Below are 71220 nucleotides of genomic sequence, written 5' to 3'. Positions count from 1 at the left end.
GTGACATTTATAGTATGCTTATTGTCAAATGATGGAATCAAAATAATAATACTTGACTCGTGACAGTTGAAGTTTATTATTTGTTTATTTTTCAGAAATCAATCGGATGAAGTGAGCTTGTTGATCAAAGCACTACTTAAAGAATTTCTATTGTGTTGAACATCATTTTATATTTACTTTCATAATTATTTGGATTTGTATGAACTTGAGTTTATTTGAACTTTATTTAAAATTTATGACACTTATATATTTTATTTAAATTTATGATTAAATATTTATTTTTTAAATAATTTTGTAAATACTAGCGGGTACCCGTAGATATCTGCGGTTATGAAAAAAAATAGACAGGTACCCGTATAGCAGATACCCGACGAATATGGGTACGAGTACAGAACGAATATTTATTCAGCAAATAAGGTATGAGGGAACTACTATTCGTATTCTACCCGTCCCTTTGACATCGTTGATTATGAAATAAAATGAATATTATTAATAAATTGGTCAATACTTTTTATAAGATTTATCACGGGTTGGTAATACAGGAGGGGATGTACGGATTAATTTTTTAGCACACAAGGAAATGTATGGAAATGGCCGAATATTTTAGTCCACTAATCTATATAGCTTTATCTCAAATAATTTGTAGTTCAGGTAGATTAATGGTGGGACAGGACAAATTATTCTGCATAATCTGCAAAATTTTCTTTTACCATATTTTGCCAAATTCTATTAACTCCTTTTGTTGGTTAGTTATAATATTTTAGAATACTAATGTCTTGTAGTTGCACAAAGAGAGTTCTCAAAGTCAAAAACCAACAAATCATCTCCAATTTGAATTTTAGAGATTTTATCTTAAGATATGTATTTACTTTTATTTTATTTTTATTTTATTTTTATTTCATATATATATATATATATATATATATATATATATATATATATGAAATCAAATGTGTTTTTTCCGTTGTTTATAATTTGTATGCTCTTTATATTATTTAGTTGTTTTAGTGTGAACAAAGTACATAAATGAGTGAAAATAATGAATATGATTTAGGTGACTCAAAATTGTCATTGTAGATATAAACATAAGTTATGATTTTTTTTTCTTTATTACATACAAAAAGTATACCAATTAATCTATACTTGCAATTTTCAGCGAAAATTTTCAAAAATAGCTTATCATGACTTAAATCTTGATATATTTATAATACTGACTAAAATGTTATGCTTAGATATCAAGAATGGTGACTAACTTTGATATGAATTAGCATTTGTACAAATTTCAATCACTAAGAAAATAGTAGGAAAAAAAAGGAAAACCTAAAATTTTTGAAATGTGGAGTTTAGGTTTCATGATTGTTTGTATTTTTTGTATTGTGGAAATTGTGTTTAATGGATTTTATGGACAAGAATAAAAAAAAATTGTTATGTATATAATTGTATTTATAATGATACATGCAAATTATATTATATTGAAAACATTATCATTTTAAAATATGGTTAAAATTTATCAATTTTTATATTCAAATTTATTAATTACAAATGTAAAAGGAAAGTATGATAATTTAATTTAGGCTTAAATATACATTTGGTCCTTATTTTTGTTGATTTTATTCAATTTGGTCCCTATTTTCGTTTTATGTTCAATTAGGTCCTCATTTTCGTCAAATTATGGTCAATTTGGTCCTTTTCACTAACGGTGTTTAAATAGTTAACGTTTTTTAACAGTACATGCCACGTGTCAGCTCCTGGTTTTTTTGATTTTTTTTTTATTTTTTGATTTTAATTTTTGATTTTTTTTTTAAATTTTTTTAATTTTTTTTTAATGTTTTTTAATTTGAAAAAAATGGTCCACGTGTCAAGTCACAGTTGTGCCACGTGTCAATGTTAGTGCCACATGTCAGCTTGTGGTAGTATTTATTTTTTTGTTCAATTTAGTCCCTATATTCGTTATTTTTATTCAATTTAGTCCCAATTTTTGTTCAAATAAATCAATTTTGTCCCTTTCAAATTGACACTAAATTTAATATCTTTTATACAAATTATATTAATATCTTTTATAAAATTGACCTTTGAATTTATTATTTTTTAAATTCAATTATAAATTATTAAATTTAATTATAAATTGAATAAATTCTTATATTTAATTGCTAAATAGAATATAATTATTTAAAATATTATAAGAATATAATTTTTTTTTCTAATATCTATATTCTAAAATATTTTTAAAATTGATATATAAAAATATTTTAGAAAAATAAACTAATATTTGTAAAATTAACATTTACATATAAAATATTTTAGATTTTAATATCTAAAATGCAATAAAAATATTAAATATTTTAAATTTAAATGTGAATTTTATAAATGTTAATATATATTTTTAAAATTTTAATAATATTTAAATAATTATATTTTGTTTAACAATTGAATCTAAGAATTATATTCAATTAATAATTAAATATTATAATTTATAATTAAATTTAAAAAATAACTAATAATAATGTCAATTTTAAAAATTGAATGGTTTTATTTTGGCAAAATTTGGGACTAAATTAAACAAAAATAACGAATATAGGGACTAAATTGAATAAAAATAACAAATATAGGGACTAAATTGAACAAAAAAAATAATACTACCACAAACTGACACGTGGCACTAACATTGACACGTGGCACAACTGTGACTTGACACGTGGACTATTTTTTCAAATTAAAAAAAATTTTACAAAAAAATTAAAAATTTAAAAAAATTTTAAAAAAAATCAAAAAAACCAGGAGCTGACACGTGGCATGTACTGTTCAAAAACGTTAACTATTTAAACACCGTTAGTGAAAAGGACCAAATTAACCACAATTTGACGAAAATGAGGACCTAATTGAACATAAAACGAAAATAGGGACCAAATTGAATAAAATCAACAAAAATAGGGATCAAATGTATATTTAAGCCTTTAATTTACTTATAAGTGCGACAAATTTTTTCATAAAAATTGTATTTGAAAATGAATATCTAATTTCAATTTTGAATAAACTAAATGTATCTTTCAATTAAATCTTTGCTGTTAACTTTTTTGTCAACTTAATATTTAATTTCAATTCAATTTGTTGTATTTGGGTTGGACTTGAATTTAATTCATTTACAATTATTTAAATTGCCATAAGATTTTTCAAAACCAAATTTATGGCTGTCTTAATTAAATACTAAACTTGAATGATGAAATTATATAAAATATTAAATGTTTTTTAACGTCATTTTAAGCGAAGATCATAAACAATAAAAAATTCCCCACGGGTTTCTAATGAGACAAAAACTAGTTAGGAATATATCGTGTCTTCTTGGGAGAACTTTAAAAATTCCGATTATTATTCGGTTTATTATTCATCAAATATTTTTAAAATAGTGATAAACAACCCATAACTAAAATTTTATCAAAATTTTATTTTTCCTTTTCCTTTTTTTTAAAATATTCATCCGCAAAACTTTAAGATTAATCGTTAGATTAGGTAAAAATCTCCCAGAGGGAGAGATAATGTCAAATTTATATCATTTTAAAATTTTGTTTTGTCGACTGATTGTATAAAATTAATTTTAAAATTTTATGGCAATTTTCAAGATCGGGTGGTTTCTATTCTTCAAAAGAAATCGACGGCTTTGAGATTTTCAGAAAACAATTTATTTCCTCTACATCTTTCTCATGCATCTTCAAATTTAAGTGAGAAATTTATTATAATTTAAAAATATCTGCAAATGATTTTAATACATTAATGTTTAATTTTTATTTACATAAAATTAATGTCAAATTATTAAATATAATTAAACTGGTAGGTAGTTTAGTTTATGTGTTATATAATTAAAATCACGACAAATGCTCTTCTAAACGCAAACATAACTCTATGATGCTTCCGATTTATATATTTATCCACAATTGAGCTAGTGCAAGAGATGTTTACAACATGGTTAGATTTTGCGCCTAATGTTAGACAATAATAAAATAATTTAAAAAAATAGATCAATAATATATAAATAGTAATCTTTTTAATCTAGAAAATAATATTTTAAGAGTGATAATATTCAATAATGAAATTCTATTATTTTAATAATAAAGCGCTAAATTATAAATAGAAATTTTATAAAGTGATATCTTTACTTAAATATATTACATTTCTTTATAAATCTCCTTCTTGAAGCTATTCTCCTCTTTCTAAACTATCTAACCTTTTGATCATATTTTTGGAGATTAAAGACCGCTTGTGTGATTCTCGCACTAACATCTTCAAGTCCATCAAATCAATTTCTCCAGGTGAAAAAGTTAATTTCCAACTCTTCTTTTATGTAATTTTGTTAATATTTGCATGCATCTCTTTTTAAGGTTGCACGTGCTCCTATGGTCTTCTTTTTGGTTTTCTGTTGATCTATGGTCATGCTGATATGATATGATCATTCTTGTGCTATTTCTATTATGTAGATAGAGTACCTTATGGTTTGGGAAAGGTTTTGGTGTTGTTATAGTTAGTTGAGCTTTTCTCCAAATAAGGGAAGCTAGCTTTTCTTGTCTGTGTGAGTGAGTGTGATAAAGATTAATATTGGCACGTGTGTAATTGATTGAATTTGGTAATTATCATTTTTGTATGTATGATTTGAGTATGTGAAATTTTTAATGAATTTTGTTTGATTGGATGATTGATTGTGAGGCAATTGGGGAAATGTAGGATGTGAGTCATTGAGCAAATTGATACCAACTCCTATGATATAAAGATTGTTTAGACCAATGCCTAACGGAGGATTACCAATCTGAGCTATAAAACAGGTCCTGATTTCTCAAAAACCTTGAATTGAATTTTTTGATATATGATACAACGCTAAGCCTCACCACGACACCTGTGAGCACCAATTTTTATGAGTTGATTCGCGTTGAGCGTCAAATGTCATGTTTTGCCTATTTTTCATTGTTTGACTACTTTTGAGTATTTTGTGGTTGATGTGAAGCATGTTTATGGTTCTTATTGTGATGAATTGATTATAACATGTTATGGTGAGCATGTATGATGAAGATTGAAGGATTTCAAGGAAAAATCTTAGTGAGGGTATTAAGTGTATGCCTTGATATAGGAGATGTCTAGAAGGAGGTATCCTGAAATCTAATAATCATTCACACTAAAATAGAGTTGAATGAGTTATGTGGTGGGAGTAGCGAGAGATCCTAACATTTGGATTTGTTTTTTGGTCCTTGGCACGAAGGGGATTAACCTTGTGCAGTTGGGTGATGACCCCTTGTGATAATGTATCCGATAATTGAGTTTAGTGTTAACTGTTATGTGTGTATAATCATTTATTGTATTCATATTGATGCTCAAGTGATGTGACTCATGTTTTCTTATGAATAACTTATTTTGTGTGTTAGCTTACCCTTTGATTTTCTATGTTGTTTGATTTTCCTTTATTCTTCTTTTGCAATAATCACTTAATTGTGTGAACTGAAGAAGACACATGTGAGGATGCTCCTTTGATGGACAATAGTGAGTCTGCTGAATAGAGTTATAGCTTGTTGATGTCATGAACAATTCTTTTGAAAAACTTAGAACATTCTACTGTAGTTGTGTGTGTGTGTGTGTGTGTGTGTATATATATATATATATATATATATATAAACCCGGCTTGATCCACCACAGGTTGGTGGGTTAAATGGGTTGACTCACGCAATAAAAAAAATACAATTTTTTTTCAACCCTAAAAAAACTAAATTATAATTTTGATTAAAATATAAATAAAGTTATGACATATTATAGGTTCATAGATTCACTAAAACTACGCTCAATAGAAATAAAAAGTACTAAAAAAAGTGGCATTAACTTGATAAATATGACTTTGGTGTGTTATTTTAATTTTTGAATTTTTATTTTATACATTTTTACACAATTGTATTTGTTCTAAATATCTATATAAAGTTGTATAATCTATTTTACACCAAAAATGGATAAGTTATAGTAGTTTAGAAAAAAAAAAGAATTAGAGAGGGAAGAACATTTAGGTTTTTTTATTTTTTTAATATAATTTAATATTTAAAATTTGTGGGTGGATTGGAGAGTCAACCCAACTCACCATGAATTCAGCCAGGGTAAGTCGAGTTCTTAGTAGATCAGTACAAACCTTTTATGTCAAAGGAATCAACAAAAGCAAGTTCAAATTATATATCCTGAGGTAAGATATCATTTAATTCTTAAATTAATTATTGTGAGTATAAGTTGTATGATATCAATTTTTCTTTCTTTTATTAAAATGCAATAGGCAATTTAGTTCGTGGGAATGTGGCTACAACGTGATGTATTGGATAAAAGCTATAACATTGGAATTCTAAATTTTAACCACATTAAGAAAAATTAAATTCGAACAAAAAAAATCAATACAGAAACAAAAATAAACTAGTAGTCCATAACTATCGATGAACTTTACCGACGAATATTTTTGTCGATAATTATTGACGAAATTATTATCTGTCGGTAAAATTTATCGACAAAGATATTACCGAAAGATTTTTGCTGTCGAAAATCTGTTGATAATTTTAATTTAATGACAAATTTTAAGCATTACTGACAGATTATGTTTGTTGGTAATATAATTTTTTCTTGTAGTATTCAAAGTAAATTATGTATCCACTTTGTGATATTTTGATGCATAAATTTATCATCAGAATATATATATATATATATATATATATATATATATATATATATATATATATATATATATATATATATATATATATATATATATCCTCATCATCACTAAAAATAGGATATATCATTATATTCAATAATATGACTCTTGGACCATGATACCAACCCAAATATCTCACATTACTCACTCAAAGGTCAAAATATCATGAACATATATAACATATAAAAATATGCAATACCAATATATCATCCAAGAGTATATATTTTATCTAATAAACCATTTCCCACGTTTTCACATTTATATTTATATATAGTTACATGCTCACCATCAATATCCTATCACACTATTTACAACAAATGAAGTTGTTTTCACTTAGATTATAAATTAGTCACTAAACATTACATACTAAAAGAATTAACTTTTAAATTAGTCTCTAATTAATTAGTGACCAATTTAAGGATCAATTATATTTTTTATTCATAATAATGACTATTTTAGTACTTAATAATTTTTTATTTTATAAATTAGTTATTATAGTGACTAATAACTTTTAATTACTTAAATTGATTATTATTTAATAGCTTTTTTATAGTGTAAACACTTATACTCTAATAAAAAATTTGATCACTTTATCTTATTCTTCACCTTGTACCTTTTCAAATTATATTCCATGTATTCTATCATTACAATAGTACCTTGTTTACAATTTAATCTTAAAAGAAACTTGAAAAGAAAATATAATTTGAAAGAATTGATATCTTTACTAAAATAAAAGTAATTCTTTATAATTTAAATATTATAGTATTTATCTATTTAAATACATCATTGCCAAGATTTCAATTCTTCCCATATATGATATTTATATATTTTTCCTACAAACCATATGCATAATAGAAATGGATGCATATGTATTTCAAGGCAAAGCATTGTATGTGATTTTTTTTTTTTTGTTTAAGGGGTTATCATTATATAGAGATCGATATAAAAAATTAATACTACTTTTAAACAAAAATCTTGAGACATTAGATTTACAAGTCTTTATTCTTATATGGTGTTTAACTTTTTCATTTCTAACCAATATAAAATTTTAACTCATACTTGAATTATTCTCAACAATTTGACATGTATATGAGGGAGTGAACAGTTGAGAATAATCCAAGTGTGAGTCAAAATCTCACATTAAGTAAAAATGACCAAATTAAACACCTCATAAGATAAAAGACCGGTGAACACATTACCTTTAAGTTAAGATTTTGGATTAGAAGTGGTGTTAAATATCTTATGTAAGTTAGACTAAAAGCCACATATATATGACATCTCCTTAATAACACCTTCAGATAAAAGATAAAGAATAAACTCATGAGTGTTATCAGAACCAGTTTGTCACGGTGACTGCTTACGTTATAACAACAATCACAACAACAAAGTATATAAGTATGTCACCGTATACTCGTCGAGAATAATTCAAATATGAGTAAAAAATTTCCATTGAGTAAAATTAACAAAGTTAAATACCATATAACAAGAATATTGAATTAAAAATAATATCAATTTTTTATGAGAATTTAGCTTAATGTGAAATATATGTAATACCTATTTGATAACAACCTTTATACAAAAACAAAAGAAAAAAAGAAGAAGAAAACCATGATAACCAGAAGTTATATGAATTAAGAAAATTCCCCTAAAATGTTATTAGAATCTGGAAGTAGTTTAATGTCTTGGTGCGTAGGTTGAGTGTAGGTATAGCCATAGGATAAGTGGTATAAGGATAGGATAAGTGGAATAAGGATGGATAGATAAGAGTGAGAGTGAAGGAGAAGATGTTGACTTCTTAGAGTGTTGAAAAATGTGCAAAGAGGAAATAGGAGAAAGAAATTAATGTTTGGTGCTCGGACACGACAAGCCAGAGTTAGAGACGTACGAGGTTGGAACATATGCGAAGGCCTTTCTGATTGTGACACAATCACTCGCTGGTCGCTTCATTTATGATAAGGAAAGCAAATCAAACCCCCATTATTTCAATACACACAACACAACACAACAATTACTTAACAACTTCTACCACACACACACAAAGATAAACTTATTTCCTTTACCATTATCATTATTATTATTATTATTATTATTATTATTATTATTATTATTATAATTTTTAAATCACCATCTTTTTAATTATCTTTATTGTTATTAGTTTCTGAATATATATTTTTTTCTTTCACCTTTTTGTTTAATTAATAAGATCTGAATTTTGCATTTATTGTTTTGATTGAGGTGACATATAAACTAAAAAAAATACCTATTATTTTGGACCTCTAACAAGATCAATTATTTCATATTCTCTTTTAAACCTCAATATTGTATACTTGTATATCAACTTTTAATCAAAATATAAGATAGGAGTCAATATAAATAAAAAACAACAACCATAATAATTAAATAATTTAAAATTATATGAAAAGAATGCCAAGTTGACAAGTCATGTGATGTAAATAAAATAAGAGACGTTTTGAGATTGAGAACTTAAATTTCTAATCTTTGTTTTAAAGAAAAAAAATGCTTAAATCAAAGAAAAAAAAGCTGCGCACAGAACGTAAATTGACTAATATGATTTGATGCTTTTCATATGTGTTTTTCTTAATATCAACATAAAATTAATTTTTATCCACATTTAATACCTTGAAAAGAAGAAAAATGAAACACGTAAAGCTATCAAAATTTTCGATTTTTTAATCAACTTCTATTCTACGGCTCTATAAATTGAGAATTCTGGATATATTAATTACAAGTTAGGACCATAACTTGTAAAAAGGATATTTTTTGTGTGGTGAAAATGACAAACTAATTCACAGCCAACAGAATGTGGTCATCATAAGATAAAAGCTGAAGCATTTCCATGATCAAGAATTGAGAATCTGAAAACCTGGACCGAGGTAATTAATGGTTGTTAATTAATGCCGACAAAAGAAAATGGTTATATGTATTGATACAACTTGGGTGTGATTAAGACCTTTCACCACACTCTTTAACTTAATCGAATAAACCATAAGGTGGTGTGCCAACAATTCCATCACAACTTTCATAATCATTCTTTAAAAATAAAATCTAAATTATTTAAAATGCAATTACCACAAAACACATAAGTGATCGTACAAAGCAATTATTATATTGTTATTGTACGAAAACTATATATATAAAAGATAGTTATATTGAAAATGTATCATATTTGAATACCGGTATAAATTTCTATATATTTTTTTATATATATTTCTTTAATTTTATATATATCAAAATTATGAATTGTGATTTATTTTAGTGAAATTTATTATTTGTTGGATCTATTGTTTTATATTATAAGATTATTATCAAATCGCTATTATATTTTCTATTAATTTCTAGTTTTATTATTGAGATGTAGATTAATTAGTGCGAGGAGTATGTATTAAGAGTCTTACATAAATTATAAATAAGGAGGGATTAAGGGACCTCGTTATCGATTCCATGGTGGATGTCATTGTTCTAATCCCAAGTCCGTAAAGTGACATCGTTAGGATCAATCATCATGTATCCGAAGTATTGTCTGTTTTGGAACGTGATTCTGTCACGGTTTTATTCTTAAAAGACGTCTCAGAAGGTGAAAACAAAAAGAGATAATTAAACTATCTTAGACATCAACTTTTAAACGATGTAGGACTATTAGGTGCGATAAGAACAACGATATATAAATGAATATAAACATCATCTTATAATCTAATTTTATGAAGTTAAATTAACCATACTTAAGTAAATTTGTGTGTATCAAAATAATTTGTCGATAACTCATGATAACTAGCTTTTGTATTCCATCGTAATCAAAAAGCTTTTGACTTTTCAACTCCAGCACATGCTTGTGAATGAAAGAAACTAATGAGACAACGATGATATTGTTAAACAAAAAATAGACATGTTGGAACGTTGATTTATATGTGGAGTATACGTGGCCCGTTGTCACATTTCACTAGATGATTCTCCTAGAATTGTGAGAGGTATCTCCAAGAAGAAGATGTTTGGTGTGTATTATCTCCAAAACTTTGAGTGAAAGACTAGTTTTATAACCCTAATTATAACTTTCTTTTATTAACAACAAATATAAATTATTTATTACTAAAAAAACTACCAACATAATTTTAATAAATAGAAAATAAGTTTGGCATTCACTTGTTATAGAATAAATATTAAGTTTAATTTAATTTTATAAAATTAGTTTATAAAATTAGTTTATAAAATAATTTTCATTTAACTAACTAAAATCATGTTTTTCCCCTTTATAAATAAGACAATCCTTTCGAAATCCAAAGGCGATAATGTGGAATTTGATGCTAACATATTTTTTCGTCTTCATCAGAAATCTTATTATAATTGACATAAAACAATGAAAGAAATTTTTTTGGTGCTAAATAACCATCGTTCACTTAAGTAATAGGACCAATGAAAGCGAATGATATTATTTGACGGCTAAAATTTTCTGTTTTTTTCGACATCTGAATCGCAATCTTGAAAACGGAACCAAATTGATTGTGTTTGATATATAAAGTTGGTTTTATTTAGTTTTTATGTGATAAATATAATTAATTTTGTGACAAATAATTTTTTATTAAAAATTTGATTATAAATCTAGAGCTTGTAAAAGCCTATATTTATATTTTATACCTCAAAAACTTGCCACCACATTTTTCAACTAAAATATTTCTTTCCTTTCCCTCTTGTTTAGGAAAGATCTCGAACGTGAATTGATACTGTGTTTAGGTGACAAATAAATTAAACAAGCTTATTATTTGATCCTCTAACAAAACCAATTACTTTATACTTTTAAAATATTATAATTGTAATCTAAGTATTGCATCATCAATTTTTTTTTAAATTCATGAAAATATAATACAGCGAGTTAATTTTCACAAACTATTCGTGTAATAAGAAATTACTTTTTGTATAAGTATTTAAGTAATCATTATGAAAATAAAGAGTTTTATAATAATAATAATAATATGTGGAAGACACACAAGCATACATGAAAGGCACACAAGCATACACATGGAAGACTCTTACTACATGACATCTCCTTAAACCTAACTTACAGTTAGATTACGACCAACAACCATAAGTTTATGTTTGATTATCTTAAAAGAAGTTCTTGAGAGTGGTTTGGTTAGAGATCCACAACTTTGAAAATGAATTAGTTGAATGTGTTTATCACGAACATATCAAATTCAAAGTGTTTTGACTTGAAGTGCATGGTGGGGTTTGCAACAAGAAAAACCGCTCCAACATTGTTTATATAACCTTAGGCGTAGTAGTGAGAATACGAAGTTTTAGAAGAAAAAACCGCAACAATATTTCTATGTTTTGCTTCTGTTGTAATTCGTGAAACCATTTTCTGCTTTTAAGACTTCCAAGAAACCATATTTCAACCAGGAAAAACACTGTAACCTGAGGTTAACTTCTGATCATCCATGTCATGTCGCCCAATCAGAATCCGCAAAGTTAGTGACATTGAGACAAGATGAAGGTTGAAGAAGTAGGCCATGATCTTTGGACTAAAATAACAAAGAAATTGTATCATGTTTATTAACCGGAGGAAACTTGTTTCTATATACACCAAAGAAGATAAAAAAAGAAAAGAAAATAATATGTGAAAGGTACACAAACACACGTATGCATGCACATGAAAGACTTACTATGTAATAATTTTGTGTCTCTCGCTTAAGCAATTGGTTAGTCAGTTCAAATTCAAAACAAAACTCATTAACTATGCATAATATGATAATATGATACGTGTATTGGATGTTACACGTATGTCGATTTGTTTATTTTAAAAATAATATGATATGATACATGATAAATACTTAATATATAAATATTGAAAAATGTGCGATAATTCTTAAAAAAATAATAAATATATGATTATTATTGTGTGAATCCAAATTAAAACTATATGTGCTAAAGTTGTTAACATAAAAAATATAAATTATTGTCATCATAAAAATACTACTACAAAAAAACTCTTAAATAATAAACAATGTTAATAACTAAAAATACGTTAGAGATCAATTTCTTAATTAGAAGCCAATTTAGAGACCAATTATTTTGGTAGCCAAAACCTTGATAACTAATGTTAATGATTAATTTAGAAACCAATTATTTTGATAATCAAGACCTTAGTAGCTAATGTTAGTGGCCAATTTAAAAACAAATTTATAATATAAACTATTTTAATTATCAATTTAGAGACAAATTATAATTTTTTGGAATTATTTTAGCTGTCAATAATTTTTATTTTAATAAATTGGTACATGAAGTATATAGTGACTAATTATTTTTTGTCACTAAAATTGATCATTATTTAAAGTTTTTTCTTATAGTATATTACAATTTTACAAAGTATAATAAAGTATCGGATACGAATATGTATTGAATACAAATATACGATCCAACTTGAAGTATTAATGTATGATAATAATTTCCTCGTAACTATATCAACCTCGTAACTCCTAACTCAATGATATACTTCAAACCTTAGCGACAATTCAAAGACCCATATCTCACTATCCATAGTACATACTAGGACCACTCAATACCATGATTAGCAGCAATACATGTTTTCATTTCAACCAGTACATAACAAGTTTTCATATTATCAACTTAAACCAAAAGTTTAAATATAATAAACTGAAATTAAGTAAATATATTAACTACCCTTACTTCTATTATAGTGCTCTATAAGTAAGTAAACCAAAGATTAATCAAACTTAGAGAAATTATAACTTAATTTCAAGAAATATAATTTGCAAACAAAACAAATCACTATATAATAAAAAAATTATCTAGCTAACTACAAATATCACTTACAATAATCTACACATGTTATTTTCTAAGCTCTGTTATCTTATATATAATAATTTCTATTTGAGGAAAAAAAACAAGTAACAGTCTCAGAAGAGAAAAATTAGAAAAAATGTGAAAGGAAAAGGGAAGATAAAAAAGATGACAAAATTTATAAAATAAAATGTTAAATAACTAAAATTTAATTTGTATACTAAATAAAATTTATCATTCATATAAACATAAAAATCGAGTTTTTTATTTCTCATTATTAGTTGAGTTTTGTAATTCAAGAGAAAATATACTTGCATCACAAACCAAGACGATTCAATCATATATATATATATATATATATATATATATATATATATATATATATATATATATATATATATATAAAAATTCACTTCAACTAACAATAAGTATATAATAAGTTTCCATGTTACAAATTTATACCAAAAATTTAAATAACCTGAAATTTAGTAAAAATATTAATACACTTACTTTGTGCTTCCCAACGAAACAGTCAAAGTAAGAGAAGTCTCATCTTATTCCAAGAAAACATAATTTACGAACAAAACATATCAAGTCCCGATTTTTTTTTTTTGTGATGTTATGGGTTAAACATTTAAAATATATTAATGTTGGTATTTTAAAGGTTTTTTTTTTGTATATATTTTGAAATATTAAAATAAGTTCATCAATGCATTTTAAATAACAGGAAAATTAACAAAGAATTCAAATTTCAAACTTAAATTAGTGAAAGTTGATTTAATTAACTTCAAATCTCACATGTGGACTCAACATCCTGCACATATAATTACAGAGAAAATTAAAAATAAGATAAAACAAGAGCTTATTTAGCTAAAAATTGTGGTAACTGATTCAAGTGTCTAGTTGTATGTTACTTTGTTACAGTTAATAATTGACTCTATAAATAAAATAATATCTGAAGTAATAAACATGAGTTTCATTCAGTATATACACTGTCCATTATCTTGTTTCATATAATACTAATAAGTTGTATCAGAGTTTCTATCTAGATGATGATTCTAAACTTTGTTAACTTGTACATGGTGATTCTCTATTTAACATAAAAAAGAAGAAGTAAAAGTCTCAAAATTTTAGAGAAAAGTTAGTAAAAAGATGGGAAAGGAAAATTTAAAGAGATGATAAGATTTATAAAATAAAACACTAAATAATTAAAATTGTAACTTATATTATGACTTATTATTATTCATAATAAACATAAATTCTCTTTTTTATTTTAATTTATGCCGTACTATTTGACAATCTTAAAATCCCTTTTTCAACTTATTCATGTTGGGCCTGGCTTTTTCGTAGGTCTAAGGCCAGCCCACCAGGAGATCCCTCAATATTCTGTCCAACCCCCTCACACTCTCACTTGTCTCCAGAAAAGGGCTCTGCTAGGGCATCGGTTCTTTTCCATATTGGCTAGCTAAACTGTTAAGTCCTTTCGGGTAAGTTGAACTCAAACTCTGTTCTTTTTCTTCTCCAATTCAGAAGCTCTAGCTCTGTCTTGGATTCTCCCTAGTGCCTCATTTAAGTTTTGTATGTGTGTTTCAGCTACGTAGCTTGCTCCAGTGCCTATTGCTCTTTCTTGTGTCACCACTCTATTTTGCTAGCGTCTAAAAAGGTAAGGGAAGCTAGGTTTTCGTTTGTTTTGAGCATGCTACTTCTTTCACTATTGTTTTATGCATAAAAATGATTTGAAAAATGCTTGTACTCGTGTGAGAATAAACTATAATGCTTGGTTGGATTGTTTCTGGTGTTGCATGCGTGGAACAGTAGGGGAGAACTGATATTCTCGTCCAAGCGAGCTCGCCTCGCCTAGGCGAGAATAGCAAAAGCTTGCCAAAGGTTCTGCCTCGAGTGCTCGCCCAGGTGGCCAGTTCACGTTTTGAGCGACACCTTGTCTCGCTCATGCGAGAAGGTCTCGCCTAAGCGAGAGCTTGTGAAATCTCCCAGTGGCCACTATTGCAGTCTCGCCTAAGCGAGGGCTCCTAACTTGAGCGAGGCTAATGTTGAGGAGTGTTCTAACACTATTTTCTTGTATGTTTGGATGATTTATGGCATGATTGGTTTAAATTACCCTTTTTAAACGAGGAGTATGTGAATATGCTTGACTGTTTGATTCCTATGAACTGAAATTGGCATGCTTGGTATGAAATTGATCATGGATTTGTTGGTTGGTAGTGTTTTGGCATGAGAATTGGATGTTTGAGATAAAAGTGGTGGCTATGGTATAAAAGACATGAATCTGGTGTGAGATAGGCGTAACTATGAGTCTCGTGGGGGAGATCTCATGGTGGTGTGTAGTGTATATATTAAGATAAGGATTCAAGTAAGGATCGCATCCCGAAGCTCTAGAGGGTCAGTTAGTCTCATGTAGAGCAAACTGACCCAAGTGGTGAGAGTAGCGGGTGACCCTAGTCTTTGGCAGGATAATGGCCTTAGATGCTTGAAAGCTAACCTTGTGGGTGGTAGGGTGAAACCCATTGGCAATGGTTCTGCAGAGCAGTAGAGGCCACCACAAGTGCAAGCGTCCAGTGAATCCGATCTTATTATATGTATCCAGATAATTGAGTCATAGTGTCCTGCTTGTTTGCTATAACATGAATTTATGCCTACTTTGTTACATGCTTGAGAACTGTTTTAAGTATCTGTTTGCTATAATATGATAAATTTGTTTTACACTAGTTTACCCTTTCATTTTTGTGTATGTTCTTGTCTTGCTTTCTCTTTTATGATGATCACCTTATTGGTGGGAGCATATGGGGAAAACACCGAAGGTAGACCTGATGGTGGCAACGATGTTGTGTAGTTTGAACCCGTTCTTTGTGGCTCTTCGAAGTAGTTTATGGCCTTAGTGCCTTTTTGTAATTCCTTGTTTCAGGAACACTCTTTTGCAGACTGTAAAACTCTTGTCTAGCACGATTTGTATGACATCTTTGGTGTGCCTTGTATCTTTTACATACTTTCTTGGATGACTGTAATAGTGAATCCTCATGCATACTATTCATCTGATTGTTCTTTTATTATTATAATTATGCGATGTTGTTATTTAGTAGATTTAATCTATTTAAATGGAATGTCACACAATCTTTGATATATTTTTTAAATATTTAATTATTAATTTTAAAAAATGTTTAATTTAATGTTCTTTTTATTTCAATATTATCTTTAATTGGCCTTTTTGAAAAATATTTTATTTTTATTTTCACCCTTCCCCCACAAAACTCAGTTTTCTGTGTAACTCCATTTTTTTTTTTTAAATTTGCTACCTTTCTCTTAAATCTAAACTACCTATATATATATATATATTTTATTTGAAATTTGTATACATATTTGTTATATTTTTTAATATATGTTTAAGATTGAGAATTTAAATCTATATTATAACAACATACATACTAACACTGTTACTTGCTTGAATATCATTTTCTGCGTTTAAATTACAATAAATTTTTCCCATGCACATTTAATAACATGAAAAGAAAAAACCAAAGAGGAAAACTTATCAAATATTTTCAAACATTTTTTAACAAAATAGACCAATATGGTTCTATAAATGCTCGATATTACGATTTAGGGTAATATTGAATGTGATTTTTTTTTTTTATGGTGAAAAAGGCAGAATCTAATTCATAGTCCAGATAAGGTTGTCCACTGCGCAAACAAGGCTGAAACTAATGTCAAAGGAACGGAATGAACTAGAAATTCAACATAGCTTTCATCACTGATCCATCTGTCTTTTTTCTTTTAATCTTTACCAGAATTCTAATTTCTATTGGCATAACAAAAAAAAGTTTGTGCAGTACTAAATAACGAAAAGCTTTTTTCTTTTTGTCTTATAATAGCAGCGAAAGCGAGTGAGTGAAATCGAAAGTGGTGCAGCTGGAGTGTGGACACGTTCTTATCCGTAAGAGAAATTGAGCATGCAAATAAATAATAAAGAAAAAAAAATACCATAAAAAACTGAACGTATAAAGTGTTTGACACCTTTTCCTTGTTAAAATTGCAATAAATATAGTAAAAGGAAATAGCGGTGGTTGAGTGTAGCCAAAAAAGGGCCATAAAGATATAAATGACACTGCTCGAGATTTTAGTTCGTAGAATGATTCTATGGTATTTGAGCGACCAACATGATCCTTGGACAGCTTTGTCGAAATTAGGTGTTGTGTCACTTCTGCAGTGAAAAGAAAAGAAAAAAAAAGCTTAAAGCACAGTAAGAAATAATAGTAAAGGGTGTTTGTGTGGAAACGGTGCGTGGTCCATTACATGATATTGTGTCTATCTGTGGTGCCCACATCATCTGCAGCAGATGTGGATACTCATACAATTGGTGCTTCAGGATTTGGGTGAAATGGGAGGCTTTAACTTTGGATATCTTCTGCACTGCATTCGTAAACATCGCCTCAACAAACAATTATAATAACGATTCCGTTGATATACCGTAGATAAGTCTTTAAAAACAGTGAATTTATCGCCCGCTGTAAAGACAAACAACCATAATAACGATTTTATCAATCTAAAATGAATGGGACCAAGTTAATTGTGTTTGTTGTTTCAGGATTTGTGTTTGTTTCAGTGTTATTCGGTACAGACACATGATGATTTCAGAACTTTCTTTTACCTTGTTCCTCTCCACTTGCACTTGCACCATCAAAATTCAATTGTTAAGCACTGCACATATTTATAAGAAGGAAAATGATAGTTTCACACTATCGTTTCACAATGTTTATAGAAGTAAAATGATCTTAACAAAATTATTAGTCCTACACCACTTTCCAAATAACTAGTTATCACGCTACCTAAATTATTTTTCAATTGATCAAGAAACATATTTTTGCAGAGGAAGGAGCAATATTTATCACCTGAAGCTTGAGGGAATGCAGTCTATAATGTGTTTTTTGAATGTGTTTTTAAATCCAAAAATACTTTCCAAAATATATATTCTTAAATATGTTCAAAAAGTGGAGATGCACAGATAATGTTTAGTTTTTTTATTATGATTTTGATGAGGTTTATTTATTTTATGGGAGTGCACTAAGAAAAAAAAAAAGAAAAGACGTGGAAAAGAAACAGAGAGAGGGAAATAAAAAGGAAGAAAGAAAAGAAGTGGGCCTTTGGCCCATGTGTACATCGATACGGATATTTCTTTTTATATCCCCATATTTTTTATCTGCACTCCCATAGGAGTACTTAAGATACCAAAATGTCCCATATCATATCATGCCGTGTTATCCTTCCAAAGTTTGTTATTCTAAATCCCAATACTTCTACTTACAGTGCATTGCGTCAACATTTGGGTTGCAAAAAAAATCATTGTCGTTTGTTAAAAAATTTACACCAAGACAGAATACTTCTGGATCATTGGATCAATAAGTTCTTTTTTTTTTTCTCTTAAAAAAAATACTTCAGTATTGAAATTAGTATTTTATTTCAAATTACATAATCTAATATCGAAATACATTTTTTTATTGAAAACTCGATATAAATATTGTATTTTGAATTGTACACCGAGATGTATTTTTTTATATTTACAATTTTTTATATTTTAAATGGTATATTTTATAATATGTTTTTAAATTGTATATGTCAAAATATAAAATTTATATTTCAGATATTATATTTTGACATTAACGATAGTGACTAAAGTTATCTATAATTAACGAAATAAAATGACAACTTTTATTGGACAATATTATCAATAATATTGTGTCAAGGTTGTTTGTAGATACTAGCAGTTACGATTACAAACATAAAAATGATAATGTGCATAAGTTTCTATATTTCTGGTTGCATTCTATGGTTGTGTGCAACATTTATATCTATTTAGTTGTTGAAGTTTTAAATGTACATTGGTCTCACAATATGATAAATCTAATAATTTGATTTGAGATTTTATCTTGTTAAATTCTTTGACATTTCAAACAAACATCACAAGGATAACAAATATATGTTGTCTATGTCTTAAGTTTGATATTTTTGTTGGAATGTGCTTAGGCTTCTTGAACTTTATAGTTGAGGAACATTCTTTTATCTTCTAATTAAGGCCTAAAAGAAGTATAATGATAGGCTCTTTTAGAATCATTATTTATCAATTTTGTTACGCCAATTAAACATGGGAAATTTGTTCAGATGCTAACTCTACATCATTTTCTTTGTTGTCCCTTTACCACTTGGAAGCAATGGGGTTCATATTTCCCGACATGGACATAGTATAGGCTTTGGGGTCTACATAACAACCCACGCATAACAAACATAAATAAAAAAAGAAAAAACATGCACATTCGAATTGGTCAATCCAGTATGCATCACTGGATTTGAGAGTTTATATTGGATTACCCAATCCGATATGTAAGTTTACGTATCAAATTAAGTAATCTACTATGTAAACTTATATACATTAAATAATCCGATATAGACTTCCAAATCTGAGAGTACATTTTGAATTGGACAATCAAAAAATAGTTATGTAAAGATGAAATTGGTATACAAGATTGAATAATTCAATATACACTTTTAAATCCGAGAGTGCATTTCGAATTGAACAATCAAAAAATAGTTATGTAAAGATGAAATTGGTGATGGACAAAAAAATGATGAAGATAGTATCTTGAAGATCAAGAGAGATATCGTGTGAACAAAGAAGAAAAAAATTTAGGATTTTTAATATATTTTTATTGAGAGTAAGATGAAGATAAAATATTTTATGGGGTGCAAGAAAAAGAAAGGTGGTACAGAAAGAAATGCTCTACCTAACATTATAACATCGTAACATTTATTTAACCTAAACTTACATCACCTCTCATGTTCTTGAATCTTATCGTTGCAGTAAAATATTATTCACCTAAGTTAATACACTTCACCTCTTCTTTGTTTTGCCTTTGACCAAGTTACTTCCACCGACAACCACCACTACAGTCACCGGTTGGGTTGTTATCTGTCCTCGCCTTAAAATTTTTAGACATATATCATTACTTTTACATTAAAATTATTTAGAATAATATTATATTTTTTTATCAAAATATTTTTTTTTATATTATAATTTTCGTTATAACTTTATAAAGATTATTTTAATGACCGATAGACACCGGATACAACACGTTCATCTAAAGTGGAGACGCCTCTTTCTCCAAATGTACACACATGTTGAACCGTTATAGAAAGTATATGCAAAGTAGCAGGGGTATCTGCGAATGACACATGGGCCTGTAAAATTGTGAGTTTTGTTCTGGTTGCATTCCAAGTTCAAGTGGATGAAACAATACATCGGTAATGAAATACCTTAAGGTAGGACCGTGCAAGCGATGTAAATAAAATAAGGAAAAAGTATCACTTTTCATGTTTATTCTTCTTGAATTTTATCTCAACATTATTATTTCGGAATAGATTGGGCTAGATTTTGTAACACTGTCATAGTTTCTTAGTAACAATGTATGAGTAAGATATTGGAAGTTAAAAACTAAAGGAAATAGTTATAGAAAAGTTAGTAGATTCTTATAAACCACATAAATTGATCGAGAAAAAAAGGGTTTATGGTGTTGTGGAATCAATGTAATGAATACCAAAGGAGTCACACATGTGGGGCAGAGGCATCATATCCACAGAGAGTAGAGGATGGCATTGGTGGCAGTGAGAGAAGATTGCAATGGATAACATCATCAAAACTAAGCTTCACAATTCCCCTTCTCATTCTCAATCCTCCATATCCTTCTACCTCTGTGTCAATGGAGGCTTTCTCCGTACAGTCCCTCACCCTAACCACCATCCCCTCCTCTTTGTCACACAGAGGGGCCACTGAGAAACCTTGTGCCCATGTCAACCTTTCCCATTTCACAAGGTACCCTTCTTCCACAAGATCAACAAAACACGGAATTCGTTGCAGAACTCAAGCTTCAGGTGATAAATGTTGCTCCTTCTCTCTCACAGAACATGTTTCTTAATTTGGAATATACATTGTTTTATATGAAAAAGTTACTTAAATTTGTTTCAATTCATCAACCTGAGGTAAAATATGTAAACATTAATCTGAAATAAAATAAAATAGGCTTCTTTTTTTTTTTTTTGTGAATCTAAACATGCACCTTGTTGTATACAAGGTTCAACAAAATCTAGTGCGGGTACTGCTGAGGGGATATCTGAGAAAACAGACTCCAAGGATGACAACTTGGTATTTGTTGCGGGCGCTACTGGTAAAGTTGGTTCAAGGACAGTGAGGTAGTTTATTATTGCTCTGCATTTTCCTTTCAAAATGTAACTTTTTCAAAATGGTAAGTGATGATAGTCTGTCACATTCAGGGAGCTGATAAAGCTTGGATTCAGAGTCAGAGCTGGAGTTCGGAGTGCTCAGAGGGCTGTTGCATTAACTAAGGTGGCGTAATAATTAATTATTTGAAAAATGTTATATGACTAATATCTTTTTTAAAATAGATATGCATTAAAGATACATGTATGTGCAGAGTGTTCAGGAATTGAAGCTTGATGGTTCAAGTGCAACTGGAGGGGGACAAGGTAAGGCAAGAAAGTTTTGAAATCAATATGTGTTGGTTCCAACAACAAAATGCTGGTGTATTGAATAACATTGTTTTTGGGTTTTAGCCCAGCTGTAGAGAAGCTTGAAATTGTAGAATGTGATTTGGAGAAACCGGATACGATTGGATTGGCTTTAGGCAATGCATCAACAGTGATATGTGCCATTGGTGCCAGTGAGAAGGAAATTTTTGACATCACTGGACCCTTTCGGATAGATTATCTGGCCACCAAAAATCTAGTTGATGCTGGTAATAGAGAACTTTCACTGTCTTATGTTTAAGTGCCATGTGCATTCTCTGTGTTTTGGTCTTGATTTGTCTCAACATTGTTTGCTGCTCCAATTCTTTTAAGCTTTAAACTTGATTGAAACACTAAAACAAACCCAGATACTGAAATCAGCCTGGCCTAATCAGACAGTGATTATTATTTGCTATTTTTTATGTATTTTTGTCTTAGCTGTAATTAATTCATATTGTACTAAAAGTTGAAAACAAAAATGTAAATGCTTGTTCTCTCTACCTTGCAGCAACTGTTGCCAAAGTAAATCACTTCATATTGGTTACTTCACTGGGAACGAACAAAATTGGCTTCCCTGCAGCAATCCTCAAGTGAGTATGAAAGCTTTCTCATGTACTTGCTGTGTCAAACAATTTCCATATTTGTAGTTTGTAATCAAGCAGTGGTTATTGTTCCATATTGAGATCATAGCGCAGTTCAACTGATTGCCTGATTCTGCTTATGAAGTTTGTTTTGGGGAGTCCTTGTTTGGAAAAGGAAAGCAGAAGAAGCACTGGTGGCCAGTGGACTTCCATACACAGTGAGTCATTAGGAATCTCTCGTACTAATTTCACCCAAATTCAGGGTTCTATTTGAAAATTCATTATGTCACTCTTCAGATAGTGAGACCTGGAGGAATGGAGCGGCCTACAGATGCTTTCAAGGAAACTCATAATATAACCCTGTCAACAGAAGATACTTTATTTGGGGGTCTGGTGTCAAACCTTCAGGTACTTATCATGTGAAATGTTTTCTTTATAAATCATGATAGATATATGGAACATGTTAACTCTGATGTTCAACTTAAAAGTATTCGAAGTGAATTTCATTTTCTTAAGCATTGCAGTTTAAGAAAAATGCTTTTGTGTGTGATGGAATGTGAGTACAAGCAGCTCTCAGTTTTTTTGCCTGAAAATTGATACAAAAAACAGTACACTGCTAAATGTTATTCTTTTTCTTCTTTCCTTCTGGCACTCTTTTAGTTTGTGATTATATATTTTCTTGGTTGGATCATTGCCAATCTAATTTCGTCATAGTTTATACTGGAAATTGAGGATCATGCTAATGAGTGTCCTGAATGAGAGTGCATTAGTAGAATCCAATATTACAATTGCTCACAAAACCTTTTGTACTTTTGATTCCTTAACCAGTGAATATGGATTATCATTCTCCTTCCCATATTCCCAATCCTGAATCTTGTAGGTAATGTATATGTATAACTTTAAATATGATTTCTACATTTGCTTCTGCTGTGCTGCCATAGGAGCATATCTGATTATGAATACGTATCTACTGAGGTCAATACAATCATTTTTAATTAATCCATGCTTGTTTGATTCTTGTCTGCACATACAGAACAATATGTATTATATTTGCTGCCCCATGTTGCTTGTATGTTCAGAAAGTAATGTAAATATGTTGGCAGCGTTGTTGCCTCTTATGAATATTATGATGTGATGTTGATTAAATTGGTAAGTAAGTTCTAGCCAAGTGCATAATTAACTTGCTCTGACTCATTGCAGATTGCTGAACTCTTGGCAGTCATAGCCAAGAATCCTGATCTATCACATTGTAAAATAGTGGAGGCAATAGCAGAGACAACTGCACCGCTAACTCCAATGGAGGAACTTCTTGCAAAGATACCTTCTCAACGTCCTTACATTTCTTCACCCAAGGTACTTCCTCCATTGAGGGTATTTTACATAAGCCATATTCTACCTTGCTATTGCTAACAAGGGATATTAGTTAATTGATTATTCGGATGGTTCAGAAACCAGACATTCCAGCGGCCAGTATTCCAGATCCCCCTGCAAATGTTGTGACTGTGGAACCTAGAGTTGCCACTGAGCAAGAAACTTCACAACCTGAACCAGTGGCAAAACAGACACTTTCTCCCTATACCGCGTAAGCCAAATTGCAAATAATTCCTAAACAACATTGAAATGTTATGCAGTGAAATATGTTACTCTTTATGATTAGGTAATAAGGATTAGTACACAATGAGCTTTTCATTGTAGTCTGTGCATGCATAAACTAATCTGATGCTTATTTTGTTAGTTATGATGATTTGAAGCCACCATCATCTCCTACTCCATCTCAGCCTGGTAGTGAGAAACAAGCAAAGACCAGTGAGACAGTGCCAAAACCAAGTGTTTCAGAGACTCCAAGTAGCGTGCCAGGAGTAGATGGCATCACTCAGGCAACATCTTCACCCAAAGTGGGGCAGCCTCTTTCTCCTTATGTAGCGTAAGTTGCCTTCTAATTTTGCGCTTATATGTTAATACACATTCTTGCACCTAACATTATATAGTTTGGTTTTCAAGTTATGTCAATTATGTCAATGCCCTCAGTGTGATTTTCTTGTTATGTTTGATCCCTGAGGCCATGTTATGCCTGCAGATATCCTGACTTGAAACCTCCCACTTCACCATCTCCTAATGCACCAGTTGTATCAGTTTCCAAATCTGCTGCAGACGATGTGCCACAGATAGACACAATATCAAGTAATGGAACACCACAACTTTCAACACCAGATGAACCAAAGGAAGAACATCTCGCTCAACCCAAGTCAAGACCACTGTCACCTTATACTATGTGAGCTTCTTCTGAGTTGCCTTCAAATATAATTGTTTCTTCTCCAATGACTCTTCATTCCTTATGTAAGCATGTAGTTGCCTATATAAGCAACTTCTATGAGATTTCGTTTACTCCAATGATATTTTCAAGTTTCTAACTATAAGGGTCAATCTAAGCAACCCTATTGGAGTTGCTCTTAGTTCACTCTTGTGGTTTCTGACTCATCCCATTGGGACCCTACATTTAGGTATTAATTTGATAAGTTAGATACCCCTTTCTTTTTCCCTCCCCTAAGTGGAGGTATCTCTGATTATGCTTAGGTGGTTGTCCTTAATTTTTAACATATTGCTAGTTTAATGCATATTTGTCTTATATTTCTTGAGGTAGTGTTAACATTCATTGAAATGAACATCCAGGTATGAGGACTTGAAGCCTCCTGCATCACCATCACCTTCCTTCAGAAGTTCCTAGGAATTGCCTTTCTGTTCAATCAGACAAGGTTAGAAATGCAAATTATTTATACTATACTATGGTTTAAGCTTTATTTTTGTGAGTTCAGATTTTCTGCTCAGTATGGTGTTCTTCCTCTGCTGAACTTTCAAAATATACCAATAGACACTCATTTTAATGTTTTAGAATATATTAAAAACTTTTTAATATACCAATATTAATATATTTTGAAGGCTTATAGAGGAACAACACCAAAACCTATCAGAGAATCCAAATTCTATTTTTATACTTGAAGTTACTATACACATAATTTTGATAGAACTGTTGAAAGAGGCAATGCGGCAACAACTGATGGATGATCAGGATGGTCACTCAAATATGAAGAGAATCATTATTTCTGCTAATTGAAATTTTCAGCAGTGTCATCTATTTCTTTGTGACCTTTTTGGCGATACTCAACAAACACTATTGCTCCTTTTTGTAATTTATTTTCCCTGCGTTGGAATCTAAACAAGGAAAAGCTATCACTTTTCATGTTCAATTTTTTACAATTTATTTTTATTATTTTCGTGTTCAATTTCTATTTACGGGTAATTAATCGCTTTCCGTGGTCTTGTAATTTGGATTTGGAAAGGATTGTCTTATTTATGAAGGGGATAAATAATATATCTTTAGTCATTTAGTACCTAGAAAAAATTATCGTGTTTTATGCCAATATAAATGAGATTTATGGTAAAGATTTCTACTTTATGTTAACATTCAATTTAATTTCAGCAATTTTTTATGCTAACATGGTTAATAATCGTATTGGTTCTATCTAAAAGTATCAACAAACAATAGACATTTTTGTTGCTTTTCACATTAGATTATATATATTGTCCTTAGTTATATTATTCTAGTCCAACACTTTTCGTTTATTTTTCTTCAAAAGTATTAGAGCATTTTGTTATATTGTTTATAATTTTTTCAATTTAACTATTTTATATTAAAGCAATTATGAATTTAATTCTCAATCTTAATCTAAAAAAGTGAAAGTAATTTGTATCTCTATTCACTAATATTTTCATCAAATGCTAGAATTCAATTAGGTTATTAGGTTAGTATGTTGGATCCAATAAAAACCTTCTCAGCTATCAATCATAAAATTGACTTCAAAAAATTTCAAACAACAAAATTATCCCAAGCATGTTTCTTGTGTACGGTTGTTAAAAGATGTTTTAATAAAAAAGGTTAGTGTATTTTTAATCATCTTTTAATTCTCTTTTTATCTTTAGACTTAATTACTCTACACTTGTAGTAATTGTTCAATTTTTTTTTGTAGACGTGGTTTCAATACTTATTAAAATGAGTCAATGTGATTTTTTTTTTCGTTAAATAAGCGTCTTTGCTAAGTCCTCTTTCTTCTTTCTCGTCACTGATATTTTTCTCCATTTTTGTTTATTTTACCTACTTCCATCTTCAACAACAAATCCTTCATCTACTATTTTATAATCACACATTTTTTTTGTTAATATAGTCATTCCTCTTCGATAACTGTTTTTTTGTTAATTATTTATTTTATAATTTCATATCACATCTTATTTATTTTTAATTTACTCCTTCAACAATATACTCCCAAATTCGAGCCCTTTTCCTTCAAGAATATCTTCTTTCCAATCACTATCACCCTATTGCATCCATTCTATCTCTAATATTTTGGACTTGAAACAAGCTAAGGTCTTTCTCCCCTATAAGTATTCATAATAGCAATAAAATATTTTCAACCTTCTTTATAAACTAAATCAACTTATGTAACAAGATTTTAAAAAAGTTAAAAAAGAAAATTTTACAAAAGTACGAAAATATTGGTTGTATTGAGCAATTCCACAGCTCACTAAGTTTCTACATAATCCAGAACCTAAAACAACTCCATGTATGCCCTAGGGACGCAATATTGTTCAGGTAAAACTAGGATGAAAGCAAGATCTGCAGCAATGTGCAATAAATAGAAAATGTCCAATCTTTTACATTTGCTATTGCTCAGTACATTGTCCAGAATGAAAATAGAAGGGTCTAATCCTATTTCAGTGACCATGTATCTACATTTAAGGCGAAGACAGGAAAAGAGCATTACCTACAGAGACCAGAGAATAGTTCCAGCAAGGCTGCATGTTGGGAACAATATAATTTTCCTCCACCTTTATAACAATCAACAGCCATTGCAGTATGTCTTTAATATTAAAATTTCATTCTTTTTGCTGGTCCTTGATCAATTATGGGATCAGCAGTAGGAGCTTGCGTTTCTGCTGCTTCCTGAGTTTCGGTTCCTTTCTCAGCTTCACCTGTAGGAGGCGGCACATACCCTTCTGGAAAAGGTGGTGGAGGCGGAGCTGGTGGTAACTGCACCAGGCAACAAGTTATTACTCATTTCTCACCAATAATAAAGGATGAGAGAAGAATGAGATAAATTGCCAATACTGTTAGCAGTTCAAATTTATCAATCAATACACAACTATTTGTTTAAATTAGTTCATTTAGGACTTGGCTATGTCAGGCAAAACCTCTTATGTGTGCATCACCACAGAAGAACCAGATCTCTCTTATATGACAATACAACACAACAAAAAGGGAAGAATAGTTTTAAGTTCTGCAAGTAAATTATCCAAGTTATTTATCAGTCAAGCATTCTATTTTTCTTATGAATAGATCCAATCTCAATGCAATCAATAGAAAGGAAATAAGAATTTCATGTTCTTCCTTTTGGGAAGAGTTAGGAAAGCCCTATTGATGACACTTCTCTCCAGGCCCCGTGAAATGCAAGAAAAAAGACTTTAATAATATGACCACGATGTTACCCATGAATGAAAGGGATGCTACTTTAGCTCTTGGTTTGTGAAACTAATGCCACGCACCCCTAATTATTCAAATTAAGTGCATTTGGCTTCTCAATATAGTAAATGCTTCATGTTTTGATATAATACATAGACTGTTTTCCGACAGGACAAATACTCAGGATTGATTGGGCGTATATATTTAAGACAGATTTTATTTCAACCCCTGTACCCACTTTTTATACACAAAAATATTACCAGTAATTTTAATAGTTTTTTTTTATAAGGAAACATGTGAAAGATGTACTTTGTCAACTTACCTTTCGTTGTAAGGATGCAAGAATATGATCCACACGCTTAACCTCCTTTATGTCAATCGTCTCCTTAGCAGTCTTTGACTCCACCAATGCAGTCTCATTTTCAGAATCCACTGACCCAGCTAGAAGAATCACAATTCAGTTAATGTGTACAGAAGTATGAAATATAACAGTTGTATGACTAAACTTCCAAAACATGTCTTACAAGCAGGCAGAACATATGTAAGGGGAAAAAAATGGGTATAAAAAATTAGACGGTAAAATAGCAGTGGCAGAATCTCCTGATGCTTTAAAGTTGCAACAGTGGCACACTGATATTAATCATTGCTTAGATGATACTTGTGGTGGTAAAAAAAACTGAATAATTGAACCAAACAGAATTATACCAGGAATAACTGAACCTATTATAAAAAACACAGGACAAAATTGCACCTTTGGAACAGATTCTACAACCTGAACTGGCTTCATATTGTAATTCAGTGCACCATAACTCATGTTTTAACAAAGTTAAAAGCATCAGTGTTTCTCTCTCAACTTGATCCGCTTAAGCTCTTTATCCCCAAATTAACAACAACCCTAATTCCCAAATCAAGCCACCCAAAGAACCCTAATCTCATGGAATCGTCAGCAAATCTGTCAGCCTAAATCAACCCTTAATGAGCATGTAGGTTTGGATGCTTTATGAATTAGACAACTTTAGTGATGAAATGTATATTAAGATAAAAAATTCAAAAGATCTGGCAACTGCCAAGACTGCAAGGTTGGTCACCTCCATAAGCTATGTTAATAGTTTATAAAGTTCTTAAGTGCTGATAACGTCCAAAAGAGTGTACAAAAGAGAATCCTGGGAATCAGGAAAATTGTGGTGTAAAATTAAAGAAAGACAGGGAGTTTGCTTTTCGAATTAGGACTAAAACTACCAGAAACTATGTCTAAACATGCAAGGAAGGCACAAAAGCATCCCCATTTTTTTAGAAGACAAATAGTTCCTTAGTCCTCCAATTATCAATACATGAAAGTGATGCTTCGAGATCAATGCATTAAACTTAATCCTTGATAGCATAACTAATAAAGATCAATATGATCTTTAAATTTATTTGTTTTAATGTATAGAAACCAACTGGTATATAAATTTTTACTGTATTACTATCACAAGAACTGGTCTATAATTGCCAGATTACACAAAACACAGAAATTGAAATAGAACACTTAGGACAGTACACATCTTCCAAGTTTCCAAGAACTTGGTCTCTCCCTTCCCAGATTTTTCTCTCCAATCCAAATCCCCTTTTCCCTCCTCTCTCCCTATTTCTGCCGTCCTCATAACTGCCTAAAAGCAGTTATGCTTGCCCTTAATAAAACATTAAAAGCTGTCAAACTAATTAAGAAAACTGCAATGACTTTTACAATAACTGTCTCTTATAGAGCTTAATTATAAGAGGTCTAACACAATGACAGAACACCAGCTAGGTCAAATGAAAAATAGTTACTCTTTTGACATACATGCTTCTTTTCGTGTATGTACTACTCTTTACTATTGCCGTAAAACTTTAATAACAAGACATTATCAAACACTTTCCAGCTTTTGCAACATTGCTGTGAGCAACAATCTCCGAGAAAGAAAAAAAAAAAAAATAGTCTGCACTTACCATATCCAATCTTCTCCAACTTGGAGGCAGCTGTAGTAAATGCCTTTTGTATGTAATAAAGGGCCCTTCCCTGCAAGAGCAATTACAAAACCAGTATAAGACACCAAATCTCTCCCATAATAAAAAAATTTGACTAAAAGAAAAACTAGTAAACTGTACAAAAATTGTAGAATAAGGCCCTTAAGTATAAAACAGTAGTGCTGCCTGTTCAAAACACCGAACCTGAATACTAAAGAACAGATAAAACTAATACAGCTTCGAACAGAAAACAAAATGTTATGTTTCAGGACTGAAGGATTTTCTCTAATTTTCACAACGATATAGGATAGCCAACCACGAGTACTCCTCTTGTCCAGAGTACTCCTTCGATTAACAAACAAATCTAAAGTACTCCTCTAGATGGAGAGATATTCTCAAAAAGAAATCACCAATCATGCAAAAAGTCTAAATAGCATAAAACACCCCTAAAGAGAAATCATAACTCAAAGGTAATAACTAAACCCAAGATAAATCATGATTTTAGTGAAGTAATAACACGATCCAAGATAAACCTTTATTAGATACACTGCACAAAAAGGAAAAGAAAATTTTTAAACCCCCACAAAATAACAAAAGATCTCTTAAGTTTCTATTGATAAATACCATAACTCTCCTTCAACATGCTCCTCCTCCATTCTACATCACACTTGATCACAAACATCCATTTCTTCTTAATCTCATGCAAGCAAGTTATTTACAGAAAAGAATTCTCCCTAACCTAAAAACAGTAGAAAACATGTAACACACAGAGCAAGAACTCACAATTCTGGCAGCAAAAACATTGCAGAGTTGCGGAGCCTGGTATATGGAACCATCGAGGACGTAGTAGGCGAGCATAGGCGTAACTTTGTCGGGGCTATCTCTCTTCTGCTTGCGAATAACAAACAGGTGCGGCTCCATAACTTCGCTGAGCATATACTCCGTCCCCGTCATTTTCCTGAACAGCACAACTATTATTATTCGATTATTACAATCCACGAAATCTAAAAGAGTATTGAAAAGAAGGAAGGAGAAGGGAATTAGGGTTTTACATACGAGAGTTGAGAGAGGTCGAGGGGGTGAACGGAGCGCATACGGAGTTGCTCGTTGTTGCAAGTCCAATCATAGAAAGGGGAAAGGGCGAAGTAATCAAAGACAAGGTTGCGATCGAGAGGAAAGCTGTTGAGCCAGAGCTGGTCACGGAAGCATATTCCGGTCATATCAGTCCCCGGAGGTGGCGGCGCTCCTCCTCCCTCCAGCATTTGGTTTCCCGGCGCTGTCGCCATTTTCCACTTCCAATTTCTGAACTGATTTCTCACTTTTTCTCGTTCACTACGCTGGCGGCACCGAACAGCTTTCGGAAAAAGCTGTGGTTAGTTAGGGACGGTGAAAAATACAAATCAATTGTCCCCACTTCCCAAATCCAAACACCAACGACACACCAAATGCAAACCCGAAAGACAATCAAAAACACACCAAAATGCAGTCCACTCACCGTTCCCACATTGAACCCAAACCCCGGAAACACAAAATGATAGGTATATAACTATATTGTTTGCTATCAGCCTAAATGTTTGACCACACCATAATTAATCGTGATGTTCTTAATTTTATTATGATTAAAACATAAACCCATGTATTCCAACAACTCCTGCTGTTATAATGCCAAGTCTCAAAATTTCAATATTGTCTTGGGATAGGGACCAAGAGTCTACTAACAATTTCTTCGATCTTGATCTTACTCATTTTCTTGAAATCGTCTCCTCACAACTGCAATACCTTCTTCTCCAAGAAATTCACTTCCTCGCTCGATCGGGGTACCTGTCTAAAAGGTTCCGGTGCGTGCTTAAGTGAGTTAATGAACCGATCGGTCAGTATAACTGTCGTAATAAATGCGAATTAAACATGCTCACCAACCTACCTTTGGACCCTATTTATAGTTTCGGTATGGGCATGTGATTAGGGTTCCTTAATCACGGTCCAATGATCCTCTAATCAAGATTACTGACTTGTTTAAGGTTAATTAATCCAATTGACTGGTGTTGTTTGGCCATGCGACTGATGGCCGTTTGACTAGGCTGGTTATCTTCTGATTTTTACAAGTGAATAATTCATTTATAACTGATCGACCGATGATCATATATAAAGTGCTACGCGAATCACTTAGGAGTCTGATCGAACGATCGACCTGGTGGCTGATCAAACGAGTGTCCTTTATAAGTTAAGGCATTGTTTGTGTGGGACCGAACGACCGATGGTCCTTTGTGGAGTAATGCGTAATTAATATGTAAGCCGATCGACCGATTGTTCATTACGATATAATATGTGGTTCGTTTGCGAGACCGATCGACCGATGGTCCCTTACAATATAATACATGGTTCATTTGTGACACCGATTGACCGATGGTCCTATACAATTCATTCATAAGACCGTTCGACCGGTGAATATGTTTTATATACGAGCCCTCCCAGCCTTGTTCGATGAACCTGAGGACCGGTCATGGCCGATGAACCGATGGGCATATACAGATTATGATAACTGTTTTTATATAGTGCATGCATCTAATAAGGAGTTGAAACAAAAACCAAACACCACCAAAGTCAGTAACAACGCAAAAAAACCACTAGATAATCACAGAGCACGACAACAATAAGGACAATATGTGAAGGTTGCATCCTCCCAGCTTCACACAATCACACTCAAACTTTCACAATAAATGGCTACGAGGCATGTACAAAACAACAGAAGAACCTTTCGATCCCTTACCAGATTATCACAGAGCCGTGAACCAGCGAACCACTGTACCACAAACCACCGAACCGCTTACCAGTGTGCTTAAGACTGTAATCGGGACTCAACTGGATTTCATGTGAAAGAAAGGGGATTTGTCTAGACAAATTGAAGAACAAAGGAAAGATTGAAGGGTTCTGCGCGAGATTGAAATTGCAATAGAGGAGAAATTGTTTCCTTTGAGCGCGAGTAAGAGACCTGGAAGTGAAATCTAGTTCACTCTTCCATCACGCGCCCTCTATCATTATCGTATGCGGTTCGAATTTGATACAATTTGTTGTGGGAAGTGGAAGTTGAGTTTTCCTGAATAATTTATTTCTAATTAAGAGAAAATAAGAATAAAATGTAAATCCGGGTATTTCTTTTTAGAAAAAAAAAAATACTTTCTTACCTTATGTTGAATTATAGATCGGCTTAAATATCTTTTTCGTCTTCATTTTTGTAGTGTTTGTTGCGGATGATGCTCATTTCGATAGAATGTTTATAATGATCTTCATCCTTACCGAATGTTTAAAATGGTTTTCATTTTCACAATTCGTGTTTTATTTGGTCCTTCTGTGACGTCATTTAAATCAGTAATGAAATATTGTATAGGTGACACTGTTTGTATTAAGGTGTGTTACGTGTACAAAACCCCAACATAGAATTACGAAAACCCTAACACACAAGCAACCACAACCCAGAAAACCTTAAACCCACTCATGATGATTAACTGGAAAATTGAAATGAAGAGCGCGACTGCAATCCAACGATTAAATGACAAGTATTAGCTGTTTCCTCTGCAAATCCGAGCTCAAAAAAGACAAGATGAAGAAATCGCCTCCAACTCTGCAATCCAGTTCAAGAAAGACAAGATGAAGAAATCGCCTCCAACGATGAAGAGTGCGACTGCAATCCAACTCAAGCCCTGATTGCAAAATTTCCTCCAAATTGAACAGTTAATGTTAATTAGCTATTTGTATAGTACACGTAACACATCCCAATGCAACATAATACAAACAGTGTCCCTTTTACAGTGCTCAGGTTACTGATTTAAACGATATTACAGAAAATGACCAAATAAAACACGAATTGCGAAAATGAGAACCATTTTAAACATTCTATCAAAATAAGATTCATTTTAAATATTCTATCAAAATAATGGTCATCCGTAACCAACACTACGAAAACGAAAACTAAAAATATATTTAAAACTTATAGATTTTACAGGCATGCACAGAATATTAACCACAGTGCAGTTCTTTTATAAGGGTGCAGTTAAAATCTTTTCGTTTCCGCATTCATTTCTTGTAATTAATTAGCATCTTCCATTCATATTCATCATTTAAGACTTGTTTCATTCATTGCATATTCATTTTCTGTCTTTTAATTCATTGACAAACTGTTTGGTAGAACTGCACCTTCATTCAAGTATTTCATCAAACAGTTTCAGATTTTGTAATTAGGCATAGTTTTTCATAATTCTGAACATCCCAGCATATTATTTACATCATTCTAACAGTTATTATTTACATCATTCTAACAGTTTTAAGTAATCATTTTCATTTTCTAACCTGTCTAACATCATTTCATCATGCATTTGCCATCTACATAGTGCATATGCACACTGTTCTGTGATAGCTCATTTCTGGAATAGCCATTGCATTAGAAATAGTAGTTTACATGTATTTTAATTCATTTTATCAAGGACATCAAATATAAGAATCGAGTGAATCCAATAATAAACAAAACAATGTGTCCAAATCTTCACTTAAATAATTTTTAATGATTTTGAAATTACATTGAGATGAGTTTTAGTCTAATTCACCTTCATTGAATCAGTTCACCAAAGTAGAATTTGTCCTCATTTATGTGAGATATTCAACATATTCAAAACAACCCTTCATACATAGCTTCTGTAGATTAAACTGCCAATTTAATTTTTTAATAGTTATTAAACCAGTGCAATTATTAAAATAAACATAATAATAAATATCTATTAATTTAATTTCCGAAAACATACATTTTACAATCATTGTGAGACATATTTTAAATATTTTCAATACTTAAGAGACTACACAACATGATTAATGATACTTAAGTAAAGGTATTTATGAGTTTATTTTAATCAAATCCAGAAGAAATAAAATACGAATTAATCAATTTTAATTGATTTATACTCTTTTAACAATCCAATCCAAATCAATAAATTGAAATAAGTGGGTCTTGTATTATTTAAATGTAAAAAGAATTGTTTAAAAATATACAATTTTATTTAAAACTGCATAGGTTACATGACTAAAATGTGTAAATGATCTAATTATTTATTGAGAATTTAAATTTCAGTCTAAGTTATATTTTTTTTAACGGATCTAATTTTAATATCGAATAGAATTATAAAAATTAAAAAGTACATAAAAAGAAATTACAAATTTTGTATATATTAAATTGAGAGTGATATAATTTTTTTTATGAATTTATTAATTTTCTATAATTTATTTTACATCAATAAATAATAATAAAAATTACAATTTGTATTTAGAAGGATAACATGTATCTAAAATTATTTCTTTTTTTCTCACGTTGTTTATATATTTTGCTAATAATCATTTTCTACATACAAAATTATGAAGTTTAAAATTGATTGCTTGATAAGCCTGCATCAATGGTATCATGTGTTTGATTTTAACCTCAAGTATTTTCTTTTTCACTGTCAAGTCTCAACGGATACCAATAAAATTCAATTTACCGTGTTCCCAAGGAATAGAGGGGTTTGGTGTTAGGGTTTTTGATTGAAGTTTGAAGAGGAACAATGGAAGATACGCCAACACCTTCAACTGCAATGGCCTACCTTAATCCTTCATACTGGTAAACCCTATTCATTGATCACATCTTCTCAACAATTTTGGTGAATTTCAAAAGTTATTTTAATGTTCATTTGGTTGGTGTCAGGGATGAGAGGTTCTCGAAGGAGGAACAATATGAGTGGTTCAAGGATTATTCCCATTTTCGCCACTTGATTCAACCCCATCTCACGCCCCATTCCGCTGTATGCTTCGTTCATGCATTAGGTTACGATTTCTGATGGGAACATAGCTTACGCGAACGTATCTGCAGGTCCTGGAGCTTGGATGTGGAAACTCACAAATGTGTGAACAATTGCATAAGGATGGCACGACCAACATAACTTGCATTGATCTTTCACATGTTGCGGTTCAAAACATGCAAAAGAGGTTACTCTCCCGGGGATTCAAAGGTCAGCTTCTGCATTTGAATTAAGGCCCTGTTAGGACAAATTCCATAGGAAAAAAAATTGAAATAAAATATTCTCCCTTATAATTAGTTTCTTAATAAAAAAAATGATTTTAACTTGTACATTCATAAAGGAATTTGAAATTGGGTAAGAAACTAATTTAATTTTTGACGAGAAAATCTTGTCTTTTGAGCTTCATTATTTGCTACACACACATGTGGGCGATTGACTATGAATATTAGCTTTATTACGTGATTCTGTGTTTCTGTTTGTTATGTGATTTACATTGTTTTTGTAGTTATTATTTTACGTGTTTTCATTTTTGTGGTTAGACATAAAAGTGCTGCAAGCTGATATGCTAGAGCTACCTTTTGGGGATGAGTGTTTTGATTTGGTTATTGAGAAAGGAACTATGGTAAATTGAATGATTTTGCTTTCGTTTATCGTGGGATTTTGGCTTGATGTCTTAAACTAATGATTGTGGTTTCCGTACGATGATTGTTTGAAGTTTATGGGATACATGTGATTCTTGGTTTTGAAGGATGTATTGTTCGTGGACAGTGGTGACCCATGGAATCCAAAGCCTGAAACTTTATCCAAGGTCATGGCCACTTTGAAAGGTGTTCACAGGGTTTTGAAAGCTGGTGGCACATTTATTTCAGTAACTTTTGGCCAGGTTTCAAAAAGGAACTGTTTGGTATGTCTCCTTTAATTGGTGTTGCTGTGATTGATTCTAATATATTTAAAATTTCTTTGCAGCCACATTTCAGGCGCCCTATATTTAACGCACCAGATTTCACCTGGTCTGTTGAGTGGACTACTTTTGGTGAAACCTTTCACTATTTTGTCTACATTCTTAAGAAGGTTGGTCCTATAACCTTACTTGTTTTTCTTATGCTGATAAAAACAAATGTTTGTTCCTTATTATTTTAAGGTATTGCTACCAAGACTTGAACATACGAGTTTTCTACCAAAATTCCCCATTCCATTGACTACCTTTTATAGTGAATACTCATTCTGGTCCTTCAAACTTAAACTTGACTTAACTTTACCAGATTGGTTCTTCACCGATGATGAAAATCATCTGTATTTGTACTCCAATAACCAATTTGATGGCTAAAAATGCCACATCAAAGGACTAATTAATGCCATGCGTATCTTTCAAGGACAAAGTTGTTTAATTTTTAAATACAGGTTAATGTGATGTTGCATATTCCTTTGAAAATCTAACATACTCCTACTTTTTGCAATTAAAAACTGCTACCTTGTGCAATATAGATAATTAGTCTATTCACATGAGGAAGTATAGATTTCATCACGAGTAGTGTCAGGGCATCTTTTCTCGGGTGAGGGAGGGTTTTATATAGTGTGCTACACATGTGCGGGGGTTTCAGTTTTGGATCTCCTCCACCCTTGATGGAGCACTAGGTGACATCTGACAGTGTGTTCGGATAGCAAAACAAGAATAAGTTCCACCACACAAAATCATGGTGATGCCTTGAAAAGGAAGAAGTGACTATTTGTTGTTTTGTCCTCTCTGAAAAAATAATTATTTCTCACCATGAAGCTAATTCAAACGAACAATGAGTTGTTTCTTGAATATAGTTCTGGTTATATATGATTTAGTGTAGGATTGTTTATAAGAGGTTGATGACGATTGTGACTGCGTTTTTGTTTTAAATGTTTTTGATGAAACATTTTTCAGGGACAGAGATCGTCATATGATGATGTGCCACCTACAAAGGGGTTTGAAGCACCGCCTATTAATCTACTTCATGAAGAATTAGAAAGTGAAGATTTTGCTTTCCTAATCAATGTTGACGAGTTGAACTATTAGTTTGTATTGCATTAAGTTTTTGTCACCCATTTCAATTTATTTTTCTTACTGCAAATTTAGTTTCCTTGCTTCAAAGGAGGAGTGCAATTATCATAACAATGGATTAAACAATCTAATGTGGCTCCAAAATTGTAATTCTAAATTTGTTGAAAAGTTAATGAAAGCAACTCAAGTTGCCAAGGCTGGCATGCTTTAGGTTGATTGCCTTAAATTGTGTTTGGATGAGAAATTTTGAAATTTTAAAGGAATTTGAAATGTGGTTTAAATTACTTTGATTTAAGTTTAGGGTTTAGGTCTATGGTTTAGGCTTTGATTTAAGTTTTTAATACTTTTAAATCTTTGTTTGGGATAAATTAATTCAAACTTCAGTTTGGATAGATAATTTAATTTCAATAGTATTAAATTTAAATATGTATTTAGAAAATAAAAAATTAATATCAAACTTTAGTTAAATTTAATTTAATTTTTTAATGATTAATTTTAAGTTTAATAAGTATTTTGGATCTATTATTTATAAGATTTATTCGATAATATTTTGTTCCAAATTTAGTATTCATTTTACTTAGAAGGATTCCATGTAATTCTTTGCTATGACCATTTCTGAATCTCTTTTTGTATTATTTTCTTTCTTTCTTCTTCCACCTTTACCACTCTTTTCCTGGTCCTTCTACCATTCTTTTTGCCTTTCTCCCTCTTTTCTCCATCACTCTTTACTTCCTTCGTTCTTTCTTAGAGTTTTTTTACTCTTCACCTCTAGGGAGTGTCAAAGTGAATACCCCAACTAATAAGATTTTGTTTATAGAGGTATACTTATTGAAGGTTAGGCTAAAGATGAGTGACTTCAACTCGACTCATTTTTTGTGAATAAAAAATTTTGTAATCTAATTCGACTAATCACAAGCTGATGAGTTAGTGAATTGACTTACTTAATAATATTTTTTTATTAAATATCTAAACTATTCAAACATTATTAAAATCATTATAATATTTAAAAGGATCAAATTGTCAACATACATAATTAGAAGTAGTAAATGATTATAATAAAAAAGTTATGAAAAAAATGGTAAACAACTAACAAAAGGTTGTTGTTTGTGAATTGTGAGTCAATCTGCCCTTAATTTTCGGTTTAATTTGTGTATTAAGTGAGACATGTCTAATTTAACCCATATTTAAAAAAAAAACTAAAATTTTTCCAATTCAATTTAACTCGAACTAGTAGTAAGTCATATTGGCTCTCTTGTAGAAACCCATTTTATTTATATTCATGTTCCTTCCTTCCTTGTGATTTAAGTGACATTCACACTTTTTCTTTCTTTTCAAATCCCCTTTTATTTTTATCTTTTTTTTTTCTCACTTTTTAATGAAATAATAAAACTCACATTTTGAGCTCAACTCTCAACTAGTTCAAACCTTTTAAACAAGTGAGGTTAAAAACAAGAAAAGGAAACCAGTAAGTGAGGTGTGCAATAGAAAAGAGAAGTGTTGGAAAAAAAAAACTCAAAGAAAAAAAAAGGTAGATGTTAAAACCAATTTAATACAGAGCACTACATTAAATCCTTTAAAATAAAAAATGTACATCTTGTAAGATAGTACCATGTATTGAGCATCCAAGTGTTGAACTTTAATTTTATTACATTTTTGCTGATAAAAAAAATAAATTGAAAATATTATATTATATAAACTCACAAATATCGAAATAAAAATAATAATCAATCGGTTGTTTTCAATCTCACTCCGCTTTTCCTTTTCTAGGTGTATATTTAAGTTTTATTTTTCCTTTCCATCTTTAATTGAAATATATTTTTTTAAACCAAGAGTTTTCTTTTTAACACTTTAAATCAGTGAAAGCAATGTTTTACCACTTTATAAACCGTTGACTATAAATCTAAAATATATTTATACAGATAAATATGTTTGTTTGATATAAATTTTAATTATAAAAGAATTTTTATTTTTTAAAATATCTATTTATCAAATTTTAAATATATAAACATAAACATTTATCACTGATAGTAAAATACCCACGATTTTTTCAAACAAAATATATATAATATATACTAGCGCATGTGTTTACGTAATAACAAAAAAAATAATGAAATCATAATTATAAAAATAAAAATAAATTATTTTTATAATTTAATTATAGATAATTTGTAGATGATTTTTATTTGTTTAGTTTAAAAAATAATAATTAAATTAAAAAACTATTTAAATTTAAAAAATTAGTTATATTTAATTAAAACAGTAACTTGAATAGACATTAAAAACTCATTTCCTGTTATATTTTATTTTATATGATTTAATTTTATTTCATATGATGATATGATTCGTGTCGAGTCCAACAAAAATATATATATATATATATATATATATATATATATATATTATTTATTTATTAAGCCTTCATATTTATACAATTTATTGAACTAAGTCTTATATTTATATAACTTATTCAATTTTATCCTTGTATTACTAAATGTTTGGATTAAATTTCTTAATTTTAAAGCTAGCATCAACATATCTTTTAGATTGTTTGATATTTTGTTTTGATAATTAATAGAAAAAGACCAAAATATCTATATTTTTTATATTTATAGCTATATATCTATAGAATCTATATATAAAAAAAGAATAGTTATTTTTGTATACACAATTTTTATCTTCATTTTAGAATGTAATTACTAACTGGTTTTCTTTTAAATATAAAAGTTAACTGATTTTTTAGAAATAAAATATTTTGTCTTCTGTCATAGATTTTTATATTGTTATATTTGTATTTTATTTTTCTGTTAACTTTCGATACTCTGAGTGTATTTTTCTTTTATACGATCTCTACATACTTTATTAAATTATAATACAATACAAATATTTAAAAAATATACATACATGTATTAATTTAACGCTAATCTATATATAAAGAAATACATAAAGAGTATAACTCTTTTTGTGTACACAGTTTTTATTCTCAATTTTTATATATATATATATATATATATATATATATATATATATATATATATATTATTAAGTTGTAATACAATACTAATATTTTTAAAATGTTGACACACAATATATTTTTGCTAATATTAATTCAAAAGATTAAAAATTGTTAACTTTTTTACAAATATACCAAATCGTTGCAAATACTAGAATAGAAGTTCAAGTATATTTTTTCTAAAGATTTGTATTTGTTTATTTTATGATTTTTTACTAATGTTAGCGATTGTGAAAATCATTGTTTGATTCGATTTAAACGAAAAGCATATAAAATTATAACAGTTAAGACTTTATTTGGTAAAAGCTTAGTTAGGATTGGAATTCGTGAACCAAATTAACTTAACAGTAATATAATATATTTCTAATTTATTCACACTCACATTATAATCATACTTGCTCTAATTCCTTATAAGCAAGTTCTAAATCTATATATTAAAACTCTAATTGCTTAGCTATTTCAATATACAGTTTGCATGTGGTATTAATAAATAGCATGATATTCCATACGCATTAATAACTAAGATAAAATATTTGAATGTGAAAGAGAATATATTGCATCAGAAAAGTTACATAGATTTAACTACTCCTAATGGAATGGGAGTTTAACTACTCCTATACATCTAGGACATATAGATTTAATGAATTCTGACAAAAGAATGAGAGTTGATGTCCTTTAGCCCAATAAGTGCCCTTGATCGAGTTCTGAGTTTCTTATGTGTTTCCATACTAAAAGAAACTTTTTTTTTCCTTTCATTATCGACACTATAACCATGATCAGCTAGCCTGAGCTCTTGTTGGGCAAGAAATAACTTCTAATTCACTTCTAGTTGCTATATCTCGATAGGCGATGTTGGCATTGTGGCTAGACGAGGTGGTTCTGGCAGACAACTCTCTAATCTTCTCCAATCTTCCATTTTCCTATACAATAATCTCAAGAAAAATAAAAATATACCTAACTTAAAAGAACACATAAAACTCCAACATTTTTCTATGAAATGAACACAAAACACATGAATAAAGAAAATTAATAAAGGTTAATAAGCATAAATACTAAGAATTTTTCAAACTTATCAACTCCCCCAAACTTTTATTTTATTTTTTCATGTCCTCATGAAAGACAAATATACAAACATAAACAAAGACACTAACTGAACTTGAACAATATAGACAAAGCAGCATATGATCTCTCAACATAATAATGACTTTGCACAAATTAAAGAAATTTCACTTGCATTTCCAAAAGTAAAAAATATATGGCATGATGCTTTTATCAACTCATAACCTCGACCCAACATGACACATGACAACCAGTGAAAGAATCTTTAGAACTCAACAACAGTCCATGTTTCCTCAAAAATGTGTTTAGCATTATACCTCACAAATAGCATGTTATAACACTAATTGATTAATTTTTGCACATCATCTCGTTCACACATTTCACAAACATCGATTAGATCAAAAGGTCTTTCTAAGGTTGAAACTTAGCTTGGCTAGAAGAATTATGGTTTTTCATAGATTCAAATCACCACTTCAAAAAGAGTAGAACAATTATATGCATACATCATTTATGAGCATCCTCAATTCCCATTTACACAACAAAACTATCCACCATGTTCTTGTCATAACTCAACCTTATAATTTTCATTTCATGTACCTTTTCATTCTTTGCTTTTTTTTTCTTTAAAAGTTTTTGAGAAATATACAATCATCACATTTTAAGGTTCTCAGGCAACTTGGTTTTCATATCTCAATCATTTTTCCCCAAACTTAATTTCAACCTATACCCACGTTTAGAATATAAAACTTATTCTCTTCTTCCATTATGTGAGGTAATATAATATTTCAAAAGCTCAAGGTAGAAAAACAACACATCAAGGCTAAAAAAGGGTTCACAAATGATTTCACATCATGCATAGAGGTTAGCTATTTGGTCAAGAAGCTTCATTCCATACAACAAACAATTCTCCAACAATGACGTAAAAAACTTGTTAACTCTTTGACAAGTATACCAAATTGTTGCAAGTAGTAAAATGGAAGTCCGAGTATAATTTTTCCTAGGGATTTGCATTTGTTTGTCTAATTATGATTATTTACTAATTTCAGCGACAATGAAAACATTGTTTTATTCAATCTAAAAGAAAGGCAGACAAAATTACAAAAGTTAAGACTTAATTCGGTAAAAGTTTCATTAGGATTGGATTTCGTGAACTAAATTAATGTAACAGTAACACAATAAATCTCTAACTTATTCACATTCACATTATATGCGTACTTGTTCTAATTCCTTATAAGCAATTTCTAAATCTATATGTTAAAACTCTATTTCCTTAACCATTTAACATAATTTGCACTAAGATTAGATTTGTAGAATGACCAAGAGATTAGATCCATTCCTATAACTAAAACTCTTGGATGTTTTATCCATGTCTTTGATTCCAATTTGTTTTCCAATAATTTGGTATTAACAAATAACATGATATTCCATCATACACATTACTAACTAAAATTTAATATTTGAATATGAAATAGAATATATTGCATCGAAAAAGTTATATAGAGTATAAATTCATTACATCAAATCCTAATGAAATGGGAGTTTAACTACTCCTATATAGCTAGAATATACATATTTGATGAGCGAACGAAAGAATTTGATGTCCTTTAGCCTTAGAAGTGTCACTGACCAAGTTCTAAGTTTCTTATGCGTTTCCACACCAAAAGAACCTTTTTGTTTTTCTTTCATTATCGACACTATAGCCATAATTAGAAACTGCTTACTTGTTGGATCAGCTTGAGCTCTCACTAGACGAGAAATAACTTTTGATTCATTTTCAATTGTTCTATCTCGTTGGACGAGTGTTGACACTTAGCTGGATGAAATGGTTTTGGCATACACCTCTCTAATTTTCTACAATCTTTTATTTTCTTATACAATAATCTCAAGAAAAAAGAAAAATATATATAACTTAAAAGAACATATAACATTCTAATATTTTTCTATGAAATGAAAACAAAACACATAAATAATGACAAATAATAGAAGATGATAGACATAAATACTAAATATTTATCAACCTTATAAAAAACTTAATTGAATATGCATATATGTAAAGACACCTCTTTTTTTACACAATTTTTATTTCTATTTTACCCAATGTAATTATTACAGATTTTCTTTTTAAATATAATTGTTAGCCAATTCTTTAGAAATAAAATATTTTATATAAATATGTCACAGATTTTTCTATTATATTTGTAATTTTAATCGCTAACTTTTAATATTCTCAATGTGTTTTTCTTATATATTAACTTAATCTCTACATATATATTAACTTATAAAATAATATAAACATTTTGAATTGTTGACATGGAGTGCTTAAGTTAATATTAATTAAAAAGATTAAAAATTCAACCTAATCTTTATAATAATATGAATGCCAAATTAAAAAGTAAAAGTAAGAATATATTGACCAAACAAATAATTTATCCTTTATTTTCTAAGATAAAGTGTCAAAATTATTTATTAAAGGAGTCTATCAATATAAAATATTAAAAAGACTAAGACAATTGATATTTTAAAGTATTTACTTTTATATTTTTAGTTTTTAATTAATTAAAATTATTTTGACTTTCTATTTACAAAATAATTATTTAATTATATTTTTTACTTTCAATCAAATTATATATATATATATATATATATATATATATATATATATTCATATTTTATACCTTATTTTCCATTGGATTATCTCCTAAAATATTAAAAATAAATTTAAACAAACTCAAAACGTTCTAATCTTAAATAAACTTGATATATATATAAAGAAGATGATGGAAGATTATTATTGGTAACAACTGCATTTCACTATCGATTTTATCTTTATTATAAATTATCTTATTAATTGTATTATTCTTTAAATTTTATCTATTTTTTTGTAATTATTTTTTAACAATATTTCTTTTCTAAATTTTGATAATATTTTTATTTTAATAATAATTTAACTAATTGGTTTTTTATTTTTTTATACTGATAAGATAAAATATAATTATAAAACATAGTGTAATATGAAAAAATATTATATAAATATCTTATAAATCTATACTTACACATCAAAAAAGATGGCTTTTGATAATTTTTCGGTAACCGTTTTTTAACACATTTAACAGATTTTATTACTTATATTATCCTATAAAATCTGTATATATTTTTTAATAATTATTTTTTAAGAATATAGCTTTTATAATTTTTTTACTTTTTATGATTACAAAAAATAGTGAAATATAAAAAAAACACTATGTAAGTATCTTAATAATAAAATACATCATGTCTCATTTAGCTAGTCATGGCATAACAATTTACTTACTCAAGAGTAAATTAATTTGAAATTTAAAACTACTTGTGTTAACAATATTTATTTAAAAAAAAATAGTCGTATGGAAATATAACCAAGTATGAGAGTCTCAAAATTTCCCAAGATTACGTCAGAAAATATATATTTTTGGTAGCTCAACGAAAATAATACGTCATGAAAAAACAATTTTTCTCACAAATGTGAAATTCTATTTCAGGAAATAGAGGAAAACTGAATGTAATCTATAACTGACAATAATTAGAAAAGAAAGTAGAAAAAAGAATACTTTTTTTTTCTTCATTTTATTAAAAATTAAAGCAAAAATCTGGGATGACCAATGAAGTTGGACTTGAAAAAGTGAAGACAGTGAACTATTGTTTTATTATTGAATATAATTATCATCATTTCACTGTCCTATCGAGTTATATTTGAAATACAGTTTAAATAATTATTACTATAATGCATTAAGTTTGGAGAAATTTCACATCTAAAATAAATAAAATAAAATGTATAATTAATTAAAAAAACTGAATAAAATAAATAAAATGAAAACTAAATGTGGGATATTTTTAAGAGTATAAGATTTTCAGAAATTAAAAAATAATAGTAATATCTATAGTGACAATATTTACGGAAGATTAAATCAATCAACCATATTTATATAGCAAATGAATAATAATAATATAAATTTTGTAATTTATATAAAGGAAAAGGGTGTGCGAAAAACTGCAAAAGGAAGAAGAAAAGGTTGTTTCTCTCTCTTTGTGTGCGTCTGGGTGAGTGGCTGCGCCCTGTCTTGCCGGCCATCTCGTCGGAATTTCAGTTATTGATTTTCCGATCACCGGATTCGATCGAATATCGAATCCCTAATTGTGCGATAATTGTTTGTTTCATCAATTGAAATTGAATAGGCATTCAATCGTTTTGGGGGTGGGGTGATGGAGATGGAAGATTACGCGAGCAGCGACGAGGATTACCATTACGACTCCGATCAAGATGACTCTGTCGAGGCCTACGAAAACGACGAGGATTACGCGTTGCTCTCTTCCAAGGGTCCCACAACTAAGGTATTCCCTTCCGATAGGATATATCGTTTTTGGGATAATCCCAATTTATTTTTTTCTTCCCTCAAAAACCCTCACCTATTGGGATTTCGTCTTGATGATTTTACGATGATTTTACGTTGTTTGTGTTTGTTTATTTGTGTATGGAGTGTTTGTGTATGTATGTAACTTTTTTTCTTTTCATGTATTGGTTTGTGATGATTGTTATCATGTTAAGGTGCATTATCTTGGGTTTTGTATTTATATGGGTCTGTTGAAGGTTGAGGCTTTCAGAACTGTTTTGAATTTTGTTGCACAGTTGTACTGCGTAACATGAATGAACCTCTGGACTTTATTGAATTCATTTGTGGGTGTTAAATTTGTGGTTGGAATTTGAAGGGATTCTTTATGACTGGCATCTCAGTCTCAGAGATTACGTGAGGTTATGTGATTCTATTATTATTATTATTAATATTATTATTATTGTTGTTGTTTTTTAATTTTTGGGTATGGGGTGAAAACTGGACTATATTGTTCTTTTCTCAAGTTTACTGTAATCTGATGAACTCCTTTGATATTTGCAGGTGATTACAAAGGAATCACTTTTAGTTGCACAGGTAACATGAGTGGGGAAAATTATGTCTTTGTGTGTTTTATTTGGATAAATTATATTTTCAACCTTTTACTGAGATCGGTATGCATATTTTTGCAGAAGGAGGATTTGCGCAGAGTAATGGAGATGCTATCGGTAAGAGAGCAACACGCTCGTACACTGCTAATTTATCATCGTTGGGATGTGGAGAAGTTGTTTGCAGTATATGTAGACAAGGGGAAAGCATTTCTCTTTGGCGAGGCTGGTGTTACTGTGGATGAACATCCCGACTCTGACTCATCCCTTCCTTCTACAGTAATGTGCTACATCTGCATGGAGGATGTTGCTAGGGTCGAAACAACAAGAATGGATTGTAGCCATTGCTTTTGCAACTCCTGTGAGTATTTGTTTCGTTATTCATAACCTATGGTTTTGAACAATTGGAAATTATGCAAACTTCATTTATGAGCGTGTTTTGTATTTGTTTACATTTTACAGGTTGGATTGAGCATTTTATTGTCAAAATAAATGAGGGTCAAAGTAAACGTATTAGATGCATGCAACACAAGTGCAATTCCATATGTGATGAAGCTGTGGTTAGAACTTTACTCAGTAGAAAGCACCCTGATATGGCAGAGAAATATGAACGCTTTCTTCTTGAATCTTACATTGAAGACAATAAAAGAGTTAAATGGTGTCCCAGTACACCTCATTGTGGGAATGCAATACGGGTTGAGGATGATGAATTGTGTGAGGTAGAATGTTCATGTGGTTTACAGTTTTGTTTTAGGTGCTTGTCAGAAGCACACTCACCTTGTTCATGCCTGATGTGGGAGCTTTGGGCTAAGAAGTGTCGAGATGAGTCAGAAACTGTTAATTGGATAACCGTTCATACAAAACCATGCCCAAAGTGTCACAAACCAGTGGAGAAGAATGGTGGTTGTAACTTGGTTAGCTGTATCTGTGGTCAAGCATTTTGGTGAGTTTTCCTCCTCCTTCCTGCATTAGCATATTCTTTTTAATAATTAATCTTTTTGGCTGCAAAATATCAGTCAATTAAACACAGTAGTACTACGGATCAGAAGTTGAAGCCACCTCTTACACTGTGTTGACATTTTACTTATCTTTTTAGTAATAATTCACCCCTTTTGATGCAGTTGGTTGTGCGGTGGAGCTACTGGCAGAGAGCATACTTGGTCAAGTATAGCTGGTCATAGTTGTGGTCGCTACAAAGAGCAAGAAAAAACGGCAGAACGTGCAAAGAGGGATCTATATCGGTATATGCATTATCATAACCGATATAAAGCTCACACAGACTCCTTTAAGATTGAAAGCAAACTGAAAGAAACTATACAAGGGAAGATTGCCATATCAGAAGAAAAAGATTCTACACTCAGAGATTATAGTTGGGTAAATAATGGTCTCTCCAGACTTTTCAGATCTAGGAGAGTCCTATCCTATTCCTATGCTTTTGCATTTTATATGTTTGGAGATGAGCTTTTTAAGGAAGAAATGACAGAAGCTCAAAGGGAAATAAAACAGAACTTATTTGAGGATCAACAGCAGCAACTCGAGGCAAATGTTGAAAAGCTCTCTAAAATTTTGGAGGAGCCTTTTGAAACCTTTTCAGATGATAAGGTTGTGGAGATAAGAATGCAGATTCTCAACCTATCAACAATTATTGATAAACTTTGTCAAAAAATGTGAGTGTCCGCTTTAATAAATAAGGTTGTGGTGCATTTCTTAGTTTTGACATTTTGATAATTGCAAATTCTGATATTTGCTGCAGGTATGAGTGCATCGAGAATGATTTATTGGGTTCTCTCCATCTTGGCATTCACAGTATCGCACCATACAAGTCAAAGGGCATCGAGAGGGCTTCAGAACTTTCAGTTTGCTGGAACAACAAAGTAAATACTGGTAAGTGCCCGTGTCGGTTCTGTTTGAATAATTAACCGGACCCTTTTGATGACGTTATCATTGTCACTTTGTGTTACCGCCTCTCATAATGATCCAAAGAGAAATTTTGTTATTTTGCCTCTTTTTTAATTTCTTTATTGTGCATTAAATTATACTAGTAGTCATTGCTGTGGATTTGATGCATGCTATCCTCTGGTCATGGTTTTGATAGACTTTGCTATAATCTTTTTTCAAAAAGTGTTAAATTTGTAGACGAGCGATACATACATAATCATGTTGAAGGGTGCTTATTGTAGATCTTGTTTTGTTTATTGTTATTTAGCAACATGGAAATGCAGTGAGAATTTTTAAATTTAATTTTGGAGGTTTCTTATTTAATTATGTTATGAATGTTCTTACGTATGTTTTCTTCAGTTTGACTTTGTGGATGCCATCAGAAATGTTACTGAGTGAAAAGGATTATTGTATATATGCTGCAAGCGTAGGTGTAACTGCTGAACTTGATCGGGCTTCCGGATCAGGGAGTTCAGATGATAATGGATGCTCTTCTCGTAAACGTGCTAGAAAAGATGGTCTTGGAGGTGGTTTTTTTGATCTAAACTTGCCAGCAGAGTTTGTAGACAGAAATTGACTTTGAAGAAGGACACACCTTATATACGTACAGGCGTACAGGTCTAACATAAATTGCTTTGCTGCTTTTGGAAGGAATTAATCTTTTTGGATTTCTCACCCCATTCGCTTTCACCCATGTCTCTCTCTCTCTCTCTCTACTCTACTCAGATATATGTTTCTAAAGTTTATTATTCCGACGCCATCTCTATCTTTCTGTCTGAAATTCTAGCGCTGTATATAGATAGCCTTGGGGCATTTATTTGCTAGTAGTTTTATGTAAATGGCTACCTGCGTTTCTAGCAAACACCTTTCAGGACATTTTCTAGGTTCCTTTTATTCCTATCTTATCAAATCATAGGTGGAGGTAACTTCACTCATTTTTATTGTTTTACTTTTTTCACCTTTCAAACACTATACTTCTATTAATGTCGATGCTCTAGTTTTTAGTTTTTTCCAAAACCCTCATGTTTTACTAATTCTCAAAGCAAAACAGTTTATTTTGCACTAGGGAAGTGGACCAGAAAACAAATTTTCTTCACCATTTAAACTGAAATCGTTTTTGCACTTATGTACGTATATTTTGTATTAGTAGCTTCTTGTCAAATGGCGAGAAGTTAGCTACTGAATTTGAATTCTCTGGATTTTTTTTATTGTTTCTCTATTGTATCTCCATGATACACTGATTATCACTAATTTTAATGTCTTAAAATATATTAAAAAGATATTTAAAATGTCAATTTAATGTATTTTTAATGTTTAGCATATATCAATAAAGAATTTGGACTCTTAGTTACTTGATACATGTTCGCATAAAGATTAATTTTCCATCACTTTCGTGATTCAATAATTTTATTAATCGGAAGAAATATACTTTTGTTTGAGCTCAAGGATATGTTAAAAGAGAATTCCTTCTTCATACACATTTTTAGGAGAGGAAGAAATAAAATAAAAAATGAAATAAACTTCTCGATAAATTAAAAATACTATATCAATTAATTAAAAATCGTTTTTTAGAAGTTAATAAAAAATAACTCATAATAATGTTAATTTTTTTTCTCAAGTTATCCTTATAAGATTTCTCCGGATATAAATTTGTATACTTTTTTTTTGCCTTTCTAAAAAGGGACATAAAGCCCATGGGTAGAAAGAAGTCAATGAAAATAGTATGTTGGCAGACAAATAAGTCTACGAAGGACCTGACAGTCAACGATTATAATTTATGCCATTAAAGTGATCTTATCAAATCGCAATTTATGTAATCTTTAAAAGTATTCAATTATTCTTCTATTTTAACGTCTAAACACAGATTATTATTACTATTTGAATGAAAAAAATTGATTAACTTTGTGAATTTAAAGTGAAATCTTAGAAACTTATTTAAATTTTTAAATTTTCTTAAATTTAACAATTAATGGGGAAAAACCATCATTTTGTTGCCCATAATAAGTCGTCGGCATGGACAATGGAAAAGGCACTAGCAAGAGCTGCCATAAGTATTCATGGCAGTTTCTTCCCTATAAGTTTCTTCTTGCACCCTCATATAACCTTTTATCTTCTTTTAATTGTGCAATTTAGAAATAAAAAATGACTTCTAAATGGTATAATTCAGAATTTTTTTTGTTACAAAACTAAAAAATAAAAAAGAAAATGACTTTTAGATGGCATAATTTTGGAAAATTATTTTTGACTTCCGAAATGTATAATTTGGAAGTCATTTTTAGCTTTCGGATTGTAGAATATAAAAGTCTTTTTTCTTAATAGAAAAAATAGTTTTTGAAGTGTACAATGTAAAAATTATTTTTAACTTCTATATTATAAAATTCAAAAGTTATTTTTTAACTCTGGTGCAAACTGAAAAAAGAAAAAAATTATATGAAGGTGCAAGAAGAAAGTTATTGAGATGCAGGAAGAAACTGTTTGCATTCCAATTTATTCCTGATGGACTTGGGCCAGCCCAATGACCTTGCTGCAAATCTTATAACACATAAACATACATTAAAATAAGAAAAAAAAAAGAATAAATAGTTTCCTTTGACTGAAAATAAAGTATTATAAAAAACAGAGTATGAGATAGTAGTGAGAACAAAATTGATGCCGAACATATTACTGTCTCATCAATCTCAACGCTAAGATTCTGTTTTCTTTGTTTTGTTGAAATAAGAAACTTCGTTAGCTTCTGACAACACTATAAAATGGTGGCAACCCCAATATGCATGCATTGGTTCCTTGTACTACCATTAATGCTGCATCATCTCTCACTCATTAATTCATGGATTTAAACACAAACCCTAATAAATGATTCTTCAATCAATTTTCATATTGATCTCTGTGCCAGTACTCATCATAAATTTTACATTTTCCTATGTTGTTCCTCACCTTCCACCAAATTTTTGAACTTGATGAGAAAAGTATTTGCTATTTTTAATTTTTTTTCTTGTTAATTGTCCATTTTAGTAGGTTGTTCACATATTGGTGATTATCTTAAAATTATTTTTAACTTTTTTTATATATCTTTTTCTTTCTCATGGTAAGTGTATCAAAATATTTGAGAATTACAAAAGAATAAAGCCACAAGTAAAACACCCAACATTATTTAAAAACTTTAAATGAACAAGTGATTATATGAATATGATTTTTATTCGAAAGTAGACAAATAAAATATGAGGAATACCGTTTACTTTATGTAATTAAAATTTTTCAATGAATTATATTAACCAATAGTTAATTGGTGTCTTTGAAATATTTGGTAGGATTAAATATATTTTTGTTCCTAATTTTATTAAAAATTTGAATCGGTTCATTTTGAAATTTTGATCCAATTTAATTTGTGATTTTAGAAATATGTAAATTTAGTCTATTTTAACTAGATTTTGTTAGATTTATTTGATGTTTTAAAACACATTTGATAATAACATTCGAGTTATTTATACCATTAGACATATTTCTTCTTCTGTGTTAGCTGAGAACATGTTTGAAACCTTAAATAAATTTAAAAAAATTTTAAAATTTAATTAAAAGAATCAAATCTATATATTTCGAGAGATGAAAGATTAAATTAATTCAAAATTAAAAAAAGGACTAATTTTTACTTTTACTACGGTTCAAGACAAAAAAACATATTTAATATAATATTTTACCGATGAAAATTTTGTATATATATATATATATATATTATGAAAATTTAAAGCAAAGTTTTCATCTGAAATTCAACAACAGGAAAAAAATGATGTTCTCTAGATTTTATGTACTAACAAGTTGCTTGTGTCTTATCTCATGACACATTAACAGGTAAAGTTTTCACTATTTCTGAGGTCTTGAAATTAGTAGAATTTTGGTTCGTTCTGGATCATTGAAAAACGCTGCTGAACTGATATTGTTTATTGGTGTAACATTTATTATACATGTCACAAGTATGTCTGTCAGTTTCCATTGAAAATTTGACAGTGTAATGTTTTGCTGAATAAGACAAGTTAATTTTTCTAATTAATTAAGTAATTAACAAATATTGTTGTTTTGATTGGAGTCAGAAACTGAGATTGGAGACTCCCAAGACAGGGAAATAGAATAGAAGGGTTTTGGTTCTGCAGGTTTAACCAAGCCACAAGTCAAACTACAAAATAAAAAAAAACAGTGAAATATCAAAAAGTGAGTCAGAGTCTGGAAGAGTTGCAAGAGCCAAAACAGAACAAATGGAATTAATAAACCAGAACAGATTTTTTATTTTTACCTTTGCTCATTGGGGTTCAAGAAAAATAAAAAAATCACACATGCATTTATAGTATAAAAGGTTTTATTTTATTTTTATTCAATCACAAATATCTGTGCTAAAAACATTTTGATTTGCTTTTTACATTTTTTTCAGCCTTTTTTATTCAGATATTTTGATATCACATTCTTTATATTACCATTTGACATCATTTTTCATTGATATTCACTCTTTTTTTCTTCTATATTTATAAGAGTTAATTTTTGTTAAAATTATTTTACTTTTACAAGAGTTATCAAATAATCGTCAAATAGTCTCAAATAAACTTTTTTTTTTATCCCTCTAGTGTTATATTTCAGCCACCTTTTCCTCACTGATACAGAAAATCTAAAAAGAAAATCATACTGAACAATACAAACGGTGTAATTTCACAACACAAAAAATGGACAATATGAACATGTACTTCATATCTTTCCAACAATACATGATATATTTGCTTCATATAAAGAATTGGACATTGTAAGCAAAATTTACTGATAAATCTTTCGAGGAAGGAGACATAACACAAAAGGAAATAAACTCAATTTATACATAAAGAATTGATATCACCTCTAATTCAAAAATTTAAAATAATGAGTTTACGAGTCTTTATCCTTATATAGATTCTGTTTTATATTTTTACATGTGAAACTTAGATTTATATTTAAATTTTTAACTCTTACGGTATCATATACAAATGAAAAAAGTTAAACTAAAATAAAAAGAGAAGGAGGACATGTTGTATTGTCAACTTGTAAAACTTCTTTCCATCTTTCAAGTTGTGGTCAAAAGATGGAAAAAGAAGGTATTGTTCATCAAAGTTCATTATTCTGTCTAATGTAAAATATGTGTACATAGTATTAACTATTGAGGCATGCAAATATCTCTACCATTATTGTAACTACATATATAGAGACATTATTTAATGCTGTTCTTCCATACGTGTATAGCACCCTCTCCAATGAGAAAAGGCATGGCACTTTTTCCCACCAAAGTCATTGACAATGCAAAAATTGGTTGTATCCAAGTTTCTCCATGAAATTAGACAAAAGACAGCCCACCAAAACCAGTCACCTCATATTAAAAAACATGCTCTGCTTCTTCCTTTGACAATAAACTTTCAGCCCTTTTGAGGCTGCTTTTCTATAAGTGCGTTTTCCTTTTTATTCCAAGTCACCAAACTCACTGTGTTTTCTTCTTCAACCTTCCCTGGCGTTGGTAGCATCGCCTAGTGGAGGGGTCATCAAGGGTATCACTCTAAATACGTGCCATCAAAATTATCACATTTCTGCAACCTCAAATTTATCTGTAAATTGTGTAACACCATGTTCAAACTTCTATAATTTAGTAATTAAGCATGTCCATTTAATTCTTGTTTATATTACATCATTATAAGGTTAAATATGATTTTACTTCTTTAAAAGGCAAAATTGAAATTTGTTTCTTTCTAAACTTGCATACAGTTTGGTTCCAAATTTTAAAAATGAATAAATATAGTCTTCCTAATTCAATTAAGATAAATTCTTTTGACATCAAATGGTGTTTTAGGCTTGTGTAGCTCAAATGTCAACCTGAAACACGGTTTAACACCTAAAAAAGTTTAACGCCGTTAGGTTAAGTAGACTACATTCATTCATTTTTAAAGTTTGAGAAACAAAATGTATCAAAGTTTGGGACATTGACGAATTCCAATTTTCTGTTCAAATTTAAGGAATATAAACCTATTTAACCCTACATTATAATTCTTCAGACCAGTTTGGATGCCACCAATAATTATACTAAACACTTTCAAGATTAGGTAGTGAAGTAATTACCAGTTGGTTTCACCTCTCATTGTAATAGGAGGATAGTGGCAGGTTGTCTAATTAGTAGGTAAAATTTGTCTTAGTTTAGTATAAACAATTAGGGGTCATGTTTCACTATAAACAATTTGTTTAATGAAGTATAAGGATAAAGAAGAAAATTAAGATGAGTTGATCAAACTTCAAGAACACCAAATTTTTACCATTTAAACCAAATGATGGTAAATGATTTGTGAGATGTATCACATGTGAGTTTGGCCTTGGAATGGCATAGAAAAGAGACCAAGTGCACGAGTGGATGGAACTGTGCGGTGATGCATTATGTAAGTCCATTGTCCAACAAACTGCCATCTTAATCACGGTCTGTGTTTTTGTCACTATGCTCCATTCTAAATGGTGAAGGTCTCAGCTTTTAGACACTGGTATAAGATAAAGGAAAAAACTAAACTTATGTGATTCTTTTAATGCAGTGCATAAAGCCAACCAGCACAAAAGCTTCACAAAGTTGGAGTGCCTTTTGACATGCATGCAATGTGTTTGAATCATTGTTGATTGCATATTCTGCAATACACATATCTCAGTTTGCCTCCATGTTTCTTGTCATATCATTCTTTTGTAATCCCTAAGTTTTACTTTGGAATACATTCTACAAAAGCTATGACTTGATTTTTCTTCTTTTAATGAAATGCAAAAACCACAACAACTTTATCAAAAAGGGGTGGGTTAGTTAGTCAAAAAATAAAAAAAAGGTGGTCTTATGTTCTTCATAGATTGTTTTGTCAACAGCAGTACAACACAAGTATACTCTTCTTGTATCGTACCATAGTGGTTGAATAACATTTACCAGACGTATATATGAAAAAAAGAATATGTTTTTGGAATTGAAACAGATATAACTGTGAGCCCGTTTGGATTTTGAACCACCAAATCGATTCAGCTTTCAAAAAGGTTCACTGGGCGAGAAGTCGCATTCCATCAGAGAGGAGATTCTGCTGCTTGTAAGCGCAGCTATGCTTTAAATTAATGTATTTTGGATGTATCTTCCCATTTTGACTAAGTCGCATTTATGAAACTTTGTCAATATCTGGTCCTTGTGTTTGTGGCATTAATGGTTTTTGGTGCATTCATTGACAGTGTTTAAGCCAATCTGACACTAACATGCATGGAATAGAGTGGCGCGATTCTGTTCTCAAGCAATTCATGCTCATGGACCCAACTGTTTCAATTTCAAGTCACAAGCGCTCCAACAGGTTTTTGCAGACACAATCCGTTTCCTACTTTCGACATTTTCTCTTCTTTCTCTTTTCAGTATTTGTTGTCACTTTCTCATTTCACCAACTTTTGTCTTTCTAAACCAAATAAATTGAAGAGCGACTTGCAGCGGCACACATCTTCTTCTTCTTCTTCTTCAATACATTCATTTTTTAACCAAATAATGGTTCTTCAAGTTATCCAGAACTTTGGCATCTTCAGATTTATGCTATTAAATATAGGTAATCTTACTCTGTTTCGCAAGATCGTAAAGGTAAATTAACCCAAGAGTTAATATTCCCAATGGACTCCATTACATAAAGCAAATTTAACTATTTTCACACTAAACTTCATTTAATTTTCTTGTTTATATACAATAAAGAGGTATATTTCCTAAATTTCCCTCAATTGATTTTATTGAGAATGATGCTTAGATTTAAAGATAAGGGTAATTCTGAAATAGAAGCTTTAAGTAAGATTGAAGGGATTGAAATTTGTTTGTTTTTATGTCCATCGTTACCTTCTTTTTTCTAATATTTGAGTCTCGGGGAGTAAGTATTTTAAAAAACTAAGGTTCAACCTGGTATTTGTTTCACCTACTTGCCAAAACAGGTCTTATGACGAAGCTTTTTTCATTGGTTTTGCAGGCTAACAGGATCATGTTAACTGTAATGATGTCGTGTTCTCTGCACCCTATCTTGACATTTTTGTTTACTGTTTGGCAGTGACCCAATGAAAAGAAGAGTCATGGCAGATGGATTAGAGAACATCAGTGAAGCTTCTTATCGTCCTGAAGTGGTATCTCTCCCTTTCTCTCACACCACCTTTACCTTCTTGATGCATATTTTTGAGCATTATATAGAGAGCATTTTCCATTCCTTTATTAGCGCATGTTTTAGCATTATTCTTATAGAAGAATGATTTTCAGCACATAGAAGCTAATACTTATAACTCTTAGTAATTTTCTCTTTCTTTTATATCACAAAAAGGAACTGGGGAAACTAAAGCACAACATTGAATCCAAGACGAGGCAATACAATAATATTGATCTTCAAAGCTCTTTGACTCAAGAGGTAAAAATCTTGACTGATAATTAAGTTGTCCTTTTTGCGGAGACATTTGTAGTAACAGTAACAGTAACAGGTATTCATAGTCATGCCAAGGAGGGTAGTATTGTAGGCAATGATTGGGATTGTCCTTGTTATTCATGGCTTAGATAATAAACCTGGAGCCAAATAATGTAGTATTCATTATATTTATTTGCATTTGGTTGATATAGTTTTTATATCTCTGAAGATTCTACAGCTTCAGAAACGATTACAGCAACAATTTGTGATAAGGCGCGCATTAGAGAAAGCACGTTATCTGCCTTTTTCACAGGATGCTGCAATAGAAAATTCAATACCCAAGGTAAAAGTTACATACAAGTACAGTTTTTTCTTTCTCAGTTGAAATTTTTGGATCTTGCTTCTTTCTGACTATCCATTATATACATCTCTTATGTAATTTTAGGCTGCAAAGGAACTGATTCAGGAAATTGGAATATTAGAATTAGAAGTTGTTTATTTGGAACAATACCTACTCTCTTTGTATCGGAAAAGATTTGATCAACAAATTTCGTCTTTATCACCTAAGGAGAGAAGATTGGAATTAGCTTCAGACACTAATCAAGTAAAATCTGCAGTTCCCAGCAATGATGCTATTTCTGACAAAGAAATTTCAGTTGTGGACTGTAGTAATGCCATTTCCCCCAGAAATTCAGTTGGCTTTCGCCTTAAGGAATGCAATAACCAGTTAGAATCAGAAAATGTTTTAGACTCTAGTATTCATCGGTGTCACTCTGCACTATCTCAACGAACAGTATGCTCAATTGAAGCTTCTCCTGGGAACATTGAAACCAAAGCTGTAGTTGACTCTTACCATTCTCTGCCATTATCCATGTTGGAGGTAAGTGTAATGAAAATCAGTAAACTGGTTATATCCTTTTATTTGTTATGCAGCCTTCTCTAATATCCGGCTTCCAAATTTTATTTCAACAGCAAACTCAGTTTGCTAAATTCAGTTCAACAAGTCTGGCTGAGCATCTTGGGAGTAGCTATGTTGATTACGTTCCAGAAACACCCAATTGGCTTTCTGAGGAGATGATTAAGTGCATATCAGCTATATATTGTGAACTTACAGAACCACCTTCTCTTGGTCACAAAAATGCTTCATCCCCTATTTCATACTCATCTTGTGGTAACGAGTTATCTTCACAGAGCCAGGGTAGTAAGTGGGGATCACAATGGAAGAAACACTCATCCTTCAATCTAAACTCCACTAACCCTTTCCATGTCAGAGGGTGCAAAGAATTTAGTGAACCTTATTGCTCAATGACAAGGATACAGAAATTATGCACTGATAATCAGAAATTAAAAGAAATTGAATACATGCTACGGAGATTTAGGTGAGCCATCTTATAGTGCATAATGCTTTTTTATCATATTTTATTCAGTTTCAAAGTTTCTTTTCTAAATAATCTATTAGTTGGATGTGAAGCTACATATTGCATTTTTTACCTTGAAAATTGAAGTTATCAACTGTGGTACAATGGTCCAAGATGTGTGTGGTATGCAAGTTTGGTTAGATGATTTCTTTTGTCTGGAAGAACTACTTCATATCCTAGTTTCTTGCAGGTCACTTGTTTCTCGGCTGGAAGATGTTAATCCTAGAAATATGAGGCATGAAGAAAAGCTTTCCTTTTGGATTAATGTGCACAATTCCTTAGCAATGCATGTAAAAATTATCTCTTAATTCTTTTTTATCTTGTGCATGTTATTGCTCCAAATCAGTGAACCATTATCCTCCTCCTCTCTTTCCTCCACAGGCCTTGTTAGTCTATGGAATTTCAGCAAACAATGTTAAGAGAATGTCTTCAGTACTGAAGGTAAGTTTCTCGTTCAGAAAACTCCATTGAATTGACTGGTATGTGACATCTACTAAAATAAGCTAGGATATTTCAGGCTGCGTATAACATTGGGGGACATACTATAAGCGTAGACCAGATACAGAACTTCATTCTGGGATGCAGAATGCCTCGCCCAGGACAGGTAAATCTGATTTCCAGAAACTTCAAAGCAGATTGCAAATTTCATTTTACACAACAAACAAACGAGTTTAGCATAGATTAAATACTATCGTTCGTATGCTTTTCTTATCTCAGTATTGCACCTTTCTTTTTCTACTAGTGGCTGCGGTTGTGGTTTCCTTCAATGACAAAACCAAAGGTTAGAGATGCAAGAAAAGGATATGCAATACATCGTCCAGAGCCTTTATTACTATTTGCTCTTTGCACAGGAAGCCATTCTGATCCAGCGGTAGACTTCTAGTCTTTCTGTACTTTTAAGTAAAAGGATACCTTCACCAACAATTTTTGTTGTATTCACCTAACTCAAGGAAACAGAAAAATCTATATCTAAAGATGTAGATTACCAAATTGAAACATTGATTGATCAGAATAAATTATTTAAACTAATGAAAGTTTTCTGAAATTCTTGCCTTTTTCTTAGGTTAAGGTTATATGTAGCACATAGGATTATGTACTTGACATATATGTAGCTTTCACAGCCTCCTGCTTTAAAGAAACCCTTTCATCGATCATTTTCTCATAAATTCACCTGGTCCTTGTTGCAACCTTCTCAGGTACGTTTGTACACACCTAAGAGAGTATTTGAAGAGCTACAATGTGCCAAAGAGGAATACATTCAGTCCACCATCACCATAAACAAGGAACAGAAAGTAGTTCTTCCAAAGATGGTTGATTCCTTTGCAAAAAATTCAGGTATAGGAGCATCTGATTTGATGGAGATGATTAAGCCTTATCTACCCGATTCTCAAAGGAAGAGCATTCAAGAGTTTCAATCCAAGTCAAGCTTCAAAAATATTGAATTAACCCCTCATAACTTCACTTTCCATTACTTGATTTCAAAGGAATTAGCTTGGTAATGACATGCCTTGGTAGGATTCATGTACGTGTGTGGGTAGAATATCCAAAACTTGCATTTGATGGTAAGCACAGGTGTAACGAGCAAGAAGCAAATTTGTCTGCTTCACAACATAACAGGTGAATAGTAGTTGTCTGCGTTATATCTATGAATATATTAAACTCAGAATGGTAACACTAAGGTGGGAATACGAAGCTGAGAAAGATGTACTTCAAATAGAAAGCAAAAGATGTAACTAATTTTTGCTTCATAACTCCCTATCTTAAGGTCCTTCTTGGGTTTAAGTATTTTACTACAGCTATATAGTTCTTTTTCAATTAATGGATGTATATTCTTGATTCTTTTCCTCGACATCAGTTTAGTCTGATATTTCAATCCTGGATGCTTTTTCTGTGTCTGCTCAGTAGAAATCATTATTGACACCCAGCACAGCAATATAAAAGCACATTCTTATTGCCTTTTGGTCAAACAGCATGAAAGATAACAAGAGTATAAGTGAAAAGAAAGTCATTAACTCTAAAATAATTTCAAATTTTAACACTCAAGCATTTTTAGTTATTCAAGTTCATGATAAGTTTGTTTTCGATCCTTCAAATTCAAAATTGATCATTTTAATCTCTATAATTTGACATACAAAAACTTTTTTTATTTCAATACCCAAATGCCTTGTAGTTAAAACCCTTTGAGTGTTTGATGGCAAGAATGTAGAACCAAAATAGTTTATCAAGTAACAACTTGTAATTTATTATCCAAGTGAAACCATGAAATATGTTTGGGACAGAGAATAAAACAAGTTATCTTCTTTTTTATTTTTTTCAAATTACATGAACTAAAGTTCAATATTAAATTTGGTGAAAAAACGATCTAAGCCTAAATTGGAGATTCTAAATATATTTAAGTTTAAATTTCAATTGTTCCTACAAATTTAAGCTATCAGGATAGGAGCATAATTTCCCGATTTTTCTTTGAGGAGGAATTAATACATTTACTCTAGATAAGTATTTAAATCTATTGGATTATATATTTATATATGTGGGTTATAGTGATTGAGAGATTGTGGTTTTAGATATATATGACAGTAGTCTTACATATACAAGACATTCAACACCACTTTTAGCCCAAAACCTTAAGGTAATGGTGTTATAGGCCTTTATTCTTATATAGTGTTTAACTTTGTCTATTTTATCAAATGTTGGAGTTTTGACTCACTTAGATTATTTCCAACAGTCTCCTCTCAAGGGTGAGTCCCTTTTTTTTCCTTTCTTTTTCATATGGTATATTTCCCTTCAGGTGTATAGTGACCCCTTTTTGGTTATGATTATGTGATCAGTCACTCCGAACCATCGACTTTGATACCACTGTTGGGTTTATATTTTTGTATGTGGGTTATAGTCATTAAGATATTGTGGTTTCAGATATATATGACATTAGTCTTACACATATAAGATATTCGATACCACTTTTATCCCAAAACCTTAAGGCAATGGTGTTATGGACCTTTATTCTTATATAGTGTTTAACTTTGTCTATTCTATTCAATGTTGGAGTTTTGACTCACACTTAAATTATTCCCAACAAAATCACATTATGGTTGATGTCGTAAACTGAGTAAAGTGGTATACCGAGTACTGAGTTATTAACAAAAAATAAATATAACGGATCAAATGTATCTTAAACCAAAACTCAACAATAAAACTACAGCGGCAATAAAAGAGCTGGCTTTGTCCTAGCCCCCACATGCTTGAAACCGAAATAGAGCACAAGAATTCAACACATGTTTCTTTGTTTCCATTTGCAAGTTTCAGATCACCCATAGCAGCACCAACACACTAGGGTGGAATCACCACGGAGTTTCATAATCACGGAGCATTAATCCTTCATTTTGTTCCATATGTCACCAAATAGGAGACACAGTTGGTCGTGTAGATTGTAGAACACCGCACTTTTCTGTCTTGAATAACTGCCTTCACATAATCTGTAATCTACCAAAACTTCAATGCAAAAGGAATAAACTCTCTCCATATGTATCTTCATAAAAGTTTGAATCCCGATGGTGAATTTGAGTCATCTCATCAGGCCAAGTTACAGTTGTTTTGCTGTTTACTGCATTTGCGAAGAGATTCATGTGATAGGATAGGATAGGATGCGACAACATCAAATATTTGTATGTAAGGAGGACATGTCATGTATATTTCATCCCCTCAGTGTCTAAATTTGAGTAGTGGGATCATGAATTGAGCAAGGTTGGTGCATAGGTGAAGGAGTCTCTGTCTCTGAAAACTCTTCTACCTCTTCCAAATCATCAAATGCACTTTCATGAAGAAAATAGTCTTCCAACCATTTTTGTTGTAGTACTGTAATTCCTATTGACTACTGCAATGCTATTTATAAGCATGCTGCATTGGATGGTGGCTCTATGATCCCTATATGGCAGAGCATCCAATTTTACTGGCATTGGCTAGTTAACCATCAAACTATATCCTAAATACCAGCCTGAATTTCGTTAAGTTGATTCAGCTCTATGAAAGATAAATACAGTTTCCCATTCAAGCGCATTAAAGTTGAATATATTGCATCTGCTTTTGAATGAGATGTATCACCAGAAGTAAATACATGAATACCATTTTCCACAAATATCCAACTGCAACCAGCAAGCTTCTTAGCCTCGTATCCTCTCATTTTCTTTCTTATTCTTCCCATCTCATCCCACTTCCCTGTGGCAGCATAGGCATTGGCCAACTGCACATATCTAGACCCGTTATCTGCTTCAACTTTTAGTAGCTCCTCTTCTGCCCGTTTGACAAGTGCTGTATCACTGCTCATCTGACAAGCATTAAGAAATGCACCCCAGATTGTAGCATCTATTGGTATGGGAATCTTCCTCATGAATTCTACTGCCTTTTCTAGTTTATTAGCCCTTCCATACATATCAACCATACATGCATAGTGGTAAATCTCCGGCAATACATTGTAATCTTGTTCCATGGAAATAAAAAATTGCTCTCCTAGTTCAACTAATCCACTGTGCCGACAAGCTGATAGAAGTGCAATAAAAGTGACTGCATCTGGCTTGACACTTTTATTCAGCATTTCCTGAAAAAGATAAATTGCTTTATTTTCATAACCATGATGAGCATAACCAGCAATCATGATATTGTATAAGATTGCATCTCTATCACTATCAGTAACCAGTTGGAAGATTTTCTCAGCATAAGTAACATTTCCACATTTTGAGTACATGTCAGTCAAAGCACTCAATAATTTCTTATCCACATGAAATCTCATTCTCAAGATGTAAGCATGACTTTCCTTTCCCAAACTAAGGGCAGCTTGTATGGCACAGGCACCAAGCACACTGATAATGATCATTGTATCAGGGACTACTGCTTCTTTAGTTATAAACTCTTTGAAAAGTTTGAAGACTTCCTCACATTGTTGTGATTTGACATAGCCAGAACATAGAGCTGTCCATACAACAGAGTTTCTTTCCAAGAGTGAATCAAAAAGCCTTTGGGCTTCTGTCATGTTACCTTGAGATGAGTAGCCTGCTATCAATGAAGCAACTGCAAATGGACTTTTAATCTCGATTTCTGCATTGACTAACTCGGCATATCTGATATTCCCACACTTTGAGTAGAAGTCGATAATGCCACTGCTAATAAATTTATTTGAACTGTAACCATATTTCAAAACCCAAGCATGAACAGACTTGCCAAGTTTTAAACATTTTAGACCTGTGCAAGCACTCAAAACACTTGCTAAAGTGTGTTCGTTGAAACCAATACCATTTTCAGTCATCACAACAAACAAGGTAAGTGATTTCTCCACATAGCCATTCTGGGCGTACCCTGCAATTAATGTGTTCCAAGACACAGTATCATTTAATTCAGGATTTTTCCAAAATATATTTAAGGCCATGGTCATATTTTTTTCCCTACAACAAGCTGCAACCATTGCATTCTTTGAAATCAAGTCCACCATCCCATGACAACCGCCAAATGCAGTACAAGCATCTTGAAAGGAACCACATTTAGAGTACATGTCTATGAGAGAACTCGAAGCAAACTTACTTAAATCATTTGCAGTTTTCACCATATATGAATGCATCTGCTTCCCATAAAGTAGCACACGTAGGTTGGCAGCAAGGTTAAGCATGGTCGTGAGAGTGAACTCATCAATCCCAATTGTATCACGTGCAGATTGCATTCTAGTAAACAAATCAAGTGCCTCAGTCTCGTACCCATCGGAGCCAACATAAGCCGACAACATGGAATTATAAGAAACCAAATCTCTATGAGAGGCTGAGTCAAAAAGAGCTTGTGCGTGAGGCAAGTTGTGTGCTTTTATGTAAGACATAATAATGACATTCCAAGAGAACACATTCGGGTGGGGAATTTCATCGAACAGTTTGTGGGCCTCTTGCAAAAGGCCATGTTTGGAATAAAGATGAATGAGTTGGTTACAAGTGAAAATGCTTGATACCAAACCAGATTTTATTGCCTGAACATGGTCACGAAATACCAGAGCATCTCTCACTCTCAGGGACCTAATTACCATTGCTACTGACTATTGCTTTTGAAAATGTAAGTATTGTTCTTGGCCAAAAACAAAAGGCTAATAATACCATTAAAAACTTTTGGGCAAACAAAATTGATTTTTTTCACAAACATCAAAACATTGTATATATGTGATGATGTTGTATGCTTGGTTTTGCATTTTAGTTCAAGCTCCTTCATGCATGCATGTCAAAAGAAATGGGAATAAAGGTGCACGTGCCTCTCACATTTCATCATCTTTCTCTGAAGCCTCTTTTCTCACTGATCAAAAACAAGCTTCTAAGTACGACAATAATTCATGATTACAAATTACAACTCATCTTATGATTAGATTCTTCAAAATAGTTGAAATTAATTGTCAGGGATGTCAATTGTTTAAATAACATAAAAAAAAATTATACTGTGTATTTTATTTTATACTCTTCTATTTCACATGCTATCAATGTTTAAACATAACTTAATTACCCTAGATTGTTATCTTCTAGACCATGTGTTTTTCTTATTGAAAAACAATCTTACTCAAATCGAACAAGACTTAATTACTATTGTCATCAAATTGTTTTAGCACGTATATAAATCAATATGTAAATACAAATATTCTTTTAATTTTAATATATTTTATATATTTGTACTTTAAAAACCCCCCAAATTATTTGCAGGGTATGAAAAAAATTATAAAAATATATTATAGAGTGAATTTAGTAACAAAAGATTTAGAAAGTTCAAATAAAATGTTAAGAAGAAAATGAGAGTTTATATTTAAGTTCAACAAAAAAGAAAATGTGAAAGTAGTAGTTATTATTTTTACTATTTCATCAGCATACAATATTTATTGACTTTACTGATAAGTATGATCTTTATAAATTAATGATCTCTAAAATGCAATTATTTTTATTATTTTGTAATTTTGCTTCAATTTTTGTTAATATATTCCTACTAAAGAATCAAAATTTCTTTTGATTTTGATTAGAGATATACCCAACTTTGCTCATTGTTTCTAAACTATATCTCACAGGACAGGTTTGAGAATCATAGCCCCACGGCTATCCCAAAGTGAAAGAATACTACTTTTAAAAGTAAAATTCTCTAAATCCATCCAATCAAATATTCATCTTATACTTTTATAAACCCTAATTTTTTCTTGACACTATCAAATAATAATTGCTGCGATTATATATATATATATATATATATATATATATATATATATTATATGTTCTGGGCAATAATTTTAACAGGGTAATAAATTAGTATTTTAACACACCGAAATAAATTAAATAAATAAAAAAAGAGATGAAAATTGAAGAGTAATTTGTGGAAATGATAAAAAGTGTTGATATTAACGTTTGTCTGTTTGGGAAGTTTGACAAAAGCGCAAAAGTTAACGAGCGTAGATTTTCTTTCTCTATGGAGCACCAGAGTCACTTGATCACAATCCCCACCACTGGAAAGCATTTGGCGGGTTTGGATTTCATCTCAAACTTTTCTTTTTCTCTTACAAATTCACAAAATTAATATTATGAAATTGAAATTACAAGCATTGAATTTAGGGTAGAATAGAACCCAACAAAGGAAACAAACAAAGAGAGACAGAGGGAGAGAGAGAGAAAGAGGAGAATGGAAGAGGAAGGCATAGGGTTAGTGTTGGCCAGAGCCACAGAACTTCGATTGAAAATCACCAATTGCATCCACAGAACCGACACCACCAATGGTCCCACGCCGCACCCCGACGACGACGATGAAGAAGCCACCGAACGCCTTCTCAACATTTGCGATGCCCTTGAAGCCTTGGAGACCCAACTTTCTTCTTTGCAGGTGCCATATTTCAAAATTAGGTTTTTTTTTTTTTTTTTGTTGTCTATTTGGGGCTTTTTGGCGGTTGGGAATTGTGGGATGTCATAGATTGTCTTTGTTTTTATAGTTTTTTTGGTTGGGTACTTGATTTGCTGCTGCCTCAGTTAGTGAGTTTGGGATTTGAGTGGTTGTCTTGGTGTCTGGAGGTTATGGAAGTTTTTGTAGCATACCAGCTTCGGTTCATTCTTGTCGATAATCCAATGCCAATAAACTCCATTTTTTTGGCCAAAGTGGTTAACTGTACATGTTCAAGTTCCATAAGTTAACTGTCATCACAGAATCTGCAGTGTATTTGCAGCCTAGGATGCTTCATGGATTGAGAAAATACCACCTTACATTTTCTTTCGTGTCTTCAAGGTTTTTTATACTAATGAATGAATACACCTTTTCATTAGTTTTATGCAGACCCTTGAAAATAGTAAGTAAATTGGTAATTTTTTGTAATGAAAACTGAAAACAGAGAGCATTTTCTCAAACTAAACTGTCTCGGATTGTATTAGATGCCTGTTTTGACTATTGTGGAAACGTGGGGTGTCTACGTTTGTGCTTTGTTACAAATACAGTTTTCCCTTGCATTGCATTTTTACATGCTTTGCTATGAGAAAATAATCAAATTATGATTGAGATAACAGTTTGCGAATCATATGTATTGTTGTGCTATTTTTAGGTTCTGCAACAACAACAGCGATACGAAAGAGAAGTTGCCTTGGCTGAGATTGAAAACAGTCGCAAAATGTTAATTGAAAAGCTCTCTGAGTACAAAGGTAAGGAATTGGAAGTGATACAAGAAGCTTCCACTTTTGCTAGTGAAACAGTGGAGCACAGCAATGATCTGCTACTTCCTCCATATCCTAGCCGCCCTCCATTCTCTGTGTCTATGGACAAGGAATACCTCTCGCAGATTCCTTCCGTGAATAAGTCTGGTCGCAATGGGTTAATGACGCTTGATCCAATGATTGAGGCGAAAAAGAATCTCAGTGAAAAAGATCAAAATCTCGTTGATAATGGGGCTAAAAATTCGAGAAAAGGATTGGGATTTTTTATAACATCTGCAGCCAAAACAATGCTCACGGTGGTTGGCGTGGTATCAATATTAAGTTTGTCTGGTTTCGGGCCTAAGTTAGGCACTCGTTTCAGCGTGCAAGGGTGGCGTCACAGAGTAGAAAATGTGGAGAGATCTACAACTAAAAATGGGAGTGAGAGAGCAAGTATTCAGTGTCCACCTGGGAAAATAATGGTGTGGGAAAATGGGGAAGCTCGATGCCTAGTGAAAGAGAGAGTTGAAATTCCATTTTCAGCTGTTGCTGCAACACCTGATATAAACTATGGATGTGGTTGACAATGGCTTCTGTACTCTGCATTGTATATCAGTTCACTCTCTTTTCCTTTTCTTTTGTTCCTTCTACTTTTTGTCAATATGCTTTTTAAAATCTTATATTCACTGTCTTGGTTTTGGTAGGTGTTGCAGTTGATCCTTTATTTTGAAAATAGGAAAAATTTTGATCTGATGCCACTTTGAAAAAATATGCTCTGATTAATTACTGAATATTTCTCTGCACGTTACTACAACCTTTAGCATTAAGAGTGTGATGTTTTCACCTGTAGCACTGTTTTTGAAAGTTGTGGTAATGCATAATAGCTGTGAGTGCCTCATGGTTTGATGAGAGTAAACCTTAACATAATTTTTCTTCCCTCAGATTATTTATAAAATGGCTGTATCTTACTGTTAAATTTAAAATAAAAAGTAAACACGACGATTTAATAATAATTTAACATTTTAAGGATTTGAATGGAAGATCTTAAAGAAAACCTTATTAATCAAATATTAAATAATTAATTAGTAAGTCTAAAAATCGAATGGTTTAATTACTCATATATTATTTTGAGTGTAATGTGTCAAATTGGTACTCAATTTAAAAAAAATATGTTAATTTAGTTTCCAAATGAGTTTATGTGCATCAATCATTCACGAGATACAAACAATGCACAATTGATCAATTACCATCTCTTTAGGTCTGAACGAGAAACTTCAAAGGAGAAGATGGCTAAGAGGCAAAACACTTTTAGGGCAAAAGATCAATATTCAATTCCTTAAAACCAGAAATTGTGCATGTAACCCAGTAATATTTTGTTTTTATACGTATCCTTACCGATAGACACGTATCCATTTTTCCTTATCACATCACAATCTTAATGTTGTCTCTGATAATCTAATGAGATGGATTTGATTACACGATAAATTTGATTGATACACATAAACTTATTTGGAGACTAAATTAACACTTTTTAAAAATAAAATGCTAATTTGATACACCACGTATTATCCGAATAATTAAATATATATAAAACTATATGGATAAGAGACCGAATCAATAAGAATATCAACACATTACTTTATTTTGGCAGAGAAAGCCACGTGTCCTACCCCTGCCTCACATGAACTTTGCAAATATTATGCACGTGTTTAATTGGTCATTGTCTCGTACGTTGAGTTTCGATGAATTTGAAAATACTATTAATATGTGTAATACATTTTTACCACAAATGCTTTATGATTTGATTAGTGTGTTAGCATAACTATTGTGAGTCTATACTAACCATAAACTATATATTATACCAATAATATAGTGCATGTTAACATAATTCATGCAGTTTATTCCTGCTTGTTCCTTGAATACATTCTTTCCTATATTAAATTCCAATGTCTCTGATTTTAATGAAATTCTGTTCTTCCTTACCCTCAAACAGAGATTGTCATTAAAAGACATCACTGGAATGGAGCAAGGGATTCACATGTAACATCTGCAACGTCACATGGAGCTCAGGTAAAAAATGAATGATTGATTCATCATGATTAGATAAAAAAAGGTAGCAATTGTTTTGGAGGTTCAAAGTGAAAGAATAAAGAAGGAGATTAAAGTTTTTGTTTGTATTGTTTGTAAATATATATTTTTATTTATTTGTAAGATTTTTTGTTTTTGTTCTCAATTTTGGGAACATGCGATTTTTATGTCTATCATAATGACAAACAATTTAATTGTTGTAACTACATTTCGAATATTCATTCATATTTATTTCATGGCTTACATTTTATTGTATCTTTTTAGTATGGTATATGTGTAGTGTTATATCTTAGTTATGTTCATATTTAAGTTTTTAACATATATATTTTAGATAACTTGCAGTGCATTTTATCTCTATCAGGTTTATAAGGAGGGAGTTTCATTGGGAAGATACAATACCAATGAGACCTGAACCTAACCACATAAAATACTGACACCACTCTCAACCCAAAACCTTAAAGCAATGGGTTTATGAGTCTTTATTTTTATATAGTGCTCTACTTTCTCATTTTTGGTCAATGTAGAACTTAGACTCACACTTGAATTCCTAACAATCTCAGTACTGAAATCCAATATATGATTAAAGTTAAATATTGATGATTGTTACATGTGAAAATATTTGATGTGTTGACAATTTGAAAAAATTAAAAAATTTGAAACATGTCAATACATATTTGGATTTAGTAAAAACACAATTTCCGTAATGTCATGCAAGTCTATAAATATTTAACTTTCGTATAATCTTAATTGATGTGTCTGAATACATGTCTAAAGAGATGTGTTTTTGATATGAGTATATAATAAATAATAAATATTAAAATAATTCGTAATAAATAATAATACATAATAATAAATCATAATAAATAATAATTGATAGTAATAAATATAAATAACAAGACTTAATTTATAATTTATTTTTTATATTTAAATTTTTTATTCATTTTAATCCTTATATTTTTATTATTTTTATAAAAATATGTAATGGTACTTATTTTTGTTAAATTAATAAGTATGAATAACTAATGCTTCGTTTCTTAAAAACACGTGTTTTCATATAGATAATATAAATGATAATAAATATAAATAATAGATAACAAGTGGTAATAAATGATTCATAATAAACAAGAATAAACATTCAGATTTAGTCAAAGCATAATTTCCTTAATCTCATACAAGTCTAATAAATATTTCATTTTCGTATAATATAATGATAAGTATGAATAACTAATGCTCCACGTCTTAAAAGATGTGCTTCATATGGATATATAATAAAATAATTTATAATAAATAATAGTAAATCATAATAAATATTATTTGATAATAATAAATATAAATAATAATTGATAATAAATGATTTATAATAAATACTTGACAACACATTATAATAAATAATAATAAATAATAGTAAAATAAATTGTAATAAATAACAGTGAACATAAATAATAATAATAATAATAAATATAAATAATAAATACATAAATAAATAGTAAATCATATAAATAATAAATAAAATTTTATTGATTCATTAATCAAATGACAAAAGATAGGATGATACAAGTTGGAATTATCAGACGAATCAATACTTATATTAATAATGATTCGAGTTTAGAC

General features: G+C 30.7%; 7 protein-coding genes across 16 annotated transcripts; 5 read left to right on the top strand and 2 right to left on the bottom strand.

The window, feature by feature from the left end:
* The first annotated feature begins 21155 nt into the window (after positions 1-21155).
* Positions 21156-25943, top strand: TIC62 (NAD(P)-binding Rossmann-fold superfamily protein). The gene is made up of 14 exons (XM_028053843.2): positions 21156-21466; positions 21667-21784; positions 21866-21938; positions 22027-22078; positions 22171-22347; positions 22626-22707; positions 22844-22916; positions 22996-23106; positions 23899-24051; positions 24147-24280; positions 24434-24622; positions 24776-24970; positions 25369-25451; positions 25722-25943. Exons 1-13 carry the CDS (start codon positions 21295-21297, stop codon positions 25421-25423), a joined length of 1584 nt encoding a protein of 527 aa, XP_027909644.2. The 5' UTR covers positions 21156-21294; the 3' UTR covers positions 25424-25451; positions 25722-25943.
* Positions 25944-27355: 1412 nt separating this feature from the next.
* Positions 27356-33241, bottom strand: LOC114168275 (mediator of RNA polymerase II transcription subunit 6-like). 3 transcript variants are annotated; one of them, XM_028053027.2, is made up of 6 exons: positions 32964-33241; positions 31253-31550; positions 30980-31154; positions 30179-30248; positions 28533-28651; positions 27356-27781 (listed from the first exon to the last, which is right to left on the bottom strand). In XM_028053027.2, exons 2-6 carry the CDS (start codon positions 31480-31482, stop codon positions 27620-27622), a joined length of 756 nt encoding a protein of 251 aa, XP_027908828.1. In that variant the 5' UTR covers positions 31483-31550; positions 32964-33241; the 3' UTR covers positions 27356-27619. The 3 variants fall into 3 exon arrangements, with proteins under 3 accessions (XP_027908828.1, XP_027908830.1, XP_027908829.1); XM_028053029.2 differs by lacking the exon at positions 32964-33241 and having other exon boundaries at positions 28533-28642; positions 31253-31846; XM_028053028.2 differs by lacking the exon at positions 32964-33241 and having other exon boundaries at positions 31253-31830.
* Positions 33242-35610: 2369 nt separating this feature from the next.
* Positions 35611-38267, top strand: LOC114168840 (S-adenosyl-L-methionine-dependent methyltransferases superfamily protein). 2 transcript variants are annotated; one of them, XM_028053802.1, is made up of 7 exons: positions 35611-35834; positions 35919-36015; positions 36084-36222; positions 36552-36634; positions 36761-36916; positions 36979-37083; positions 37925-38267. In XM_028053802.1, exons 1-7 carry the CDS (start codon positions 35779-35781, stop codon positions 38054-38056), a joined length of 768 nt encoding a protein of 255 aa, XP_027909603.1. In that variant the 5' UTR covers positions 35611-35778; the 3' UTR covers positions 38057-38267. The 2 variants fall into 2 exon arrangements, with proteins under 2 accessions (XP_027909603.1, XP_027909604.1); XM_028053803.2 differs by having other exon boundaries at positions 35612-35834; positions 36761-36895.
* Positions 38268-46135: 7868 nt separating this feature from the next.
* Positions 46136-49966, top strand: LOC114169593 (putative E3 ubiquitin-protein ligase ARI2). 3 transcript variants are annotated; one of them, XM_028054826.2, is made up of 7 exons: positions 46136-46475; positions 47036-47068; positions 47164-47440; positions 47542-48022; positions 48201-48746; positions 48833-48963; positions 49449-49966. In XM_028054826.2, exons 1-7 carry the CDS (start codon positions 46347-46349, stop codon positions 49592-49594), a joined length of 1743 nt encoding a protein of 580 aa, XP_027910627.1. In that variant the 5' UTR covers positions 46136-46346; the 3' UTR covers positions 49595-49966. The 3 variants fall into 3 exon arrangements, with proteins under 3 accessions (XP_027910627.1, XP_027910628.1, XP_085525559.1); XM_028054827.2 differs by having other exon boundaries at positions 49378-49966; XM_085669433.1 differs by lacking the exon at positions 46136-46475 and adding an exon at positions 46713-46893.
* A 5631-nt stretch (positions 49967-55597) lies between these two features.
* On the top strand, positions 55598-60738 carry LOC114168772 (ternary complex factor MIP1 leucine-zipper protein). Of its 4 annotated transcripts, none has more exons than XM_028053705.2 (12): positions 55598-56120; positions 56257-56372; positions 57099-57171; positions 57363-57446; positions 57670-57783; positions 57886-58320; positions 58413-58819; positions 59049-59148; positions 59240-59299; positions 59376-59462; positions 59601-59729; positions 60055-60738. In XM_028053705.2, exons 2-12 carry the CDS (start codon positions 56281-56283, stop codon positions 60355-60357), a joined length of 1884 nt encoding a protein of 627 aa, XP_027909506.1. In that variant the 5' UTR covers positions 55598-56120; positions 56257-56280; the 3' UTR covers positions 60358-60738. The 4 variants fall into 4 exon arrangements, with proteins under 4 accessions (XP_027909506.1, XP_027909508.1, XP_085524767.1 ...); XM_028053707.2 differs by lacking the exon at positions 55598-56120 and adding an exon at positions 56492-56615; XM_085668641.1 differs by lacking the exon at positions 55598-56120 and adding an exon at positions 56492-56615 and having other exon boundaries at positions 57021-57171.
* A 1265-nt stretch (positions 60739-62003) lies between these two features.
* LOC114170505 (LOW protein: PPR containing-like protein) lies at positions 62004-65238 on the bottom strand. Its single transcript, XM_028055995.2, has one exon. It carries the CDS (start codon positions 64911-64913, stop codon positions 62838-62840), a length of 2076 nt encoding a protein of 691 aa, XP_027911796.1. The 5' UTR covers positions 64914-65238; the 3' UTR covers positions 62004-62837.
* A 999-nt stretch (positions 65239-66237) lies between these two features.
* PDV2 (plastid division2) lies at positions 66238-68157 on the top strand. 2 transcript variants are annotated; one of them, XM_028054973.2, is made up of 3 exons: positions 66238-66374; positions 66463-66727; positions 67434-68157. In XM_028054973.2, exons 2-3 carry the CDS (start codon positions 66530-66532, stop codon positions 68103-68105), a joined length of 870 nt encoding a protein of 289 aa, XP_027910774.1. In that variant the 5' UTR covers positions 66238-66374; positions 66463-66529; the 3' UTR covers positions 68106-68157. The 2 variants fall into 2 exon arrangements, with proteins under 2 accessions (XP_027910774.1, XP_027910773.1); XM_028054972.2 differs by having other exon boundaries at positions 66307-66727.
* The last annotated feature ends 3063 nt before the right edge of the window (positions 68158-71220 follow it).

Source organism: Vigna unguiculata, chromosome 11 (assembly GCF_037176805.1).
Source record: "Vigna unguiculata cultivar grain cowpea cultivar isolate G323 ecotype 2 chromosome 11, ASM3717680v1, whole genome shotgun sequence".
In the NCBI taxonomy this organism is placed as follows: domain Eukaryota; kingdom Viridiplantae; phylum Streptophyta; class Magnoliopsida; order Fabales; family Fabaceae; genus Vigna; species Vigna unguiculata.
Note: the sequence above shows the minus strand (reverse complement) of the source record. Positions and strands in the feature narration are given on the sequence as shown.

Bases quoted from the DNA above. Each gene is read 5' to 3' on its own strand.
- TIC62 (XM_028053843.2), top strand. From the start codon at position 21,295: ATGGAGGCTTTCTCCGTACAGTCCCTCACCCTAACCACCATCCCCTCC. The intron at 21,467-21,666 runs GTGATAAATGTT...GTTGTATACAAG, and splicing joins TTGCAGAACTCAAGCTTCAG to GTTCAACAAAATCTAGTGCG. The intron at 22,348-22,625 runs GTAATAGAGAAC...TCTACCTTGCAG, and splicing joins CAAAAATCTAGTTGATGCTG to CAACTGTTGCCAAAGTAAAT.
- PDV2 (XM_028054973.2), top strand. From the start codon at position 66,530: ATGGAAGAGGAAGGCATAGGGTTAGTGTTGGCCAGAGCCACAGAACTT. The intron at 66,728-67,433 runs GTGCCATATTTC...TGCTATTTTTAG, and splicing joins CCCAACTTTCTTCTTTGCAG to GTTCTGCAACAACAACAGCG.
- LOC114170505 (XM_028055995.2), bottom strand. From the start codon at position 64,913: ATGGTAATTAGGTCCCTGAGAGTGAGAGATGCTCTGGTATTTCGTGAC.
- LOC114168772 (XM_028053705.2), top strand. From the start codon at position 56,281: ATGCATGGAATAGAGTGGCGCGATTCTGTTCTCAAGCAATTCATGCTC. The intron at 57,172-57,362 runs GTATCTCTCCCT...TATCACAAAAAG, and splicing joins CTTCTTATCGTCCTGAAGTG to GAACTGGGGAAACTAAAGCA. The intron at 59,730-60,054 runs GTAGACTTCTAG...CAACCTTCTCAG, and splicing joins GAAGCCATTCTGATCCAGCG to GTACGTTTGTACACACCTAA.
- LOC114168275 (XM_028053027.2), bottom strand. From the start codon at position 31,482: ATGGCGACAGCGCCGGGAAACCAAATGCTGGAGGGAGGAGGAGCGCCG. The intron at 30,249-30,979 runs GTGAGTTCTTGC...TTGCTCTTGCAG, and splicing joins ATGTTTTTGCTGCCAGAATT to GGAAGGGCCCTTTATTACAT. The intron at 28,652-30,178 runs GTAAGTGCAGAC...TGATTCTTCTAG, and splicing joins GTTGGAGAAGATTGGATATG to CTGGGTCAGTGGATTCTGAA.
- LOC114168840 (XM_028053802.1), top strand. From the start codon at position 35,779: ATGGAAGATACGCCAACACCTTCAACTGCAATGGCCTACCTTAATCCT. The intron at 35,835-35,918 runs GTAAACCCTATT...GGTTGGTGTCAG, and splicing joins TACCTTAATCCTTCATACTG to GGATGAGAGGTTCTCGAAGG. The intron at 36,917-36,978 runs GTATGTCTCCTT...ATTTCTTTGCAG, and splicing joins TTTCAAAAAGGAACTGTTTG to CCACATTTCAGGCGCCCTAT.
- LOC114169593 (XM_028054826.2), top strand. From the start codon at position 46,347: ATGGAGATGGAAGATTACGCGAGCAGCGACGAGGATTACCATTACGAC. The intron at 46,476-47,035 runs GTATTCCCTTCC...TGATATTTGCAG, and splicing joins CCAAGGGTCCCACAACTAAG to GTGATTACAAAGGAATCACT. The intron at 48,023-48,200 runs GTGAGTTTTCCT...CTTTTGATGCAG, and splicing joins ATCTGTGGTCAAGCATTTTG to TTGGTTGTGCGGTGGAGCTA.